A 72,089-nucleotide genomic window follows, 5' to 3' on the forward strand; every position below is an offset into this window, starting at 1 on the left:
CAGCAATATTCAAAACAATAAAATAAAATCAAAACGCTAATTATACTTTTAATGCGAACTCAGCACCTCTCGCAGTTACGCAGCGAACGATGTACAAATTTGATTTTCCCAGAAATGATCAGATCGTAAAGTCAAGAGCATCTATAAAATAAATCATACTATTACGAACGAAATTTTCTCACGTGCACTTAAATAAAATGATAAAGAAAAAGCACACTTTATAATATAGGAAAAAAAATATATAATATACCTGAATAAATAATATATTTATGCTATCGAATCGCCATTGTTACGTAAATTTATCAGCATTTTGTCATGATACTTGGTAAGGGGAGAAAGCGACCTGTTTCACTTGTTGTAAAGTGGGCAATTATTTCGACGAAGAGAGAATTGTTGAATGAGAATATTAAGCTTAGAAGATTTAATTGTAAAAGTAGCGTATAAAATTTGCGCGCATCCGAAAGTAAGAGGTACATTTTTAACAAAACTATACTTGATTTGAGATTAAAATAAAACAACATGCTTGAAGTGAAATCACAGGTGCTTTGTAATGATTTAAATATTTTTGTTGTACTGCTCTATGAAAATATAAATAAACCTCGAAAAAATGTATCAATAGCTGTGCGTGCCATACTATGAATATTACAGCTTTGTGAAATGAACTTTCGAGCTTCTTCAACGTTGAATAGCGAAAGCAAATTAAGCACCTCATAATTACATAATTAAGTAGATCTTTTACGAAAAAAAAGTAAAAACAATTAAACGTAGATGATAAACGAAGTAAAAAATGGGCCTTTAGATTAAACGATATTTTATAGAATTACAATAACGTAAAAATTATTTATTACCAAGTGCGAATACTAAGTAAACGTAGAAAGCGAGAAAAGCGGATATAATTTTTTTAGAAATAATTGATAGAAAATAACCATTGTACGAAGTAAGAAAGGAAAAAAAACTATTATCGACATATCTCTAATCTTAATATAGGAAATACATTTTACGATTTTAAATTTTAAAAACGAGACCATAGGAGAAGAAAAACTTGTATATTAACGCCACAGTCTAATCATCTCGATTTTCTCATGCAAACTATAATGATCTATAGAAAAGTACGAAGAAGCAAGAAAGTATAAGTAAACTAGAGATTTTTGGATCGACAATTTTATGGTTAATATCTATAGTTGGCACTTTACTTCGAATATTTCTGTGAAACGGGGTGTATAGAAAATTCGTGTTATCAAGCTGTAATTAACGTAGCGACTTTATATTTGTAACGCGCACTTCGAAGAGAAATAAAATAATGATCACACAGCCTTTTTTCTTCGCTAAAAAAAAAGGAAAAAACGAGGTCGCTTTTTACAATGAGGTAGGGGGTGTGTACGGACGGGAGAAATATATTTTTTTAAAACGAATAACGAAACTGTAAGGCTATTGCAAATTACGATATTCGGGGGAGAAACGCTCGTTTTGGATTAATATCTGTTGCGATATTAAGCTTGTTAGATACGAAAAATTTTCAATGATTTTTCCCGTGAGAGAAAAATTCAAACGATCGATCCAAAAGTTATCTAGAGCGTCGAAAAAGACACAGATTTTAATGCCAAAAAAAAAAAACGTAAAATGTCATGGCCTGTGCAGCAGAAATGGTGCTTCATCACAGAGTTTTTTTTTTCGTAAAATCGAATTATATAGATAATATAATATCAACATTAAAAAATGAAAAATTAATCATACTGCGTTTTTATTAATTTATAATATTTCCTCATCCTTATTGTAATAATAATAACATTATTTTAATAATAGATTGGAAATATAACGATTTACTGAAATGAAATGGTTGAATTAAAATTTTATAAAAAAAACAACTATTTACTACGAGTAAAAATTGATATCGAATTTCTTGCTGACATGTCCTCACACTTACAATTGAATACAAAATGTATCTATTCAACCAATTCGTATCACGTTCTATAGTTCTTTTTTTCAGGTCAAAATTTGCTATAATTTCTTCTACGTTAGTTAAAATAAAATCAACGTTCGAGAATGTCAGTAAATTCAAATATAATTGAAGAAAATAATGAATTTTCGGGCTTGAGCACGGAAAGGTTTTTTCAGATTTTTTTTCATCAAACGGTAATATTAATAAAAATGATTTTCGCGTGGCCGTTCATGGATAAAAAACTTAAATATTTCGGAAGATCAATCGTAGTAACAATGGGATTAATATATGTATCGAGTTCGGTAGGTAAATGTTGACTTTTTTTATTTAAATTTTAAAAAATCTTCAATTTGTTCAAGTTATGGAAATTAGTGGAAATGTTTCATGAAGAATCTGCAAAAAATTACGACTCAATTGTAGAATGTTTTTTTCAATTCATGATATCGTTGTGTTCCTCCATTTCATATACACTTTTAATGAGTGCTGATGAAAAGGTCGAAAAAGAAATTACAACAATTCGCTAATTTTACTTTTTTATAAGGAGACAAACATGACTTTGTTTGTTTTTAGACAGAACAAACTTTAAAGATCGCCGTATCAATTTTTAACAAGGAAATAAGCGTAGCAGATCAAAAATATTCAAGCAAAATATTGAAGCAATTTTCACAAGAGAGTATTTATCTATGGAGTAAGTTTTAGATATATGTACAGTGTAATAATAATTCATTTTATTAATTTTTTTATTTTACATAGGCTTTTTTTTATTACTGTGTACTTCTTCTGAATACCGCTTGCTCTCGGGGCTGCTAAAATTGGAAAAGAGAATATACTTGCACGAATTAAAATTTTTTATGATTGATCCAGAGAAATATTATTATAGCCTAATCACTTTTCGCTTGATTTACATTTGGGTTTATGGTTTCATCACAGCGACACTCATGTTTTATTACAGGCTAATAACAAGTTATTTAATCTTACAATATCAGATAATGAAGTAAGCTTATAAAGGTGAAAAACTTTTGAAAATCAACATTTTCATTCAAACAAAATTTTGCAGTATGAAGATGAAAAGAATCGATCAAGAATATAATTTCAAAGTGTCTATAGAAAAACAAAGTGCAAATCGCTGGTTGAGTCAACAAATCATAAAATTAATTCATCATCATCAAGAATGCACCAAGTTTAGTATCGAAATAATATTTAACAAAAGACAAATTTAAGTTATGATTCCTTTGCAGATTGTTCGACTCTCAAAAAGATATAATTAATTCTTTGATGTTCGTTGCAATTTTGGGAATTGTTATAAATGCAAGTGTATGCGGATCCTGGGTAATGAAATAAGTTTTATTTCATTTCAAAATTCAACAGAAAACTCGAAAAATTTTATTTTCATGCGTAGATGGTAATAGTTATTAAATCCGGCTCGCCATGCACTGGAACTTTACTAATATCATTCTTTGGATCCTTTCTATTTTTATTTTTGTGTGTTTATCCGAGTCAACAGATGTCCACGGCTTGTCGTCTTGATGATTTCTGGTAAAAAAGTCAATTTTATTATCACTGTTTGTTTTCTTATAGCTACAACTTTCATTGCAGCTTCAAGACTTGCAATTGGTACAATTATCCACCGAAAGACAGAACCTTCTTATTACTAATTATGATCAGAGCATCGAAGTCTACGATTGTATCTGCTGGTGTTGCAAATTTTCCAGTGAACGTGAGAAGCGCAGGAATTGTGAGTAAAATAAAGTCAATGAATCACTTTCAAACTATTGAAATGTTTTGTTTTATAGGTAATGAGCAAGGTCGGATCGTATATTATGGCTTTATTATCATTGTACGATTAAAAAAATGAACAGTAAATTTAGTTTATTTGTTATACTTTTGACAAAGAAAATATTTTTTTAAATTAAATTTACTTAAGCATTATTATTTAATAAGCTTTTATTTAATTAAACTTACTAAAGATTTTATTTTGAAATTAAGTTGTCAACTTTCTTAGGCTTTACTTTTTCGTGGGATTTGGTTGATAGCATAATGCTGCTTTGAATATTTAAATTTTCAATTGTAAAGAGATATATTATTAGCTCGCAGGCTTTTATCTGAACTTGCTGTTATCTGTCAAGAGTTTTTTTGAATTATTTAGTTTTAAAAAAACCCCTCGGAAAAATCGTCGCTATGTTAGAATTTAAAATTTTTTGAAGATCGCGAGAACAAGGTATAAATACATAAATCTGTAGTATAATTGTAAACAATGTGATCATGATCGATGTTCATATCGTCATTTGAACCAGATCATGTTTATCGTAAACAGTTTGAATGTTGTCTCGTCCTACGAAACGTCGTAATTTTCGTAGCACTAAATGAAAGGATCCATCGTTTAATTCAGGCATCAAAATGTATGTAAGTGATAAGAAATCCCCTGCGAACACAATTCACATTCAGCAAAAAGATTATGCATGTTATAAGTGCGAAAAAAAATTTCAGTTCCGAAGTCATCTAAGTAGACACCAAATATCAGAGCACAAAGGCCGTAATGATTTTGCATGCGACCAGTGTAAGAAGGAATTTGTGAAACAATCCAGTTTATCTACGCACCAAAAATTAGTTCACAAAGTTAGCAAAGATTTCCCGTGCAGCAAGTGCGAGAGGAAATTTGAAAACAAATCCACTTTACTCAGGCACAAAAAAATATTCCACGAGGTTTTCAAAGATTACTTATGTGAATTGTGCGCTCAGAGATTTGTTAATAAACATACTTTCTACATTCACATAGAAAGAATACACAAAGGTCGAAAAGATTTCGCCTCGAAAGATCACTTATGTAACAATTGCGGAAAGAAATTTGGATGTAAATCGAAATTGCTCTTGCACATAACAACAGTCCACGAGGGTCGCAAAGATTATGCATGCGATCAATGTGAAAAGCAATTCGGGGTTCAAAGCAATTTAATAAAACACCAAAAGACAGTACACGGAGGTTGCAAAGATTATGCATGCGACACGTGTGAAACAAAATTTGGACAAAAATCAGATCTGTTGAAACACCATAGAGCAGTACACGAAGGTTGCAAAGATTTCGCTTGCGACAAGTGCGACAGAAAATTTGGAAAAAAATCAAACTTGTTCGCTCACCAAATGATCGTCCATAATGGTCAAAAAGATTTTCAATGCAACAAGTGCGACAAGAAATTTGGATTAAAATCGACTTTGCAAACGCATCAAAGAACAGTTCACGAAGGTCGCAAAGACTTCGCATGCGACAAGTGCGAAAAGAAGTTTGGACAAAAAGTAAGTTTGCTCTTACACCAAAAGGCAGTGCATGAAGGCCGCAAAGATTACACATGTAAAAATTGTGAAAGGAAATTTGGGATTCAAAGTAGCTTGAATAGACACCAAAGGGCAGTCCACGAAGGTCACAAAGACTACGCATGCGACAAGTGCGAAAAGAAGTTTGGACAAAAAGTAAGTTTGCTCTTACACCAAAAGGTAGTCCACGAAGGTCGCAAAGACTACCCATGTAATAATTGTGAAAAGAAATTTGGGGATCCAAGCGCTTTGATCAAACACAAAAAAACAGTCCATGAAGGTCGCAAAGATTTCGTATGCAACAAGTGCGAGAAGAAATTTGGATATAAATCGCATTTGTTCGTCCATCAAAAAATAGTCCATGAAGGTCGCAAAGATTTTGCATGCTACAAGTGCGAGAAGAAATTTGGAGATAAGTACCATTTGCTCAGACACCAAAGGATAGTCCATGAAGGTCGCAAAGATTTCGCATGCGACAAGTGCGAGAAGAAGTTCGGAAGTAAATCAGATTTGTTGAAGCACCAAAGGTCAGTTCACGAAAGTCGTAGGAATTTTGCATACGACAAGTGCCAAAGTAAATTTGGACAAAAAACGCATCTAATTGTTCACCAAAGAACTCTACACAAAGGCTGCAATGACTACGAATCCGAGAAATGTGAAAAAAAATTTGGACAGAAAGTGTATTTGCTCAAACATCAAAAAACAGTTCATTAAACCTTACACCTCTAAACTAATGGAATATGAATAAAATTCATATTTTTTTTTGAAAAGTGTAATTTCAATCGAAGAAAAAATTGTAGCTCAATGAAACTGTTTACAAATACTTTAACGGCCTTGAACTGTATGAAAATTTTCTTCAAGTTTTTTAGTGGTATCGTGCCGTCTGCTACAACTGTTTTCTCGTAACAACTTTTTTCTTGCTGACCCACATGATTAATGAAGAAACCATTAATTTTATCGTTCTGAATTTTAACACCATACTTCGTACATGTTTCTGCTAAGAATGAACTAGAATGGACGCAAACGATACAATATTTGTAGAGTTATCAACAGTTTTCGAATTAAAAAATTTCGATTCTCGAAAAAGTAATGTAAATTCGTTATCTTTTAACAAATGTTTCTCATTCTAGTTCATTCTGAGTAGTAACATGACCGGATTATTGTCTCAAAATTTAAGAACGATAAAATTACTGGTTTTCTTTGAATCATGTGAACCGTATTTTTTTGTATTTATTTTTTAAAGTCTGTAGCAGACGACACTGAGTCTGAAAAATTTCGGAAAAAATTATTTTCTATAGTTTAAGGCCAATTAAGTGTATGTGAAAATGTTCATTATGATTTGTCGTTTGATTCTCAAAAAAATAAACTTTTGAAAAAAACATTTTTTTGTAGTCTGAAGGTGTAAGGTCTCAAAAATTATTCATGCCACGATTTCTAGAAAAAGTGATCGATAATTTTAAATATGTATGTAGTTACTTATACATATGTTTTTCTAAAATTTCAATAAAAATATTGTGTGAATGATAGTGTGTTACCATAACCTGGGATGTTTTACTATTATTAACCTTCGTACTCCGTCGTCGTGGTGTTTTATTTTTGAACCAGATTTCACGTAGTGCTAATTAATTTTTTGGCCACTTGGTTTCTGAATTTATTCTTACAAAGATTAACCAAAATTTTTTCACGACTCGTTTGGAACTTTGGACTATGACAATTCGTTTCCGGCATGAAAAATCAAACGTGGAAACCATTAAATAATTCAATTCAAACCAAAAAATGTTTCAATACATTTCTTCAAAATTGATTTTGGAGACTATATGCTCTCTCGTAAATATTTTTTGACGCGTGCCACATAGATACCTCATACACGAGATGGAATGCGGTTTTCCCTCAATTCTACTCGGTCTTAACTCTCTATGAACCTATAGTTTTCGTATTGTTAATGATCAATTATGAACGGCTGTTCAACTATTTAATTTCAAATGCTAAGCAATCACGAGTCTCTGATTTTTTTTTAAGATACAATAAATTATGCCACAATTAGAATTTTTTATCATTAACATGATTTTTCTTGAACGCATCCTCTTGATCTATAAGGATACTGTTTTTTACTCGGTTTTTTTACGCGATACTTTTGTAGTTTTTTTAAAAGGAAAAAAATTCTTCGAAGGAATCGTCACCGAGTTAAAATTTTTAATTATTCTAAAAGTCGTGGAAAAAGGTATAAATAGACAAATTTGTAACATAATTGTAAATAATTAATGTGATCGTGAAAGATTTTGATATCGTCCCTTGAACACTTATTATGTTTATAATCAAATCAAATCAGTTTGAATGTTCTCTATCTCGAGGAAACGATACACAATACCAGAACATCTTACTCATTCAATTTTCGGGAAACTAAATAGAAGAATCTATCTTTTAATTTGAGCACCAAAATGGATAAAGGTGAGAAGAAATCCGAGGAAAGTATCTCGGAACATAATATCAGTGAACACGACATTATTATTTCAGATGACAAACAAAACATTTGTGATATTGACCGGAAGACATTTACACTGGAATCAAGCATGATTACGCATCGAGACACAATTCATGATGAACAAAAAGATTACACATGTGACAAGTGCGAAGAGAAATTTGAATTCCGAAGTCATCTGAGTAGACACCAAATATCAGAACACAAAGGCCGCAAAGATTTTGCATGCGACATGTGCGAGAGAAAATTTGTGAAAAAATCGAGTTTGCTTACGCACCAAAAATTAGTACACAAAGATCGCAAAAATTTGACATGCAACAAGTGCGAGAAGAAATTTGAAAATAAATCAGCTTTACTAAAACATAAAAAAATATTCCACGAAGTTTTCAAAGATTACTTATGTGAAAAGTGTGCGAAGAGATTTGGAAATAAATCAAGTTTGCTCTATCACCTGAAAACAGTACACGGAGGTTGCAAAGATTTTCCATTCGAAAATTACGAAAAGAAATTTAATGATAAACAGTATTTGTTTTCGAATCGAAGGATAGTATGCAAAAATCGCAAAGATTACGAATGCGATGATTGCGAGAAAAAATTTGGACGGAGATGGGATTTACTCAGACACCAAAAATCAATACACGAAAGTTGGAAAGACTATACGTGCGATAAGTGTGAAAAGGAATTCGGACAAAAATCGCATTTGCTCTACCACCAAAGAATGGTACACGAAAGTCATAAAAATTTCCAATGTGATATTTGCGAGCGAAAATTTGGAGAAAAATCGAAATTGATTCGACATCAAAAGACGGTTCACCAAGGTCATAAAGATTTTGCATGCGACAAGTGCGAGAAGAAATATGGGCACAAAACACATTTGATTAATCACCAAAAAATAGTCCACGAAGGTCACAAAGACTACGTGTGCAACATGTGCGAGAAGGCCTTCGGACTTCGACATCATTTGCTCGTGCATCACGAAACAGTACACGAAGGTCAGAAATATTTCGCATGCGACAAGTGCGAAAAAGTATTTGGACAAAAACCGAATTTGCTCACCCACCTAAAATTAGTCCACGAAGGTCGCAAAGACTACGCATGCAACATGTGTGAGAAGAAATTTGGACGAAGAGCGGATATGCTTTCGCACCAAAGGGTAATACACAAAAATTGCAAAGATTTCGTATGCGATAAGTGCGAAAAGAAATTTGGGGATCTAAGCACTTTGATCAGACACAAAAAAATAGTCCATGAAGGTCGCAAAGATTTCGCGTGCGACAAGTGCGAGAAGAAATTCGGACAAAAACCTCAATTGCTCGTACATCAAAAAACAGTACACGAAGGTCTCAAAGATTATGCATGCGACAAATGCGAGAAGAAATTTGGGAATCCAAGCACTTTGATCAGACACAAAAAAATAGTTCATGAAGGTCGCAAAGACTATGCATGCGACAATTGCGAGAAGAAATTTGGACAAAAACCTCAATTGCTCATACATCAAAAAACGGTTCACGAAGGTCGCAAAGACTTCACGTGTGACAAGTGTGAGAAGAAATTTGGGGAACGAGGCACTTTGATCAAACACCAAAAGACAGTACATTGCAAAGATCATGCATGCGACTTGTGTGAAACAAAATTTGGACAAAAATCAGATTTGCTTCGGCACCAAAATACAGTGCACGATGGTCGCAAAGATTTCGTTTGCGACAAGTGTGAACAGAAATTTGGTGAAAAATCGAAATTGATTAGACACACAAGAACAGTACATCAGGGTGTCAAAAATTACGCGTGCGACGAGTGTAAAACAAAATTCTGGGATCGAAGTGATTTGATTAAGCACCGCAAGACGGTCCACGAAGGTCGCAAAGATTATGCATGCGACATGTGTTGCAAGAAATTTGGACGTAAACCCGATTTGTCGATACACCAAAAGACAGTACATGAGGGTCGTAAAGATTATGCATGTGACAAATGCAAAAAGGCATTTGGGGTTCAAAGCAATTTGCTAAAACACCAAAAAACAGTCCACGAAGGTCGAAAAGATTTCGCATGTGACAAAGGCGAGAAGAACTGGTGAATGACGATAGTAAATAATCTGTAGATATTTGTACATACGTTTTTTTAACATTTTAATAAAAATTGTGCCGAAATGATAGTCTTATATTGTAATGATTATCATTACACCTTGTGGACGTGTTTTATTTTTGAACCAGATTCCGCGTTTGACTAATTACCACTCTCTATAAATGCTACCATTATGCATCGTATTTCATTTCACAAGTTCACAGTTGAAATTCAAAGTCGATTTTTCTGTTAATTTCACTTCTCTAAATGTCTTGATCGCCAATGAATAAGCGTTCGTCTACGCCGTGCGTGTCGAAAGTCTGCTGCCCTGCGCGGTCGTGACTTGTTAACGTTTATTCAGTGTCGCGCAGTTTGCACTCTGCAGTGCGTGCTCGAACGAGCCAAGCACAGCTCGAGATCCGCAATTGGAGCGTTCTTTGTTACACAAGATAGTTTGGCGCTTTTTTTCCCCTCTCTCCGCACTTGATATACATCTTTGAGTATGTGGTGTGTATACGTCAGTACACGTTACGACTCCGCAGCGTGAACAAATAAGAAAGATCAACATCATCATTTTGAAACAAAAAGTAAAGCTTACCTCAAATTATAAGTGATTAGTTCAACGCGAAAGCATTTCGAATTTAAGAGTTCGAAAGACATTCAAATATATATTTTTATAAACGCCAGTGAGTGTGTGTGTGTTTTAGTGTACAGAACGATGGCCGCGGATGATTTGAGATTCTCCTTGATTGCCATGGCTGTGTGTGCTGGCCGCACGGAACTGTCCAAATTGTTTCAAAAAAATCAAAAGGACCCAAATTTGACCAATGCCAAAGGATTGACAAGTCTGCACTTGATGTGCAAGAGAGACCAAGACCACAAAATGATGGAGGTGTTCTTCAAGATGAACAAAGAAAACCATCAATCGGTGAGAGTCGATGCCCGGGACAACGAGGGTCAGACACCGCTGAATTTAGCTGTGGTTCGAGGCTTCAAAAAGGTCACTGAAGTATTGCTGAGAAACGGGGCGGATCCGAATTTGTCCGAAGAGGGTGGACAGACCCCTTTGCACATCATTTGCGGCAGAGAACGCGACGATTATGACTTTGCGCATATGTTCTTCGAAGTAAATAACGAACTAAATCAGATCGTGCAGGTCGATGCGAAAGACAAAATGGGTCGAACACCGCTACATTTAGCTTTACTATGCCGTCACGAGAAACTGGTGAAACTACTGCTGAAAAACGGCGTAAATCCGAATTTGGCCGACGAGGACGACGACGACGACGCCGATGAGTTGGCGCAGATGTTATCCAAGGTCAGCAGAAAAAAATACCAAACGGCGCCACGGGTCCACGTCCAGGCCAAGAATGGCGACACACCATTGCACTTGGCCATTTACAGCGGCCACGTGAACACGATCAAAATTCTGCTAAAAAATGGCGCACGTACAAATTTGATCAATAAGGAAGGATGGACACCGCTAAAATTAGCTGTCAAAAAGCTGTCGTTTGTTTTAGTTGATCTTCTCTTGGATCACTGTGCCGATCTGTCCAGCTTCGATTTTCCTGCCGAATATTGGGATTATGATATCGAGGATATCGATTGCAAATTTGAATTAGCATCTGGCGTTCTAGCATTTATTGAACATCTCGAGAACAGAGGATATCAGTGCGACTCTGTAAAGATTGTGAAACTGTTCATTAAGTGGAAAATTTTAAAAATGTCAGAAGATCACGAAAAACGTTGGTACGATAACGAGGAGTTCGCACGAGATGCGAAAAAGATGAAGGTCAGAGACGGTGATCCGAGTCTGTCGCTTTACGACCTGATTCGGCCGCGATCCGAAAAGCCGGCGAAGCTGCTCACGTACAAAGACTACTTCCGCTTCGCTAGATCAAAAAAATTGCGCAATCTAAAAGGGAATCACGAGGCTTGCGCCGATGCTCATCTGGCCGAGGAGATTTCGAGAAGATTTTTCCTGGACTTCGCCCGAGAATCTTTCATGGAGCTGACGAGTTGCAAGTTGCCTATCCTATGCTGTGACATAATAATCGAGCGTTTGAATCGTAAAGATTTGTGGCGCGTTTGCTTGGCGGCTGCTGGCCAATGTTCATAATGACGTTTGTAGTATTTTTTGATGGCGTTCAAATAAATGAATTAATCAAGAAAAAACTTCTTTTTTTTAATCCTTCCTATAAGCATACGCACGACCATTTGAAGTAAAAGATCTCAAATTGACTATGTGACTCGAAGCTTTTAAAAATTAACATATTCGCCTGAAAAAGTCGTAAAACACAACTCAAAAGTTCCAATAAATCGTCGGAGTTATCAGAACGCAGGGATTTGTTAGATATTTTAAAAAAGACTTCCTACGGAAAAATGAATATTTGTGCGTGTGTGTGTATGTTCTTTTGTTCATCAGAGGTCTGAAATAATAAATTTATATTTCGATGCATAAAACGTGTATCTTTACGGCGGTTTTCTCATTCATTAAATCAGCGCCGCTTACAATTAGGTCGTTGTGTGATAAGTTGATATTTTTTTATCAATCATTCTTATTTAACCGGAAAGACTACGTTAACTTACTACTAGCTTTTTTTTCAAAACTTGAATTGCCAATCAACGTCTGTAGAGAAATATTAAATCAATGCTCTGATTTAATAATAAAGAAAAAGATCAGGTCACTAATTGTTAATTTAAAAAGTACATTTTAACTTGATTATCTCAAATTTTCTTCACAAAGTTATTGTTGTAAGTTAATAATCGTTTGATATATTTATAATGATTGTGTTTATGTATTCATACATTTGAATAATCCACTTGCTATGGTCACTAGTGTGTTCAAACCTGCCCTTTCTTAAGAAGTACATGTACAAGTACAAATGATTATTTGAAGAGCAACGACTGGTATAATTCAGTGAATTCATATATGTATTAGTTATGATATAATATAAATATTTCAAAATATTTCCAACTTTGATAAAGTAGAAATTCGATTCTGAGCATCACCCTTTATTTTGTGGCAGCGATTACAAATGTATCGATTTTCTCAATAATATGGTGTAATCTTTGTCTCACTCGTTAAAAAACAATGGAAACAAATAAAAAAAGTTGACCACTGTTATTCTTTTACTATGCAGTCGGAATTCAAAGAATGAGTTCTAAAAAAAGCATGCTTCTCGTAGTTTTTAATACAATAGAAAAGTTTTCAAACATTAGAAACAATATAACATTTTTCTTTGAATATGAAAATGATAAGAGCTTGTTTTTTTTCATGACCTTATAGTGAATACTTTTGTTTTCATAGTAGTCGAACGTCGTATACATAGAATCCCTAAGTAAAATAAAACTTATTATAAAGCCCAAATTTTAGGCACGTGTACGAGCATATGGGTATGCATATGAGTATTGAAAGGTCTCTTAAGGACTGTATAACAAATTCAAATTAATTATTTATCCAAAAACACATTCTTTTGACATTCAAGAGTCAAAATAACGCAAATAAATTCTCTTCTTTGATTTTTTTTATTGAAATGGCTTTACACTTGAAATAATAGCCACAGAGTCTTTTTTAGGAAAAGGTGCAACTATGCCACATTTTTTAAATTTACTTCAAGTGTATCATTTGAAAAAAAAAATTAGATCGCGATCTTTCAACCATGATAAAAATTTTTCAACGGTTGGAATTCGGTTTTTTTTTTAAATTATGTATAGACATACACTACATGGCATTATAAAGACAAAAAAGGTTTTCTCTTACGTAGAACCTGAAATGTAAAATGATCGAAAGGTCGCCGTAAACGACAATGTCCTTTTTATAATCTGAAGACAAATGTTTCAATGGCAACAAATCATTATTTCTGTTATAAATTAATATAATTGGTATAAATCGAAAGACTTACATTGCTGCACGTTTCGAGATTTAATTCAACAATCGACCCAGCCTCTAGTACTAAAGGTTTCATTGACCTTAACAAAAGCAATATTACCATGAGTCTAGCCTTAGGTGGATATTCATACCAATTGATGCAATAACTACGAACGTGAATTTTTTTAATAATTTTTAATTTTTGTCAATTATACTTATTTTAAGTATCCGGAAATCTCACGATTTGATGTACATATCATGGCTGGCATTGCTAAGAAATTGACTAGGAACACACATACATGTGATGGCAAACAAAGAAAGACAATGTACTATTAACATTGTAATAGCTGTTCCTCGGCTCGTATCCATTAAAACTACCATCTGTAATTGATCATTGAATATATTATGAATATTAGTAGGATATTTTCATTGATATCTATAAGTTTCAAGTAGAATCAATTATTCTCTTCGTAATATTTTTTAAATTAAATAACTCGTCTTATATATAATAGGTTTCATACTTACTGTGGTACCACTTAAAATGATGTTACACGATATGCACAGAATAACGACAAACATCAATGCATTGAGCAAGTTATACAGTTTTTTGAAAAGACTATAAAATCAGGTAGTATATATAGTTTCAATCTTACCAATGTAATTATTTTTGAATAATTTGTCTAACAACGAAAAACATTCTGGCCTTGACATCCCCTAGATACATATAAAATGACTTACTGGGTGCATTCGGTGTGGTGTCGTATTACTCGGTTGAGTTTTTTGATGAGATATCGGTGAGCATTATCTCTATTTTCATCCAGCATACGGATATACTCAACATCCGTTTCTTTTAAATAATTTCTAAAAGTATGTCAAGTTAAATTACCAAAGTAAATTAATAAAACTATCAAAGGCAAAAAAACATCATCAAGAGATAGAAGCAAACTTCTCGCGTACTGCAATTGAAGAAGTGCGCCAATGATAAATCCTATCGATGAGAATTCGTACTGGCTCAACGATGCAACTATACAACTGTTGAGAAAAAGAAGGATCGACTGGATTGCATAAATTTGATAGAAATACTCATCTTCGTCCATGAAATAATCCCAATTATAAGGCAATGATTTTTTAAATGTTTTATTTCCTGGAAGTGCCCAGGTCAGTAACTCTGGGATAACCGTTGAAGCTGCACCGGCAGTTAAAGACATTATAACGAACGTCACTACAAAAATGTATTTTTAATTGTAGAATTGGTCAGTCAGTCCTGAAGAAACTGATGAAGGGTTGGGTGAAACGACAATTAGGTCACGAAATTGGGTTTTTTTCATTTTCATGTACCATACTATTTTTAATAAATGTTTGACTTAAATGGCTTTAAAATCGTATTATTTTTCTTATATTACTTAAGAAGGGGTAACGATACGTAAAATTACCTGTTAAAATTGAGTTTAAGGTCATGAATCTTGTAACTGATTGCAAAATCACTTTTTGACCTGAAGGATCGTTGTCTTGAAATATTCTGTCCATCACTGCCCAACAATTCTTAACCTAAATGCAATTTCGGAGAGGTATTATAAGGTTGTATAGGATTGGGCAATTCATTAAAAAATTATATTAACCTTTTCGTACTTCAAAGCTATGTAATCATAGGAATATATTGTAACGAAACCAATTATAGCTTGGCATAAACCCTCCAGAATCCGACTGTCAGCACCTCCTTTTTGGATGCCTTCATACATCTTGAATAACTAATAAAAGTCGGTATTAGAAAATAATTCTACAAGAAAATAATTCATATTATCTCAACGATACATACCACTCCAATTATTGAAGCAGAAAAAAAAAGATGAATTAATAATCGTCCAACGGTTTGAGTATATTTACTTTGATATGGCCATAAAAAACACATTTTTAATACTATTACCTGTATAGGATACTGAGTAAGTATTTGCCTATACCACCCTTGATCTTCTTGAATTTTTACTTGAGACATCATAGTAAATTTCCGGTGGATCGCCTATCCAATATACCAATTAGCATTGATCGTCTAAATGTCATCAAATTTTCTTGCTTTCCAGAAAATTTAGCTAATGCTAATATTCTCTTATACTAAGCAGTGAATTTTTTTCTTATGTCTTCAATGCTTCTCCAAAATGTTGGCAAATTTTCTCACTCAATATATTATGAAACAATAATAAAGACTTAGCGCAGACTTACACGTTGATAATTTATGCAGAGAGCTAAAGTGACATAGACCGCTTGCCTGCTAAGGCAAATCAGATCGTGGATTTTTCGACTGCTAAGGTCGAATTCGAGCCCGAAGTGGTTTGAATTCCATTATAAATGTAGGACCATGGCTGGCGAGTCAGCTCTTGGAGCGTCGGTTAATGAACTCCTAAAATCCCTACATATCAAATAATATTATTTCCGCTAAATAAGTGAGCCTATCCTCTTTTTATTAGCTTAAATGGAAGAACTATAATTATTGTAATTAATTTATCAATATTAAAGGTTTAATTAGTTTATATTAGTGGTCATTCATATTATTTAATGTAGTGTCTATTCCGGGGAAAGTTATACGAAATTTTAGAAATCCCTCGGGTTCTTTGGAGTTTCTTATACGAAAATTAAAAATGTCGTGTACGAATTTTCCCCTAAATAGCCGAATCCTTATAGAAATAGAATTTTGCATGAGCAAGCCCTTCGCTAATGCATTGGCAGCTGTTTTGTATGCGGTACCTTTGATGCAAGGATCTACCGCGTAAAATGAGGGTTTTATGTACTTGATTTCGAAAGGCGAAAAAGTTCTTCAAAGGAATCGTCGCCGAGTTAGAATTATCATTTATTCTAATGGTTATGAGAAGATGGTATAAACAGATAAACCTGTATAAACAATATGATTATAAACGATTTTGATATCATTTGAAAACTGATCAATGATCATGTGTATAGTAAAATCAAATCAGTTTGAATGTTGTTTTTCTGGATGAAACTAGCTATGATAACTACCGTAAGGCCACGATGGTCAGACAAAACATTATGACGTCATACAATAGCATATGATGTCATCCATATGATGTCATCCAAAGTAGCCTCACGTATCTTACTTATATCGGATGACATTTTCATGCATTTGTTTTTTCTTGATGTGTCTTACGAATATCGGGTAGTATTTTCATGCATTTTTTGATATCAGATTTAAAAAAAGTAAGTGCGTATCTATTTTTTATAAAGAATTAGTTATAAATAAATAATAATGTATTATTTTTTCTTCAAGTATAAAAAAGATGTGTTGAATGTCTGAATTTAACATTTCATTGATGCAAAGTAATTTATAACAAAAAAATTTAATTTTTTTAAATATTTTGAAGCAACGGGATTGAGGAGATGATCGGGTATATTTAATTCATAAGATGTGTTTAAAGTTTAAATATGTTTTTTTATTGTTTATTCATTACCCAAAATACAGCTGAGCATATTTTTAATATGAAATGTGCATGGCTCGTTATAAATAGTACAAACTCCGCTTTCTTTATTATTATCGTCGACAGTTTTTTGTTTATCAATTAAAAAAGAGCGTATATTTTTATCGCTTTCAACAAAATTTTTATCACTATTAAGTTTTTCTTTCAGTACACCCATCATACCACTTGCGATGTATGGAGCTTGGTTCGATAGAGATGCTAAGCGAGTCAAATATAATCATTCACACACGCCAAGGCACACCTTTAATAGATAAAATGTCCCATCATGCAATACAATGCTGTGCACAAACACTTTTTTGCTTCCTCATAGAGGAAGCTCTGTGATAGGCTCGAAAACGAGATTTTGAACCAGACCTCGTAGGACAATTTGGTTTATATATTTGGAAACAACATTGAATTACCAACAAATGTCTGTATGAGTTTTTGTTTTCTCGGCCTTTTTTTTATTATTTTTACCGACTTCGTGGCGTAGCTTCTCGACGATCTCGATAGCTCTTTTGTCGTAGCTACGAGTCAACTGTACAGACCAACCATTGCTTGTATCGATGGGGCCATCCTTCATTGATATAGCGCCTTTGAAATATTTATCGATTTTATCGAAACAGCCGACGAAGGCCTCCCATTCTCAAGGCTTGAAGGAGACACCTTTGAAATCGTGGCTTAAAATTCGAACGATTGGCGTATATTACTTATCCGTGATATTTTCGAATTCAACCGACTAGTTAGGACGCTTTACACTTCTTCAGAACACCAGTGCTTCAGGCCTTCAAAAAAAATCATTGAAAAATACAATTATTTTATTTTCGGTGAAATGGTTCGATATACCAGACCGGAGTATTTTTTTTCTTACTTAACTGGCACCAAAAAACGATTCCTTGAATTTTTTCAGAATTTTTCATTCATGCCGATAAAGCCTAGAGCTTTAAAGCCGCGTTTTTTCACGAAAATAATTTTTTTAAGGCGATGCGAAGCCTCGAAAAACTTGGAAAATTTTTTTCTTCTTTTGTCCATTAAAATACATAATCTCAAATTTAGAAAAAAATTGAAAAAATTATTTTGAATTCCTTGTCAAATTTTAATAAATTTTGACCGTTTCAAAATTTCCATTGAAGCTTCCTAGCTCATTCTAGAGCATAACAAAGATTAATGCGAAATTCTGAAGACATTTGAAAAATAATGTGAGTATGATGAAAAGTACATTTTAACTTGATTATTTCAAATTTTCTTCACTAAGTTGTTGTTGTAAGTTAATAATCGTTTGATATATTTATAATAATTGTGTTTATGTATTCGTACATTTGAATAATCCACTTGCTATGGTCACTGGTGTGTTAAAGTACATGTGCTAAAGTACAAATCATTATTTGAAGAGCAATGACTGATATAGTTCAGCTAATTCATATATGTATTAGATATATAATATAAAATAAATATTTCAAAATATTTCCAACTTCGATAAAGTAGAAATTCCATTCTGAGCATCACCCTTTATATTATGGGCAGCGGATACGAATATATCGATTTTCTCAATAATATGTTGTAATCCTTGTCTCACTCGTTGAAAAACAATGGAAACAAATTGAAAAAAAGTTGACCACTGTTTTTATTGTACTATGCAGTCGAATTTGGAAGAATGAGTTCTAAATAAATTATGCTTCTCGTAGTTTTTAATACAATAGAAAAGTTTTCAAACATTAGAAACAATATAACATTTTTCTTTGAATATGAAAATGATAAGAGCTTGTTCTTTTTCATGACCTTATAGTGAATACTTTTGTTTTCATAGTAGTCGAACGTCGTATACATAGAATCCCGAAGTAAAATAAAACTTATTATAAAGCCCAAATTTTGAGCACGTGTACGAGCATATGAGTACGTATATGAGTATTGAAAGGTCTCTTAAGGAGTGTATAACAAATTCAAATTAATTATTTATCAAAAAAAACATTCTTTTGCCATTCAAGAGTCAAAATAACGCAAGTAAATTCGATTCTATGTTTTTTTTATTGAAATGGCTTTACTCTTGAAATAATAGCCACAGAGTCTTTTTTAAAAAAAGGTACAATTATTATACTTAGAAAAAATTAGATCGTGATCTTTCAACCATAATAATATTTTTTCAACAGTTGGAATTCGGTTTTTTTTAAATTATGTATAGACATATACTACATGGCATTATAAAGACAAAAAAGGTTTTCTCTTACGTAGAACCTGAAATGTAAAATGATCGAAAGGTCGCCGTAAACGATAATGTCCTTTTTATAATCTGAAGAGAAATTTTTCAATGGCAAAAAATCATTATTTCTGTTATAAATTAATATAATTGGTATAAATCGAAAGACTTACATTGCTGCACGTTTCGAGATTTAATTCAACAATCGACCCAGCCTCTAGTACCAAAGGTTTCATTGACCTTAATAGCAACAATACAACCATGAGTCTAGCCTTAGGTGGATATTCATACCAATTGATGCAATAACTACGAACGTGAATTTTTTTAATAATTTTTAATTTTTGTCAATTATACTTATTTTAAGTATCCGGAAATCTCACGATTTGATGTACATATCGTGGCTGGCATTGCTAAGAAATTGACTAGGAACACACATGCATGTGATGGAAATTAAAGAAAGACAATGTACTATTAACATTTTAATAGCTGTTGCTGAATTCGTATCCATTAAAACTACCATCTGTAATTGATCATTGAATATGTTATGAATATTAGTAGCATATTTACAATGATATCTATAAGATTCAAGTAGAATCAGTTATTCTCTTCGTAATATTTTTTAAATTAATAACTCGTCTTATATATAATAGGTTTCATACTTACTGTGGTACCACTTAGAATGATGTTACACGATATGCACAGAATAACGATAAACATCAATGCATTGAGTAAATTGTACAGTTGTTCGAAAAGGCTATAAAAGCAGGTAGTATAAATAGTTTTAATTTTACCAATGTAATTGTTTATGAATAATTTTTCAAACAAAGAAAACCATTCTGGCCTTTGCATCCCCTAGATACATATAAAATGACTTACTGGGTGCATTCGTTGTGGTGTCGTATTACTCGGTTGAGTTTTTTGATGAGATATCGGTGAGCGTTATCTCTATTTTCATCCAGCATATGGATATACTCAACATCCGTTTCTTTTAAATAATTTCTGAAAGTATGTCCAGTTAAATTACCAAAGTAAATTAGTAAAACTATCAAAGGCAAAAAAACATCATCAAGAGATAGCAAATTTCTCGCGTACTGCAATTGAAGGAGTGCGCCAATGATAAATCCTATCGATGAGAATTCGTACTGGCTCAACGAAGCAACTATAAAACTGTGGAGAATAAGAAGGATCGACTGGATTGCAAGAATTTGATAGAAATACTCATCTTCGTCCATGAAATAATCGCAATTATAAGGCAATGATTTCTTAAATGTTTTATTTCCTGGAAGTGTCCAGGTCATTAACTCTGGAATAACCGTTGAAGCTGCACCGCCGATTACACACAATAAAACGAACGTCACTACAAAAATGTATTTTTAATTGTATAATCGGTCAGTCAGTCCTGAAGAAACTGATGAAGGGTTGGGTGAAACGTCAATTAGGTAACGAAATTTGGGTTTTTTTCATTTTCATGTACCATACTATTTTTAATAAATGTTTGACTTAAATGGCTTTAAAATCGTATTATTTTTCTTATATTACTTAAAAAGGGGTAACGATACGTAAAATTACCTGTTATAATTGAGTTTAAGGTCATGAATTTTGTAACTGATTGCAAAATCACTTTTTGACCTGAAGGATCGTTGTTTTGAAATATTCTGCCCATTACTGCCCAACAATTGTTAACCTAAATGCAAATTTGGAGAGTTATTATACGGTCGTACAGGAAGACAATACATTAAAAAATTATATTAACCTTTTCGTACTTCAAAGCTATGTAATCGTAGGAATATACTGTAACGAAACCAATTATAGCTTGGCATAAACCCTCTAGCATCCGACTGTCAGCACCTCCTTTTTGGATGCCTTCATACATCTTGTATAACTAATAAAAGTCGGTATTAGAAAATAGTTCTACAAGAAAATAATTCATATTATCTCAATGATACATACCACTCCAATTATTGAAGCAGAAAAAAAAAGATGGATTAATAATCGTCCAACGATTTGAGTATATTTACTTTGATATGGCCATAAAAAACACATTTTTAATACTATTACCTGTATAGGATACTGAGTAAGTATTTGCCTATACCACCCTTGATCTTCTTGAATTTTTACTTGAGACATCATAGTAAATTTCCGGTGGATCGCCTATCCAATATACCAATTAGCATTGATCGTCTAAATGTCATCAAATTTTCTTGCTTTCCAGAAAATTTAGCTAATGCTAATATTCTCATATACTAAGCAGTGAATTTTTTTCTTATGTCTTCAATGCTTCTCCAAAATGTTGGCAAATTTTCTCACTCAATATATTATGAAACAATAATGAAGACTTAGCGCAGACTTACACGTTGATGATTTATGCATAGAGCCAAAGTGACATAGACCGCTTGCCTACTAAGGCAAATCAGATCGTGGATTTTTCGACTTCTAAGGTCGAATTCGAGCCCGAAGTGGTTTGAATTCCATTATAAATGTAGGACCATGGCTGGCGAGTCAGCTCTTGGAGCGTCGGTTAATGAACTCCTAAAATCCCTACATATCAAATAATATTATTTCCGCTAAATAAGTGAGCCTATCCTTTTTTTATTAGCTTAAATGGAAGAACTATAATTATTGTTATTAAAATTATCAATATTAAAGGTTTAATTAGTTTATATTAGTGGTCATTCATATTATTTAATGTAGTGTCTATTCCGGTGAATGTTATACGAAATTCTAGATCCCCTGGGTTATTTGGAGTTTCTTATACGAAAATAAAAAATGTTCCAAACTTTCCACTCAATAGACAAATCCTTATGGAAATAGAATTTTTTATGAGGAAACCCTTTGCTAATGCATTGGCAGCGGTTTTGTATGCGGTACATTTGTAGCAAACATCTACCACGTAAAACGAGGGTTTTCTGTATTTGGTTTTGGAAAGCGAAAAAATTTTTCTAAGGAATCGTCGCCGAGATAGAATTTTTCATTATTCTAATGGTCATGAGAAGATAGTATAAACAGATAAACTTGTATAAACAATATGATCATAAACGATTTTGATATCGTCATTTGAACTGAGCTCATATTTAGAGTAAAATCAAATCAGTTTGAATGTTGTCTTTCTTGATGAAACTATAGCTATGATACTAAAAGATAAATTTTACTCATTCAATTTTTGTGGCACTAAATAGACTCATCGTTTAATTTTTACATCAAAATGGATAAAAGTGATAAGAAAGTCGAGAAAGTTAGCTCGGAAAATAATTTAAGTGAATCCGACGATATTATTTCAAACGACAAACAATACACTTGTGATATTTGCCAGGAGTTATTTACACTAAAATCAAGCTTAATAAGTCACCGAGAAACAATTCACAATGAACAAAAAAATTACGCATGCGACAAGTGCGAAATGAAATTTGAGTTTCGAAGTCATTTGAGTAGACACCAAATATCAGAACACAAAAGTCGCAAAGATTTTTCATGCGACAGATGTGAGAAGAAATTTGTGAAAAAATCGAGTTTGTTTACACACCAAAAATTGGTACACAAAGATCGCGCAGATTTCCCGTGTAACAAGTGTGAGAAGAAATTTGAAAATAAAACATCTTTACTTAAGCACAACAAAATATTTCACGAAATTTTCAAAGATTACTTATGTGAAATGTGCGCGAAACGATTTGGAAATAAACGGAGTTTGCTCTTGCACATAAAGACAGTACATGACAACTGCGAAAAAAAAATTGGACAAAAATCAGGTTTATGTAAATCCCAAAAGAAAGTACACGAAGTTTCCAAAGATTTCGTTTGCGACAAGTGTGACAAGAAGTTTGAAAGAAAATCAAATTTGCTCATACACCAAAAGGCAGTACATGATGGTCGTAAAGATTTTGAATGTGACAAGTGTGAAAAAAAATTTGGAAGAAAATCATTTTTGCTCATACACCAAACGACTGTTCACGATGGTCGCAAAGATTTCGCATGCGATTTGTGCGAAAAGAAGTTTGGAACTCGAAGCAATGTAATAAAACACCGAAAGACATTTCACGAAGGTCGCAAAGATTACACATGCGACAAGTGCGAGAAGAAATTTGGAGATAAGTACCATTTGCTCAGACACCAAAGAATAGTCCATGATGGTCGCAAAGATTACGCATGTGATCATTGCGAGCTGGTATTTGGAGAAAAATCGAAATTGACCAGACACCAAAGATCAGTCCATGATGGTCGCAAAGATTACGTATGTGACATTTGCGAGCAAAATTTTGGACAAAAATCAGATTTGCTCAAACACCAAAGAACAGTCCACGAAGGTCGTAAAGATTTTGAATGTGACAAGTGTGAAAAAAAATTTGGAAGAAAATCATTTTTGCTCACACACCAAACGACTGTTCACGATGGTCGCAAAGATTTCGCATGCCATTTGTGCGAAAAGAAATTTGGGGAACGAGGTACTTTGATTAAACATCAAAAAGGAGTTCACGAAGGTCGCAAAGATTTCGTTTGTGACAAGTGTGACAAGAAATTTGGGCAAAAATCTTCTTTGTCCAGACACCAAATGACCGTACACGCAGGTCGCAAAGATTTCGCATGCGATTTGTGCGAGAAGAAGTTCGGACAAAAATGGATTTTGCTCCAGCATCAAAAGACGGTTCACGAAAGTCGCAAAGACTACGCATGTAAAAATTGTGAAAAGAAATTTGGGGATTCAAGCACTTTGATCAGGCACAAAAAAACAGTCCATGAAAGTCGCAAAGATTACGCATGCGACAAGTGCGAAAAGAAATTTGGACTTAAACAGCACTTATTTGTTCACCAAAGAACAGTACACAACAGTCGCAAGGATTTGTCATGCGACACGCGTGACAAGAGATTTGGACTAAAAGCAGATTTTTTTCGACACCAAAAGGCAGTTCATGCAGGTCGATACACTTGTGACATGTGCGAGAAAAAATTCGGAAAAAAATCAGATTTTCTCAGACACCAAAAGACGGTACACGAAGGTCGCAAAGATTACGCGTGCGACAAGTGCGAAAAACAATTTGGGGTTAAAAGTGATTTGACCAAGCATCAGCAGAGAGTCCACGAAGGTCGCAAAGATTATGCTTGCAAAATGTGTGAGAAAAAATTTGGATATAATTGGCTTTTGCTAGACCACCTAAAGATAGTCCACGAAGGTCGCAAAGATTACTCGTGTGACAAATGCGAAAAGAAATTTGGAAGAAAAAGAGATATGCTTTGGCACCAAAGGAGAATACATGAAAATTGCAAAGATTACGCATGCGAAAAGTGCGAGAAAGAATTTGGTGGTAAATCAGATTTGTCAAGGCACCAAAGAACCGTACACGAAGGTCAGAAAAATTACGCATGCGATAACTGCGAACGGAAATTTGCAGAAAAATCGAAATTGATCAAACACCAAAGGACAATACACGAAGGTCGTAAAGATCACGTATGCGACCACTGTGACAAGAAGTTTGGAAATCGAAGCACTTTAATAATGCATCAGAAAACAATCCATGCAGATAGCAGAGACTATGTATCCGTACATTGCGAGAAGAAACTTGAACGAAAATAGAATTTGTTGTAACACCAAAAAACAGTACACGAAGGTCGAAAAGATGTCGCATGCCATCAGGGTGTCCATAATTACGCGTGCGACGAGTGTAAAACAAAATTCTGGGATCAAAGTGATTTGATTAAGCACCGCAAGACGGTCCACGAAGGTCGGAAAGATTATGCATGCGACATGTGTGGCAAGAAATTTGGACGTAAATCCGATTTGTCGAAACACCAAAAGACAGTACATGAGGGTCGCAAAGATTATGCATGTGACAAATGCGAAAAGGCATTTGGGGTTCAAAGCAATTTGCTAAAACACCAAAAGGCATTTCATGAAGGTTGCAAAGATTAGTCACGTGACAAAGGCGAGAAGAATTGGTGATTGACAATAGTAAATATGTGAAGATATTTGTACATTGTAATCGACAATAAATAAGCGTTTATTTTGTATCCTATTGTACTTTGCAATGCGTTTACAATAAATATAAAATTAATTTTTTTTTTCAGTTTTGCCCCTGCAGCAACACTTCCACAAAGCTTCTAAGAATCAACAAAGTCTCAAATTTTGCATTCTCTTTTATTTTCGCTATAATTTACTCTTTATCAATGCGTGCATTCGAAATTTCCATCCAATAGTCGTTGGAATTGTTAAAATGTTAAGATTTGTTAGATATTTTAAAAAATTCTTCCTGCAAAATGAAAAAGAGTTTTTGAGTATAGTACGTTACTGTTTATAGCTGTGGTAGAGGGGGAAATACAACCAATAACTATCTCAACTGACATTGGTCTCGTCACTTGCTTTCTTACCGGTAGTGTGTCTAGTCAATAACGAGCAGCTCATATCAATACCTTTGTGAGCAAATGTTTACGAATAGGTGAAATCCAGATACAGTGTTGGTTACGCGAGGCGTTTAACCTTAAATATTTCTTAAAAATTAGGGATGAAAACTTACAATTGAGCGAGTGATGGAGAGCCGTGGAAACATACTTTTTTCATTCGTGACATATCTTCCAAGCGATCGCTCCATCTAACTTACTAATTCTTTAGGGTAAAGGAAGAGCCGAAAGATACTTGGTCAGATGCAGGCGACGATTATAATTTTGATTCGGTGGACTCTTGTGAAGTCAAAAGCGTTGAAACATTCAAATTTTTTAAATTATCGGTGAGCTCAATGATTTCAATTATGTTTTTTGTGTTCTTGATTTCACGACCTTAACGCAATTTCAATTTCAGGACGATCAAATCAATGAAGATATTGCGATACGGGGAAAGATAAAAAAAGAAATTTTCGTAGATCTTGAGTGCAAAGGTGTTAAACTTGAACTGAATTATTTATCAACAACCGTTTGCAAAACTGAGTATCAAAGTTATCTACCAATTGCGAAAATTAAGAACCAAATTCAGACAAACCACGCGAATGAAAAAAGTTTAATAATTTTGATCAAGAAAGGTTTCGACTATGATAATGATTGCCAATTTCCGAAAAAATCCCAATCATCATTTGTGGAACAGATTCAGCTCAAAAGACACAAAATAACAGTACAGAATCGTATCAAACCTTTTGAATGTGATGTTTGTCACAAATTATTTGAATACCAGTATCTACTTAAAAGGCACAAAAATGGAGTACATGATAGAATCAAACCCTTTGAATGTGAAATTTGTCACAAATCGTTTGGATACAAGTATAGCCTCAAAATTCACGTGAATGAAACACATATTCGTAACAAACTCTTCAAGTGTAATGTTTGTCACAAATCATTTACAGTAAAAAGTAAACTCAACAGACACATAAATGCAGTACATGATCATAGCAAACCCTTCCAATGTGAAATTTGCCACAAATCATTTGGATACAAGAATGTACTCAAAAATCACATAAATTCAGTACACGATCGAAACACACTCTTTGATTGTAATGTTTGTCACAAATCATTTGGACGCAAAGATACCCTCAAGGCTCACGTAAAGAAAATACATAATAGGAGCAAACCTTTTGAATGTGAGATTTGACATGAATAATTTGTATCAAAAACTATTTTAAATGCTCACATAAATTCAGTACATTGCAAGAAACTATTCAAATTTGACATTTATTACAAATCATTGTCATGCAAAGGCATTCTGATAAGTCACATAAATGCAGCACCTGACTGTAACGATCCCTACTGTAAAGTTGCTTACAGGATATTTAGGTGCAGCACAGATTTCTGCAATCAGCGAGCTTCTGCAAACACGAGTACGTTACTTCATAATAGACAAAATTTCATAATAATCCTTAAATTTTGTAAAAAAATAAAAAAAAAAAACAAAATAATTCGAACTGTTATTTATTTTGTCGTGACTGACAAAACCTTATTCTAGACACTTCTACATTAATTAATATATAACAATATATTTTGGAAATCGCAATAAAACTAACGTTAAAAACATAGAACCAGCAAAATCCATCGTTAAAATTACTATGTGAAACAATTACATAACAATCCCAAACGTTTGGCCAAATTGCTACTCAGACATGGCGAGATCCGAATTTAGCCATTGAGAAAGGAGAGACTGTTCCACATTATTTTGCCAGAGAGACGGCGACGAACGCAAGAATCGAATCCCAATCCTAAGTTGGTATGGGAGGGGAGACGGGGCTTTCCCATGCGAGTATGCGACTCGCATCGTTCAGTTCAGCTTACGACGCTGCTCACAGTCGGCGCCACCAAAGAAAGAAGAAGAAGAAGAAGAAGCTTACGACGCCACACAGTAAACAAAGAAAGGTCGCATCGATAGCAGCACGATTCTTTTCTTTTGGCTTCGGCTTTGCAGTTACCCAAGTATCAAGTGATTATCGTGACAAAGAACAATTCTTCTAAATTTGTATGCGGTTGTGTAGTTTGTGTGCCACGTAAAAAAATGGCCAACGACTCGAAGTGTTTAAGAAAATTAGAAAGTATGCGAGAGGAGGTCGATTTGGAGATTGAAACTGAGCGATACAAATTTTTCTGTCGACTTTATGCCTTGGTCAAGGATTGGAGAGGCCAACTACCAGATCTCCGAGAAATTTTTCGGCGTGAAGAAATTGAGTGGCTTCTCACTGAAGATTTGAAGATTAATGAAAACCGCCAGACAAAGATGAGGTCAGGTTTATTCATCAAGTTTGTGATCAAGACCGGCTACAAGGACGTGCCCGACCTCGATGAAAATGGCCGGCCACTGTTGCGTCGCACAACGCCACTGCTTTGTGTTAATCAATTACGAATCGATCCTTTGTCATGCCACCCGGATGTCCAAGATCTGTTCAAAATATACGACAGGTACGACTTGAACTACATCGGCGAGATGGACTACACTCATTTTCATGTTGCCTGCGAGTATGGCTGTTACGATGTCGTTGAGAAATTTCTCGAGCTCGGCCAGGATCCGAGTTGCCTTTCGACTCATCCTTGGTATCCGACGCCGTTGCACTGTGCTCTGTCTCGGGGCAAATACGATTCAGACGGTTGTATGATAGGCTACAAGATCGTGGCCGATTTGCTGCTGAAACATGGCGCCAATCCGAATGTAGCTAACAGGTTGATTCAAGAGACACCTCTGCACATGATGTGCCAGAATCGATTCGAAGACAAATCGGCCAAATTCATGAGGATTTTTTTCGAAATCAACGACGCCAACAATCAAAAAGTTGATATCAATGCCAGGGACATGTCTGGTAAAACCCCACTACATTTGGCCATGGAGCACTTATGGGGTGCAGAAGTCGGCAAATTTCTGCTGAAAAGAGGTGCAGATCCCGATTTAGTGGATAACAATGGATCAACGCCTCTGATCGAGTTTTGCCGCCATCATGACGATTATGACTTGGCGAAGTTATTATTCGAGATTGCCGACTAGGGCGGAGCAAAAAAACACTTTTGTCGCCGATCGCTTTCTAATAGCAATAGAACGTTAGTATAACTCAAAAAAAGAGAAAAGCCACGAGGTAGGCGCATACAAATGATATCTTCAGTTAGCGCATGAAGCTCGAAGTTTGAATTTCGTAAAAACAATATAATCATGCTTCAGAAATGAATCACAGCAAAATCTCTCGGCTTCGAATAGACCGATCGGGCTGAAAGTTGCAGGGCTTGTTTTACATGTGAACACGAGTTTCTCTGTAAAATTTCAGCCCTCTAGGTGCCTCAGAAACAAAGATATAGTCATAGGAAGGTTGAAAAACGACGTTAGATTAATTTTTTTTTGTGCTATTTCTATCTTTGTACACCTGTAAGTTGCGTAATTTTGCTGCTATTGAAACGAAAGAGTAACCAATTTTTTCGTCTTTCAAAGACGTTTCCAACCGTATAAGTTTGTATAGGGGTTTTTAAATTTTTACAGAAGTTACAATATAAAAGGTCTAAACTTTTGTTTCACCATCGAAACTACATTTGTTATTTTTTTTTCTGTTTCTTAAAAGTTACACATTCTAGACAAACTTGAACCCCAATGATAGTTATCTGCTCTTAAAGAGCATAAAATTACCTTCAATTTGGTGTATGTAAAAAGTTTCTAAGTCCTCTAGAACCGAAGATACAGCTGTTTGAAGTTTTACTGAATATTGAAGTACTAAATCTGTGAATTTATCATAGACCGGATATGGTAAGATCATCACAGAATTTAATCTTGAATTTTCAATAAAACTTCAAACAGCTGTATCTTCGGTTCTAGAGGACTTAGAAACTTTTTACATACACCAAATTAAAGGTAATTTTATGCTCTTTAAGAGCATATAACTATCATTGGGGTTCAAGTTTGTCTAGAATGTGTAACTTTTAAGAAACAGAAAAAAAAATAACAAATGTAGTTTCGATGGTGACACAAAAGTTTAGACCTTTTATATTGTAACTTCTGTAAAAATTTAAAAACCCCTATACAAACTTATACGGTTGGAAACGTCTTTAAAAGACGAAAAAATTGGTTACTCTTTCGTTTCAATAGCAGCAAAATTACGCAACCTACAGGTGTACAAAGATAGAAATAGCACAAAAAAAAATTAATCTAACGTCGTTTTTCAACCTTCCTATGACTGTATCTTTGTTTCTAAGGCACCTAGAGGGCTAAAATTTTACAGAGAAACTCGTGTTCATATGTAAAACAAGCTTTGAAACTTTCAGCCCGATCGGTCTATTCGAAGCCGAGAGATTTTGCTGTGATTCATTTCTGAAGCATGATTATATTGTTTTTACGAAATTCAAACTTCGAGCTTCATGCGCTAACTGAAGATATCATTTGTATGCGCCTACCTCGTGGCTTTTCCCTTTTTTTGAGTTATACTAACGTTCTATTGCTATTAGAAAGCGATCGGCGACAAAAGGGTTTTTTTGCTCCGCCCTATTGCCGACGCCAAGCATCAAACGGTGCAGGTCGATAGACTTTTTTATGGTTATACACCACTGCATCTAGCTCTATTTGACAAATTCAAAAGGTTTGTAATAGCCGAATTGTTGCTGAGAAGAGGCGCTAATCCTAATTTAACTTGTGAATATGGATTGACTCCACTTCACATCATGATGGACCAATATTGCTATCGCGTTCATGATCGTTTAGAAATGGTGGTTGAAAAATTTTTTGATATAACTTACGCAAATGGTTACCGGGTCGATATCGACGCCCAGGACGCATGGGGTCAGACACCTCTTCATTTGGCCCTAGCCAATAAATGCAAGAAAGTAGCTGAATTGCTACTGGAATACGGCGCGGATCCAAACTTAGCCAATGCGGAGGGATTAACATCTTTGCATTATATCTGTCAATTAGACCAGCATGATCAATCGATCGAATTATTGAATGCATTTTTTGACATCAGCGACGCTTATCATCGAATCGACCTCGAAGTCGATGCTCAGGACAAATTGAACCGGACACCACTGAGATTAGCTTCGCTCAACGGTAACTATAAGATGAGCAAATTGTTACTGAAAAGAGGTGCAGATTTGAACTTGGCAGGCTTGAACCAATGGCAGGAACGTCTTATAGAGACAGAGGGATGATTAAGATATACTTCAAGGTTAACAAGAATTAACGTCAAACGGCAGAATGTAGTGCTGATTTATATCTAGATTAATATTCCTCCGTGAGTGACTTTGATGGCAGATTTGAAGCATATAAAAATTGTTTTAAATAAAAAGGAGTTGTAAATGTAATAAGTTGAGTTCCAGTATGTATGATGATTTCTGTAACAGTGAAATCTCTTTCTTTAGCAGTTTGTATTAATCTCATTCATTATAAAAAAGCCAATGATATTTATTTTAACTATTAATTTGAAGTCATGTTAAGGAAATTTAGAATTAATACTTTTTTTGACATCACAAGTTTGTCCAAATTATCAATTCATTTATCAGAATAAAATGTTTTTCAAAGTAAAAAAGTGATAATACTTTAATACCATGCTTATTTTCATTTTCAATACATACATCTTAATATATTAACATGTAAAATAGTCTAATTCCGACAGCATAATTATAATTCTACTGCAAGCTATACATTAACATTCCAAAATAAAAGGTATGTAAAAACCTAACACTTGACATATTACTTTCAAATCATTGTTAACAAAAACTTGTCAACCAATGTATAATTTTACTTATTTCTACATAAAGTTCAAAACTAAACTATTGATATCACTCTATAAATATAGACTAGACGAATGTAATGATTTATTTACTAAATTAAAAATGTTTTTAAAATGAACTAATTGAGGAGTTCGCATATAATACAGATTTTCATTTGTTTACAAACTAAATAGCTATGTTCTTGACATGTGTACCTGTAAAAAAAGTGTCAAATGTCGACAGTTTGTTGAGAATACTTCAAAAGTTACATGCACATCACTTATTCATTATAGGACAAAAAAAGGTGTGATTTATAAATTACTAGTCCAAAACTTGGTTGATTCCTTACTAATCATCGTTATCAGAAAATTGACAACAAAGTCGAGCTTACGATTTAAATCATTCCTGCATTTCGATAAGTTTTTAATCCTTTTCCTTTTGCAACTTAAGTTCAGCATGTAATGAATTCGTCATCGGGAAATGCGTTCTCAAAAACGTCGTGAGTATATATATCTCGAGTTTTGTAGCATGCGATATGTTTACAATTTACGTTATTGCTTGCGGGCGCACTGATCAATTCGTCTCGCAAGAATGTGTCGGTTCGCGGCCGGCCTACATCATTGCGCTGTGCAGTTCATTCAGTCCAGTTTGGACTTCGGCCTGTGCCACAACAAAGAAATATAGCTTATATCGTACTTAAACCAGTGATTCTCTTGAAGCGAATAAAATATTATATCCACCGATATACACTTGGCCCCGTGGCTCGCGGCCGCTAGTTTGCGACTCAATTGCTGCTGGAGAGTGGCGCCCATCAAAATTTGTCGAATGCAGACGGATTCTGTGACTCTTTTACACATCAATTTTTTTTTTAGGAACTTCTCTTTTACGCGTGACTTCATGGAGAAAAATTATGTACTTGTATAGAGCTCCTAACATAGTTGATAAATGTGCCCGTTTTAGAAATATCATGTAACTTTCAATTTCTGATTTTTGACTGAAACATTTCTTTTTCATGATTTTACTCTTTAATCATAGCAGAGTCAAAGAAGATTCACAAATATATATCTTCTTTGATATAGATTCAATTTCTATCGAAATGAATCAAAATAGTTACAGTTTCTTTTATATGATCAATCAAATCCGGATTAACTTGAAAGTTCTGAAGGGGGCAAGAACCAAGCTCAAAGCACCATTTTATGATTATAAAATTACTTCAAAAGGTTTACAGATTAATTACTGGACAAAATCGATATGCTTGTACTCTAATCAACTATGAAAAATATTGTCTCTAAAATAGGAATAAATAATCAACATTATACACTGCATGTTCAAACGCATAAACAGCCTTTTTTCTGAATAACTGAATTTTTTTTGTGTCTTGAATGATATTCGCTTCTCCAAAGTGTTCACAAATTTTCTCACTCAATATATTATTAAGACAATTACATATTATTGAAACAATAATTAAGACTTAGCGCAGACTTACACGTTGATGATTTATGCATAGAGCTACGAAATTCTAAAGATCCCTATAGTTATTTGGAGTTTCTTATACGAAAATGAATGTCGTATACGAATTTTCCCCTTAATAGCCAAATCCTTATAGAAATAGAATTTGTCACGAGAAAGACCTTTGCTATTACATAATGCATTTGCAGCGGTTTTGTATACGGTACATTTGTTGCAAGCATCTACCGCGTAAAATGAGGGATTTATGTACTTGATTTTAAAAGGCGAAAAAGTTATTCAAAGGAATCGTCGCCGCGTTAGAATTTTTAATTATTTTAATAGTCATGAGAAGATGGTATAAACATATCGACCTATATAAACAATATGATCATAAACGATTTTGATATCGTCATTTGAACGCTGATCAATGATCATGTTTATAGTCAAATCAAATCAGTTTGAATGTTGTCTTTCTTGATGAAACTAGCTACGATACGAAAAGATACATTTTACTCATTCAATTTTCTAGGCACTAAATAGAAAGATCCATCGTTTAATTTAAGCACCAAAATGGATAAAAGTGATAAGAAAGTCGAGAAAGTTACCTCGGAAAATAATTCAAGTGATCCCGACATTATTGTTTCAGATGACAAAGAATACATTTGTGATATTGACCAGAAGATATTCTCACTGGAATCAAGCATGCTAACTCACGGACACATAATTCACAATGAACAAATGGGTTACCCATGTGACCAGTGTAAGAAGAAATTTGTGAAAAGATCGATTTTGTTTGCGCACCAACAACTTGTACACAAAGATCAGGAAGATTTCACATGTGACAGCTACGAGAAGAAATTTGTGAAAAAATCTAGTTTGTTTCCGCAAAAAAAATTATTACACAAAGATCGGGAAGATTATGTATGCAACAAGTGCAAGAGCAAATTTGAAAATAAATCAACTTTACTTAAACACAAAAAAATATTCCACGAAGTTTTCACAGATTACTTATGTGAAACGTGTGCGAAGAGATTTAGAAATAAACAGAGTTTACTCTTGCACATAAAGACAGTACACGATAAGTGCGAAGAGAAATTTGAACAGCATCAATTGCTCACCTACCAACAGAAGGTACTCAAAGATCGCAAAGATTATGCATGCGACAATTGCGAGAAGAAATTCGGAGATAAACAACAATTGCTTAGACACCAAAAGATAGTCCACGAAGGTCGCAAAGATTACGCATGCGAAAATTGCGAGAAGAAATTTGGACTTAAGCGAAACTTGTTAAAGCACCAAAGGACCATACACGAGGGTCGCAAGGATTTTTCATGCGACACATGTGACAAGAGATTTGGACTAAAATCAGATTTGTTTCGACACCAAAATATAGTTCATGAAGGTCGAAAAGATCACGCTTGTGACAAGTGCGAGAAGAAATTCGGACGAAAATCGCATTTTCTCAGACACCAAAGGACAGTACACGAAGGTCGCAAAGATTACTCATGCGACAAATGCAATAGAAAATTTGGACATAAGCAGCCATTGCTTAATCACCAAAGAACAGTCCACGAAGGTCGCAAAGATTACCTGTGCGATAAATGCGAAAGAAAATTCGGATATAAATCAGATTTGTTAAAGCACCAAAGGACAGTGCACGAAGGTCGCAAAGATTACGCATGCGACAATTGCGAGAAGAAATTCGGATATAAACAACAATTGCTCAGACACCAAAAGATAGTCCACGAAGGTCGCAAAGATTATGCATGCGACAAATGCGAGAAGAAATTTGGACTCAAGTGTAATTTGCTCATTCACATAAGGACAGTCCATGAAAATATAAAAGATTACTCTTGCAACAAATGCGAGAAAAAATTTGGAATGAAGCAAAACTTGTTAAAGCACCAAAGGACAGTTCACGAAGGTCGCAAAGATTTTGCATAGGATAAGTGGAAGGAGAAACTTAGGCATAAATCTGATTTGTCCAGACACTAAATGACCGTACACGCAGGTCGAAAAGATTTCGCATGTCATAAATGCGAGAAAAAATTTAGACGAAAACTTTATTTGCTCAAACACCAAAAGGCATTTCATGAAAGTTGCAAAGATTAGTTATTTAGCAAAGACGAGAAGAACTGTTGATTGACAATAGTAAATATGTATAAATATTTGTACATACATTTTTCTAAAATTGTAATAAAAGTAGTGCCAAAAAAGATTAAGTTTTACGTGATATGAATACACTTTATTACATTGTTGTTGTGTTATTTTCTCGTGCATGTATACTAGTAATTACGACTCTCTGCTATTACTATGCATCGTATTTCGTTCCACAAGTTCACTGTCAAAATTCGAAGTCGATTTTTCTGTTGGTCTCACTAATTCTCCTGTAGTTTCTAATTGAATTAAGTTTTAGGTTTTATATCTGTCGCTATGTACAATCGGCAAATAATTTGAAGTCGAATCATCATCAAATATCTTAATCGACAATAAATAAGCGTTTATTTTGTATCCTATCGCACTTGCGTTGCATTGCGTTTACAATAAATATAAAATAAATATTTAGTTAACAAAATGACAAATTTTAAAATCACGTGAATGTTATTTAGTATCGTGTTTATTTTATTTATTTTGAGTTGTTTAAAAATGAAATAGAGTTTTTGAGTATAGAACGTTACTGCTTATAATTATGGTAGAGGGGGGAATACCACCAAGAAGCTATAATCACAACTGACATGGGTCTCGTCACTTGCTATATAATCGATTAATTCATTTTTAGGGCCTTTGCTGTCTGATTTGCTTTTAAAATAAATCCTGAAATTACAAAAGATCATAGCAGTGAAAGAGACTATGTTTGGCAATTCAATGCGCATAGTTACAACTGAGACATCCTTTCCATTGCGCTGCTATTCTAATAAAGTGCCGAGAGTCTGCGAGTTCGAACGTGTGACGTGTGTAGAGAGTTGGAACCTTTATGTAGTGCATCGTATCTGTCTGTCTGTCTCTCTCTCTCTCTCATGCTTGTCTCGTTCGCGCTGCCGCAGACTCATGCAATGCGTGTTCTACACGCAGATGAGCATATTAGCACGAAGGACGGTTTCGCGCGCATTTTTACATCGCCTTTTCTTCAAGTGTATCACGCAACGACGACGCCACAGCGTGAACATCTGCCCAAAAGATTACAGATCCACTGCAGCGAGTGAGTGATGTTTGTGACATAAAAAGTCAAGTTATCGAAACGTGCAGTGACTGTTTTGTATATATATTAGTGAGTGCAGCATTAACGATGGCCGAATTGAGGAATCAATTATTGGACCTAGCCATGTATTGGGGCCGCTACAGTCTGCACAGGCTGCTAATGAAAAACGAAAAAGATCCGAATTTGACGAACGCCGAGGGACTGACGGCTCTGCAGCTTTTCTGTAAAAACGACGAGGACCACGACATGATGCGAATGTTCTTGGAGATGAACGAAAAATCGAATCATCCAGTACACGTCGACGCCCGGGACAGCGAAGGTCGGACGCCGTTTCACTACGCCCTGGCCCACAACCACAAAAACGCGGCCCGTGTTCTGCTGAAGCACGGCGCGGATCCGAATCTAGCCAACGAGGACGGATGGACTCCCCTGCACATCATATGCAACAAAGGCGACGTTACGTTCGCGAGGATATTCTTCAAGACCAACAAAGACAGAGGCCAGTCGGTGCATGTCGATGACGTCGACAAAACCGGCCAGACGGCGCTTCACGCGGCTCTGTCTCGCGGCCGCTTTAAGCTGATCGAGCTGCTGCTGAGACAGGGCGCGGATCCGACATCGGCCAACGCCGAGGGATACACTCCTCTGCACTGCATTTGCCGGGGAAAGTACGACGACGACGACATCGCGGGGTTGTTTCTCAAGAGCGTCGAGGACGTACGGGGGACGGTGCAGCCGGTTCTCGACGCCCGCGACGGCTTATATTAGGTAATACACCGCTGCACTTGGCACTGAACAACAGGCACAAAAATTTGGCCGAATTGCTACTCGGACACGGCGCCGATCTGACATTAGCCAATGCAAAAGGACTGATGCCATTGGAAGTTAGCAGAGTTTTAATAAACAATGACTATTAGTCCAGACCCCAGGGGCGCCCCCGTATGAAAAAATATTCGAATGGAATATTTTCATTGTTTCTTGTGGAAAATGGTCGTCTGAATCCGAATCTGCATGTTGGTAAACCGGAAAATGGTCGGAAAATTTTATAAACAATTTTCTTTACACAAATTGCACAAATTTGAAATTTTCCACCCAAAACTAATTTTTTTGGGTTTTTGGGGTCATTTTAAACAAAAAAGTACTCTTGTGATTTTTCTCTAAAATTGATATTTTTCGAGATATTTAACATTGAAATTTCAAAAAAACGCGAAAATGGCGATTTTCAACCCTCTGTAAAAGGGTTAAAAATTATGAATTTCGATGTTGGCGATAGTCCTACATTATCTTTATATCTTCATTAATGAAATGAAGAAATGAAAATTTGCAAAACTTAATTGTTAAGCTATGGTTTTTAGACTCAAATGATAGGCGCGCGCATACGTGTATACGCTGCGTGAGCGTATAGCCGCTCACACAGTATACAGTATACGTGTATAGCACGTATACACGTATGCGCGCGCCTATCATTTGAGTCTAAAAACCATAGCTTAACAATTAAGTTTTGCAAATTTTCATTTCTTCATTTCATTAATGAAGATATAAAGATAATGTAGGACTATCGCCAACATCGAAATTCATAATTTTTAACCCTTTTACAGAGGGTTGAAAATCGCCATTTTCGCGTTTTTTTGAAATTTCAATGTTAAATATCTCGAAAAATATCAATTTTAGAGAAAAATCACAAGAGTACTTTTTTGTTTAAAATGACCCCAAAAACCTAAAAAAATTAGTTTTGGGTGGAAAATTTCAAATTTGTGCAATTTGTGTAAAGAAAATTGTTTATAAAATTTTCCGACCATTTTCCGGTTTACCAACATGCAGATTCGGATTTAGACGACCATTTTCCACAAGAAACAATGAAAATATTCCATTCGAATATTTTTTCATACGGGGGCGCCCCTGGGGTCTGGACTATATTAGGGCCAGATTATTCGAAGGTGGGCGTTGAATTTCTTTTTAACATTGATGCACTACCGGCTGCCGATTCTTTGTTGTGATATAGTTCTCAAGTATTTAAGTCGTAAAGAATTGTGGAACATTTGTTTGGCGGGCGCTCGACGAAGTTCAAGATGACGATGTTGCAGTATTATTTCATGTCTACAGTGTTATTAACTTGTTTTACATATTTTTTACAATTTATATCGAACCAAATAAATTGATTTAAAAAGTTTTTTTGATGTTACTTGTTCCTATGTTGCTACAATTTACTATCCAAAAATTCCTTTCTCCCCGAATTCATTCAGTGGATAATTAACTAATAGAACGACATTTGGTACTTTATTTCAAACTCACAATCAGCGACAATAGCGCACGTTTCTGTTCGTGCTCTAGAGAATTTTTCAAAACTCATTTTCTTATTATGCTCACGGCTTGTCAAAGGAAAGTCGTAATTAGGTCGGTCGATCTGATCGCGACCTTTTTGACATTTTTTTCAGGCTAGGTAAGTGACGAAAAAAGGTTTCCTTCAATTTTTCAAATCTTTAACGAACGATCGGTTTATATTAAAGATGTGAAAATTGGTCGAAGAAATTTATGCCAATTCTGAAAAAAAAAATAATATTTTTATTCCACAGTTTGAACGCACATTAGAAATATCGTCATCAATCGCAAAAAAAGTCAACAAGGTCCATCGTAAATTATTTAAATTTCACGTCTTCTCTCGCTATAGCGTCTTACAATGGGTAGCTTCGCGTTAATACTCAATTTTCACGGCATATATTCCTTTTTCTCATTTCCACAAATAAAAGGCTTGTTTTATTTGCTCACGACGACCAATGTCGGTATATTTTTAGTGTCATGCGAGTGACTGTTTTCTTTGCAGTAAGTATGGCTATGGTAGAGGGGGAAATACCATCCAAGAAGCTATAATGACAACTGACATGGGTCTCGTCACTTGCTATTGTACCGGATAGTGCGTGTAGTCGCTAACGAGCAGCTCATATCAATTCCTTTGTGAGCAAATGTTTACGAATAGGTGAAATCCAGATACAATGTTGGTTACGTGAGGCGTTTAACCTCAAATATTTATCTCAGTGTACATTGACGTAAAAGTTTCCAGTGAAAATAAACACAATCAAGTGAGAGATGGAAAGCAGAGAAGACACAGTTAGGTATAATTACTTTTTATGTATGCCATAACTTTCAAATAGCGATCTCTCCATCTAACTTACTCATTCTTTAGACTAAAGGAAGAGCCGAAAGATACTTGGCCAGATGCAGGCGACGATTTTAATTTTGATTCGGTGGACTCTTGTGAAGTCAAAAGCGTTGAAACATTCAAATTTTTTAAATTATCGGTGAGCTCAATGATTTCAATTATGTTTTTTGTGTTTTTGATTTCACGACTTTAACGCAATTTCAATTTCAGGACGATCAAATCAATGAAGATATTGCGATACGGGGAAAGATAAAAAAAGAAATTTTCGTAGATCTTGAGTGCAAAGGTGTTAAACTTGAACTGAATTATTTATCAACAACCGTTTGCAAAACTGAGTATCAACGTTATCTACCTATTGCAAAAATTGAGAACCAAATTCAGACAAATCACGCGAATGAAAAAAGTTTAATGATTTTGATCAAGAAAGGTTTCGATTATGATAATGATTGCCAATTTCCGAAAAAATCCCAATCATCATTTGTAGAACAGAATCAGCTCAAAAGACATAAAATAATTATACACAATTCGATCAAACCTATTGAATGTAAGATTTGTCTCAAATCATTCAGCCGTAAGAATAACCTAAAAAATCACATAAATTCAGTACACAATCGTATCAAACCCTTCGAGTGTGATATTTGTCACAAATCATTTGGATACAAACGTGTCCTCAAAAATCACATACATAATCATATCAAACCCTTGAAGTGTGATATTTGTCACAAATCATTTGGATACAAAAGTATCCTCAAAAATCACATAGAGTACGACATTCATTATTCAAATTTTTACTTATTATTATACGATTTTCAGTTTCGTGTTTTTTTAATATTTTCAATTGTGCCATAGTTTATAGGCTGTTTTTTTCCGAAAATTTTCTATTAATATTAAAATGGTTTCCCATTAACTATAATTAAAATCAATAAGAATACATTTTCATTACAAAAACAGTAAGACAATTTTGAAGAAACAAACAAATTTGCATTATGAAGCTAAACAAAGAAGTAAGTAAACTGAGCAAGTCAGTCAGCTTATTTCAAACGATTGAGAATTGAATTTAAAGTAGAATTTTGAAAAGTTTAGGAATGAGAGAAACTTTTGAAATTTTTATATTTTGCTATATGAAGTCCACAAAATTCTATATGCTCCAAAAAATGATCCAAAATAGTTAAGGTAACCTTGAAGCCCCAGCAACCCAAAAATCGATTTTTTAAATGGATACCCCCATTTTTATTGCAGATTTAAAAAGAGAGAAAAATTTTACGTTGAAACATGTATTTTGTTTTTATTTACAAGGTCATTTTAAGGACGTTACAGACGCAAATGAAACCCCCATTTAACCTAAAATTAAGTTCGAGCAAAGGCTTTTTGCAAAGGCAAACGGAAACTAATGATATTTAACTGCTTTGATAAAGCTCTGTGTAAAGTTTAAAAATTGGTTTTTGAAAGAGAAATTTTTCGGTTACTATTAAGAATATTTTTGAACTCGCCTCAAATTATTACATACATATATCCTAAACGCATTGATGGTTGAACGAAAATAAATGTTAAATTAATTTATGAAAATTAATAATTGATTAAACTAAATATTTTTTTCATTACATTCAATTTATTTCATAATACTCAACAATATTTTTTTGCGAATAGATTATCATAACATTAAACCGATAATATATTTAATTTCCTCAATCATATAGGTAATTATAATGAAAAATAAATATTTAATAATATCTATTGAATAAAAATTAGTTTATTCCAATAAAATATTTATTTGTTCGAAATAAATATTTTATTGAAATTCATTCGGGTAAACAATTGAATCGATTTTGTTGAGTCAATTAAACGAGTTTTTCTAAACTATTTAATATTTAATAGATAAATATTTTTTTGAATCCAAAAATTACACGATTGAATTGAAATAAATAAATATTTCTTATTAATTTAGAAAATCATTAATTGGTTCAAATACAATTTTGTTACCCCAATTAAATTTTTTTCAATAAAATATATTTAATTGATTCAACCAAATCTTTTTCCCAGTGTATGAATAAACGAATTATTATCAAATGCGAAAAACTGACAATTTCAGAACAAAAGGGGTTTTTCCCCAGTTGTCATCCTGTGTTCATCTCATTTCATCTTGTTTCATTTCATATATTCATTTCATTTTTTTTTTCATTTCATTACATTTATTCTACGATGATCCAACGCTGAACGCCACCGGGCCCCGTATAGGATTTGAACCCTACATCTCTATATGTCTGCTCCGAAGCTCTTAGAGACTCGAGCGTCATAACCACTTACCCACGGGGCCCTTAACTTATATATGTAAAAAACGTCTACATATACTTTCACTTATACGTGTAAAAAAACTTCTAAATAAAATAACATCTCAAGCAGCTACACGACTGAATGGCATTCGAGGCAAAAGGAAGGGGAAAGACGGGGATTTGTCTGAGATTTCTACTTTATCGACAATAAATAATTTGTTTTTTATTATTTGATAAACTTAATTGGCTTTCTTTTTTTAAAAAAAGCACGAATTTTAAAAGGAATCTTGAAAATTTGTTATTCAAAATAAATACTTTTCCTTGTATTCTTGACCTAAAAAAATTTTTTTTACATCTTCATTGATGCTTTCGTCGCGCTTCGACACGAATAAAAAAATAAAAACTTTTTAAGTATATGTATACAATTCTGAAATAACTTTTTTATGTTCCTTTCGATAACGAATGATTCAACCAAACTGATTTCAATTTGATGATTGGAAATTCCCATCTAGTAAATTTGATTTTACGCTCATATGAGTCATAATAGGGGGACTCACAAGATCCTCTCTGAGGCGCCACACGCGGAAAGACACTAGGTATAAAGATTTATAGTTGAGTTCATCATCATCCTTCATCAATAATAAAGTCCAGTTTCTTGTGCTAACAACTAACAAGTAAATCGTGCAGAAAAATTTAGATACATAGACAAATAGAATCAACTTAGGTTCAAACCGCAGTCATAAATTGAATTTCATATTAAACTCATAATAGTTCGGAATTTACAAGATCTTCCCTGTGGCGCCACATACGGAAGTACGTGTAGTTCTAAGCAAACAGCGAGCGGCGGCCGGGAAAGCCTTACTTATTACAATACAACCGTCAATCGCCAGTGCGCTGCATACTATAGCCGCAAAGAAACATAAACAAACGTCGACAAGTCGTGACCAGTGATTCCACAGCAAAGTGAAAATTGCCCATTGTTAAGTGTGAAATCCACATTCTCATCGAATTGAAAAGTGCATCTGCTTGTGTGATAACATACAATAGATACAATGAATGCCCCAAGTGCAAAGGAGAGACTCTTCGAAAACATGAAGCGAGAGTGCGACAGCGTGAACAACGTTGACGATCTTTCCGTTTCGCTTTTCGATGAAGATTTGGTGGATATGAATTCCATGGATCTCAATTGGATACTAATACGCGCTGTCAAAGAGAGATGTTTCAAAATCGTGAGATATTTCGTCCGAGCTGACATAAAAGTCGGCCGTCTCGACGAGTCAACTGGAACGGCAATTCACATTGCGAACAAGGGTTATTATAGGACCGAAGAAGATCGTCCAGAAGTTGTGGGTTTACTTTTCAACACATACGATCATGTGAATTATACCAATAAAAAAGGATTATCACATTTTGATATGGCCTGCCTATGTGGCAATGTTGATATGATGCAAAGGTTTATAGATCAAGGCGTTGACGTGAATCACTTGAGCGTTGATGATTCCACACCACTACATTATGTGACTCACTCGTTTAACATTGATGCAGTTATTATGCTGTTAAGCAATGGTGCAGATCCTAATGGCAAAATATGGCAAGATTTCACACCTTTGAATCTTTTTTGCTTAAAAATGTCGTTGGAATTACCAATTCGTAATCACAGTTATTGGTTGTCGACTATTCAAGTGTTACTTCAGTATAACTCTGATGTCAATACCCAAGATGAAGATGGTAACAGTCCCCTATTGAATCTATTTTATGATAAAGCTTATGGTATGTGTACAGCACAACAAGTAGCATTAGAAATGCTTTTGAATTATAATGTTGATTTAGCACATGTAAACAAGAAAGGCAAATCAGTATTGCACTTGCTTCCTTGTTGGAAAATCGATGGAGAAGGCATGGTTAATGTAGAAGAAATGTATTTCAGAAAAAGTGATCCTACTGTTATTGAGGTAATGAAAATGCTATTACAACATGGAGCAGATGTCAACATTCAAGATCACGATGGAAATTTTCCACTTGATGTGGCTATTTCGTACTGCAACTATGACGTAGTTGAGATTCTATTGGAACATGGTGCCTGCATCAACGCTGTGAAATTCCAAGGAGGTTTATTAGACCCTGGTAGCAAAACCTTACGAAACTTGGAAATGACTCAAAATCTTCTAGCTATCATAGCACTTTTAAAGAGAAAAGGATTTCTTATGAGTAATTATCAAAAGCTGACTGTCATGAAATTTTTGAATGGGTTTGATGAAATTGAATTGATCAGCATTTTATCACATGAAATAGAACTAGGTAAAAAAACTCATCTTTTTTAAAACTATTTGAATGACAAGAAACATATGATTAATAATTTTTTTTTTATCAGGCTATATAGGCAAAATTGATCAATTCATTCGTGGGAATGAAGAAGTACGAGACATGATAGAGGAAGAGGACGTATATGAATCTATTAAAGACCATCTAGATACCATAAGAATAGGACAAATGTACTTGGATCCAGCAATACGCAATTATCTTCAAGATAAATTGCAGATGTTTGATTCTTCTCAAGGCTACTCTATAGATGAACAGAAAGTTAAAGGCGGCTTTGCTGAAGCCAAAAATACCATGATTAATAGTAGTTTATCGCTCTTTGATTTATGCTCTTCAAGCCTGAGTGAAACATACCAATTATTAAAACTTTGTGATTATTCACTTCTAGTAAATTCAAAAGATTTTGATAAAATATTTTTTCCTATCCATCATGTTATAAAAGGTCATATTACTCAAAGTTTAATTCGTGGATTTTTCGAACAAGTAGCAAGAGAAGCTAATCTTGTGCAATTACTGACCCAAATGTGTCTACCGTATCTTTGTTGTGAAAATATACTGAAGCATTTAGATAATAAAACCATATTTATTATTTATCAGCTGTATATCCATGAACTGTAAACTGATTAATGTTAAAGTATTTACCAATATTCATTAGATTCAATGTTTGGATATTTTTTGCTTCTTTCTTTGTCATCATTTTTGTATTTATTAAATGAGTATAGTACTGGTATGTTTATGTAATTACAATTAAAGTATTGTCTGTACATTTAATAAATGTTGTTGTTCACTAAATTACAATCTTGTTTTTTTACTAAGTTACAAATACTTATCGCTTGCCACTTGGAATAACTAATATCTTTTCATATTTGCCATGCTTCATGCTAAAAAGTATTAGCTTTTTTCATATGAACCAATCAAAGCTGTTTATTATTATTTTTAATAAACCAAAGGATTTACGCTATATTATAATAGTAGTGGATACAGTTAAAATAATTTTTCCAATTAATTAGTAGACAACAATCACAATGATGAAAATGAGTGAGCCAAATTGAATTACTGGTTAGTATTAAGGGTGAGATTTATTAATTTAAATATTCTTTTATTAATGTTCATGGTTCTCTCATATTGAAAAAAATTAGAATGCAACCTTACTCGCAAGATAACTTAAAAATTAAAACAATAAAATATAAATTTTCTCAAAGCTAGTATACAGTATTGTAATATATAAAAATGATACATAAAATCAACAACATTTCACAATTCTGGACATACTATATTACTTCTGAAGGCGGATCACAAGAATTTATCTTTAATGCCTTTAAAAAATAATCTGATGCTAGCTTTCGATGTTTATTTTTATGTAAATAAGTCATAGCGATATAAATAAAGTACAACTTTTGCGTCTCCATATCATTTTTTGCTTTCTAAAAACAAAAACACCATATCAAAAGTTGTCATTTTTAAGAAAAAATTTATAATACTTACCAGATAATTATGAGAAGTTTCATAATATTTTCCTAAATAGTAAATACATATTTTGTATAGCTTTGTTGTTCAAAGCCAAGTAGTTCACAAATTATAAGTTTATTACCAAATGCAATGCACAATGCATGGTACAAACTGTGGAAACGATGATTTAGATTCCATAAAATGTTAATATGATAGCTCGATAAGAAATTTCAATAATAAGAAATAAATATTATTCATTCTTCAATGTTTTTATAAATAATCTTATTGAAGTCAATTACCAAAAATTTAGAATGTAAATTCATTTGTTTCAACTGATGTAGTAATCCTTAAAAATAAACTTTTAGTAAAAGTATAGTGCATAGTTGCATAAACTGTAAAATGTAAATACACACTATTATAATGCTCATAAACTCTTTTGTCATTTGTGGAAACACTCAGTCTGTTTCATACTAGTCCTGTGTTAATCGTTTTAAATTAAAAATACGAAAAAGAACAGTTGATTCCTTTCAGCAACTACTTCGAAAGAATTAAACAATTAACATTAATGGTTGAACAAAATTCATGAAAATGAAAGAAAATTTGATCATTATACAAGGACTTTGTTGGGTGAAGAAAATCATTCCCAATGTTTCAGTTCAATAAAAGTAAAGTAAAGTGTATTTATTTCACAATCATAGCAGTCGTACAATTAAAAATTGTAAATGGTACATACACTTGTATTTTAATACACTTTAAATTAATTTTCATAATGTGATTCATAAATCGATAGGCTTTTAAAACACTACACTCAATTGCAAAGAAAATATTTAAAAAGCAACAACAATATCTAAGTTAAGGAAGCGTCATAAAAAAATGTATAATATACATTTGTGTATCTTAATTATTTCAGTCTTCAAAGCATTTTTTCTCCTTGACAGGCAGTGATTGTACAAACCAAAATTGGCTAAAGTATCAAATTTTCTGTTTTAATATTCACTTGATACATTTTTAATGTGATTTTTTAACTGACAGTTTTTCAGCAAACTTTTTTTCCAGTGAATCTGGAACATTGGTCTTTTCCATTCGTTTCTTATAATCTGTATAGTAATTCTTTAATTCTTTTAAAGCATTTGAATTATTTCTATTTTTTTCATTAAAGATTTTTTCTTTAATGAGTTCATAGATATTATAATTCTTTTTAGGTATAATACGTGTATGGAAATTCTGAAATGAAAATGTAATTTATAAATAAAAACAGATTGATGTTATTAGAGAATTGAAAATGTTTTTGGTTCATACCTCTAATTGTCGATTGCAGGGATTTTCCTTGATAGCCTTTAAAAAATAATCAGCTGCTAGCTTATAATTTTTGGCATCAAATAAATAAATAATAGCCAAATTTAGTAAGATATGTATAAAAAGATTCTTGTTGTCTTCATATTTATTCAACATACTTTTAAGATGTTTGATAATTTTATAATCGAACTTTGATGTATTTCTAATGTTTTTGTACTTTTTTTGTTTTTGTAATGTATTTCTAATCAGATTGAGATAATCCATATCAGCAGGGAAATTGCCTGTTTCACCAGTAGCCTTCAGATAATTTTCTTTAGCTTTCTGAAAAAAAAGTTTTATAGAAAGCTTTCATTAGGTAAAGAAAATTTTTAAACACTTACAGAGTAATCATTAGTTTCTTCATAATATTTTGCCAAATAATGATAGTAAGTTTTTGATGTTTTTGATGTTTTTTCTGGCAGCAGTGATTTTTCAACATAGTCTAAACAACTTTTAGCATTAACAAAATCTTTTTGAGTTATAAAAAACAGGGCAAGAATTAATCTTACTCTTATTTCAGAGGGCTCTTTCTGATAAATTTCATTGCACATTTCTGAATATTTTTCCCAATTTTTACTTTCTTTATACATTCTAGCAACGCGAATGCCATAATTATTATCACTTGGTGATAATTCATAACATTTTAAGAATTTGGTTTCTTCTTCATTAGAAACAGTTAAACAAAAATCTTGATAACGTCTTTTTCTTCTAAGATACTTAGCTGCTAAATAATGCCACAATGCGCAGTCTGGAACCATTGATGATGCTGATTTTGCTAATTCGAAAAATCTATTAGCACTTTTATCAAAGAATAAGCTTGAAGCTACAGCTTGAGATCCATATAATGTTCCTTTCTCTATATCAGAATTGAAATTCTTGGCATCTTTAATTTTAATTTCTAATGCTTTTGCTCGATCTTTTTTTTCAATCATTGAATATATACAAAAAGCTGTTGCATCTTTAATGTGTATGAATACATCAATTGAATAATCATTTTGCTTTGATACACTAAAATAGTATAAAAAGGATTAATCCTGTTTAATAATCTTAAAACTTGTTTTTAATGATATAAATTGATATAAATATGTTTGTGAAAATTGTAACCTTTCAAAAATATTGATCCAAATATCATTAATCTCTCTAACTAATTCTTCAGCAGCAATAAATTTTCTTTGCATACATCGAATGTATGCAAGTGTGTTCATCTCAATGAAACGTAAGATGGGACGACTAGACAACTCAACTTCTTTTTCATGAAAATTACATACTTCTAGATCCAAGTCCCAAGTAAACGGACATTCTATCTCAAGCGATGTGGATGTTAACTTAGGGATATCCATTGCGCTTTAGTCTGAAAGAAACAGTTTACAAAAATTAGTACAAACATTTACTAGGTACAGTTATTTAGTAGCTGCAGTTTTCAAATAAATCTGTTCAAATTCCATGTCATTTAACCAGTAGTTTCTATTGACGTTATAATTCTTGATGAAGTTGAAAGCATAAATACATACTAGGTATGATGATTGAGAAGGGTTACCTTTGATTGAAAGTAACCACTGACTCTAATCGTATTACTAACTTGTATTCAATTCATAATTAAGATCTTTGGAAAAAACAGTTGCATATCTCATACCTATGTGTAAACAGCCTCAATTTCAATTCTAAAAATGCATAGATTTCATTCGATTTGACGTACACGTTAGAAAAACTTACCAACAGATGTATTCACTAATTGAATTAGTCTCTCCTTGATCAAATCTCATTCAAAAGCTATTTACAAACAGACGTGATAAAACGCGCAGAAATTCCCTTTTAAGAGTTGCCCAATGATTCACACATCCAGTATCACAAATAATTCTATGATCGATTAGGGAATAAACATTCTTCGATTGGTTTCAGTGGTTTACTAATCGTGGTCTTGGATGTTAAGTAATTTATTCTAGTCCGGTGTAAATTTTGTGAAATGTAAATAAATCGTGTTCGCACTGTTGATAGAACTAAGCTGCCATAAAAGTCGGGTAAGTCGGGTTGATATCGCCGCAGTATTCAAGCGCCACAAATCGTGCAGTTCAATCAAGATTCAAGAGGGCATTCTCGCGCTTCTCGATTTGCCGCTTTTGCCGAATGCCAACTTTTTTAGAAGAGACCTTGGAAATTGTTGTAAATGTAAAAATTCACCAAACAATCAAATAACGAAACAGAAAAGAAAAGTACATAGAGGTTTGAGAAAAATTTGTGCTAATTGTTCTTTGAGGGATTTAAAAATTGAAGTTTGTTTAAATCCCGATCTTTACCTTCGGCTAGCCGTAACAATGAAGATACAAATCTTTTTACTTTTCAAGATAAATTATACAAAAATTCCTAAGGCTTATTATCGCAGACCATGAATTTACGTCAGTACATAATCGTATGGAACCCTTCGAGTGTGATATTTGTCACAAATCATTTGGATACAAAAGTTACCTCAAAAATCACATAGATTCAGTACATAATCGTAGCAAACCCTTTGAATGTGAGATTTGTCATAAATCCTTTGGAGAAAAAGGTACCCTCAAAACTCACATAGTTGCAATACATGATAGTATCAAACCCTTTGAATGTGAGATTTGTCACAAATCATTTGGAGAGAAACGCATTCTCAAACTTCACCTCAACGCAGTACATATTCGGAACAAACCCTTTGAGTGTGAGATTTGTCACAAATCATTTGGATACAAAAATGTACTCAAAAATCACATAAATTCAGTATATACTGGGAGCAAACCCTTCGAGTGTGATATTTGTCACAAATCATTTGGACGCAAAGATAATCTCAAAATGCACATAAATGTAGTCCATAATCGTAGCAAACCTTTTGAATGTGAGACTTGTCACAAATCTTTTGGATATAAGAGTGATCTCAAGAAACATATAAGTGAAGTACATGATCTTAGCAAACCCTTCAAATATGACATTTGTCACAAATCATTTACACGTAAGGATAACCTTAAAGTGCACATAACCGCAGTACATGACTAGAACGATCCCTACTGTACTTAATTTTAGACAAAATTTCATAATAATCCTTGAATTTTGTAAAAAAAAAAAAATCAATAAAATTATTCAAACTTTTATTCATTTTGTCGTGACTGAGAAACACCTTCTTTAGCCTCTCCTACATTAACTAGTATTATATTAACACATTTTGGGAATCACTCTATAACTAACGTTAAAAACATAGAACCAGCAAAATCCATTGTTAAAATTACTATGTAAAACTATACATTTAGATAACTGTGAACGATGAAAGCATCATAATTCGCGCACTATTCTATCATTATACATAGTACATTATTATTTTATTACAAGACGATTATTCAACATATAATCGATTAATTCATTTTTAGGACCTCTGCTGTCTGATTTGCTTTTAAAATAATTCCTGAAATTACAAAAGATCATAGCAGTGAAAGAGACTATGTTTGGCAATTCATTGCGCATAGTTACAACTGAGACAGCCTTTCTATTACGCTGCTATTCTATATAAAATGCCGAGAGTCTGCAAGTTCGAACGTGTGTGCCTTGTGTGTAGCGAGTTGGAAGTTGGAACCTTTTTGTGGAGCGTCGTATCTGTCTGTCTCTCTCTCAAGTCTCATGCTTGTCTCGTTCGCAGACTCATACAATTCTCTACAGTAGAACTGTAGTATACTTCTTCTACAGTAGAACACGCATTGCATGAGTCTGCGGCAGCGCGAACGAGACAAGCATGAGAGTGCAGATGAGCATATTAGCACGAAGGACGGTTTCGCGCGCATTTTTACATCGCCTTTTCTTCAAGTGTATCACGCAACGACGACGCCACAGCGTGAACATCTGCATGCCCAAAAGATCACAGATCCACTGCAGCGAGTGAGTGATTTTTGTGACATAAATAGTCAAGTTATCCAACGGTGCAGTGACTGTTTTGTGTAGTAGTGAGGATACTGCGAACGCAATGGAATTGCGAAATAAACTGATAGACATGGCCCTGTATCGCGAACGCTACAAGCTGTACAGGCTGCTGAAAAACGACGATCCAGTCAATTTGGACGGATCGACGGCTCTGCACCTTTTCTGTGAAAACGACGTAGATCACGATATGATGGATATATTTTTCAAGATCCACGAAGGCAGACAACCGGTTCAAGTCAATGCGCGGGACAAAAACGGCCGGACGCCGTTGCATGTCGCTCTGGGCCACGGACACAAAAACTGCGTCGGGGTGCTGCTGAGAAACGGCGCCGATCCGAATCTCGTCAACGAGCAAGGAACGACGCCTCTGCACTTCATTTGCGAGAAAGGCGACGACAGATTGGCCGAGGCATTTTTCGACAACTGCAACGTGAGACACGATCATCGACCGTTGCAGGTCGACGTCCGCGACGATTCGGGTCGAACGCCGCTGCACGTGGCCCTGTTTCGCGGTCGCGGCAAGCTGATCGAGCTGCTGTTGCGAGCAGGCGCGGATCCGAATCTGGCCAATTCGAAGGGTTGCGCTCTCTTGCACGTAATATCCCGGGGAGAGTGGGAAGACGACGACTTGGCCGAGTTGTTCCTCAAGAGCGTCGAGGACGTCCATGGCACGGTGCAGCCGGTGCTCGACGCCCGGGACAGATTCGGCGATACACCGCTGCATCTGGCCATGGACCGAGGTCACTGGAACTTGTGCGAATTATTGCTTAAGAGAGGCGCCGACCCAAATCTATCGAACGCCCAGGAACTGACAGTGCTGCACATGTGTATTACAAAGGACGACGACGAGCTGGTGCGGAAGTTCTTCGAAATCTGCGACGAAAAGCGTATGCGAGTGCGGGTCGACGCCCGGGACAATTGGGATCGAACACCGCTGCAGTGGGCCGTGGCGAATCTGAAGCCGCGCGTGGTCGACGCGCTCCTGGATCACGGCGCCGATGGCTTCTCGTTCCGTTCCCCGCCCCAGAGTTGCGTGGGCTTGAGATTCGACCGGGAAAGTGACCGTTCGGGCAATGCCAAACTGCGACTGACGTCCGGTGCTCTGGCCGTGTGCCATAGTTTTTTTACCAAGGTCGGACATACAAAGTCGTCGTTAAGAGTCATTCAGATCATCGTGAAATTATTCCGCGAGTGGAGAGTTTTCGAGCAGCCGTCGAATTTCGACGAACGCTGGTTCGAACACGAGGATTTCGTGAGACTGTGCGCGAAACGGACGACGGTGATCCCAGGCCTTACGCTCGACGACCTGATCCGAATGAAACCCGACGAGGCGGCGGAAAGACTCGCGTACGAGGACTACTACGAGTTCGCTTGCTCGGAAAAATTGCTGCAACTTCACCCGTGGCTCGCCAAGGCTTGCGTGGATCATCTGTGCGAGAGACTCACGAGAGGACTCTTCCGTAGATGGTCGATGGACTTTTTCTTGGAGCTGACGGGCTATCGATTGCCGATTCTGTGCTGTCAAATGATCATCGATCAATTGAGCGAGCGAGATTTGTGGGGAGTTTGCTTGGCGCCTGAAGTTTGATCAGTGTCTTGTGTTTGTAAACTTTACAAATTTTTGTGTGTCTTTGAAATAAATCAATCAAATTAAATTAAGAAAAAATGTATATGGTTTAAAATTTTTCTTTTGAAATACACCTGATCGACTGAAGTAAAAAATGTTAAATTAAATATTTGAACAGTTTTCAAATTTTCATTGCACGTGCGTTCAAGTTTTAATACAGAACTGAAATGATTCAATACAAGTAAATACATTCTTGTATCGCACTATCAATAGAAATGAAGAGTCAAAGTGGCAATCAAGGAAGCGACTATAGACAACCTGCAATTTAAAATTGAATTATTCATGTATAATTTTCAATATTAACTTATAGAATATACAGGGTTCATTCGCAACGAATTCATTGTCTAAGTTGGCTCTATGATGTTCTTTTCAGTAAAATTGTAATAAGTTAATAATACGATGAAATTGGGTACTTTTTTCACTTCAGTGTCTAAGTAAGAAAACTTACAACAATGTCCGAAATCAGCGACGATAGCGCAAACTTTTGCTCGAGCTCCAGAGAATTTTTCAAGACTCATTTTTCATGGATCGCGCTGTTTCTGAAAATGAACTTTTTATGCCCCTGGCTCGACAGAAGAGTGTCGTATTTCGGTATAGGTCGGTCGTGTTCGCGACCTTTTTGACATTCTTTTCAAGTTCGGTAAGTGACGAAAGAAGATTTCCTTTAATTTTTCAAATCTTTAATGAACGATCGATTTTTATTCAAGTCGTGGAAGTTAGTCGAAGAAATTTATGGCAATTCTGAAAGAAATTACGACGTGATAGTTCAGTGAGTATTCCAAATGACAACGTCGACGGTTGTCACCATTGTTTATTGGATCCAAATAACTTCGAACGATAAGGTCACCTATCGTTGAAATTTAATAATTCGTTTAATACGTATAATAAATATTTTTAATCCACAGTTCGAACGCACCTTGAAAATATATCCACATCGATCGCGAAAAAAGTCAGCGAGGTCGATCGTGGATTTTTTCTAAAAAAACTTCACGCCTTTTCTCGCTACAGCGTCGTACAATGGGGTAAGTTCAGCACGAACACTCGATTTTTACCGCTTACATTAATTTTGTCACTTAATTGCGCATAAAAAGCCTATTTTTTTTGCTCTGCTGGTCTTTCGACTTTCCCGCGCTGTGGTTACTGCTCGAAAGCGGAAAAAAGGAATACGCCTTCGAATTCAAATTTCCCTGCACCGATCGAGAGAAGTATTTTTACGCTCACATGATTTGGCGCTCGTACTACTTGGTCATTTACGGCTGGGTCTCGGCGGTTCTCGCCTTTTATTACCAATTCACGACGACCTTTTTAATAATACAATTTCAAATTATGAAGTGAGCTCTGTATGAAAGTGCGAAATTTCCAAAATTTTCCAAAATCCATAATGTTTTTTTTTTTTACTTGAATTAAATTTTTAAGTACGAAAATGAAGAGAATCGACCGAGCGTATTATATAAAAGCGTCCGAAAATAATCCAAGTGCGGATCACTGGTTGCGTCAACAAATCGTAAAATTGATTCATCATCATCAGGAGTGCATCGAGTTGAGTTTCGAAAATTTTCCCTCGGTACAGTAATAAATTTCATTCTACGATACGACGGTGTTTTCAGGTTGTTCGATTCGCAAAAGGAAGTCATCCAGCGTCTCATGCTCGTTGAGTTCACTGCGCTCATAATTTACACGAGTATGATTGGATCTTGGGTTAATGCTTTGCTTAGAAATAATGATGAAATTAAAAAAAATATCTGTAACTACGTTTACATACTTGTATCTACAATGGCCATCGCAATAAAATCAGGTTCTACGTGCACCGAAACGCTGGTAAGTGCCCTGTTTGGCTCGGTAATGTTCTTATGCTTCTTCGTTTACCCAAGCCAACGGATGTCCGTCGATTGCTGTCTCGATGATTTTTGGTAATATCATACCCCTCGATAAATTCGAGTTGTCAACTCAATTTTCAAAAATATTTACCATACAGTTATGAAACTTATAATTGGTACGCCTACTCTCCCAAGACCAGATCATTGTTGCTAATCATGATGATGAGAGCGTCGAAACCTATGATACTGTCAGCTGGGGCTTCGAATTTTCCCATGGATTTGAGAAATGCTGGTACAGTGAGTAAACGATAATTTTCAATCTTTTTGAGCAATCGGATCTTTTGATTGAAAAAAAATATTTTGCGCCTCGTAGATTATAAGCAAGATCACATCGTATATTATGGCCTTATTATCGCTCTACGAATGAAAAAAAAGACTTTTAAAATTTTGCTCAACAAAGTTGAATGAAAGCGGCAAATTTTCAAGTTATCATCTGACCTATCAATATTTCGACAATGTTTGAAATTATTTTTAAGAACTTTTAAAGAATTATGCCTTTAATTTATTACTGCGATTGCACGTGTTTCATCTCGTCAAATTTTATAGTTCAATAAGAAAAAATGAAACGACTTCGCATTAACATAAATGAAAGTTATTACTATCAATGTCTCTTATAAGTACAAATTCTTGAAATATTTGCGGTTATCGATATACGTACGGAGTCATTTTACAAATTATTTTTCACTCTTCATTTTAATTTTTTAAATTCCTATTTTTTTTTTTTTTTTAAATAGTTGATGAATAATTTGCGTAATTCATTAAATTTTTTCTCAACAAACTTGTTTTGATTTTGAATATTGATTTGAAAGTTTCCTTTGAAAACTTTTTCCGCTATTTCCTACGTACTCACGCATAGTTTATTTTCTAAGGCAGAATGATAAAATTCTTGTAATGATTTATAAACACATTTTATTTATCCGTATTGCATCATTGATAAATTCAGATAATATAATTATGTATATAGCGCCGAGCATTAAAAACAAACAGTTTGCGATTCATAATTTCATCTATTAAATATTAAATTTTATAAATATTTATATAATTGTTGTTTATGTTTATTTTCTTACACGTTATACTGCCTTATATAGCGAAAAAACATTTTCACCCTCGTCTCAAATCCCTTACGGTTGAAATAATTTTTTTTCTTATTCTTTCGTTTCCGTATATAAATCTGCGGAGATCTACGAAAATTCGTTCGTCAGCGTGAAAAAACCATCAATGGTTATACAATATAAATTCTTTTTTTTTTTGCTCAATTCTCCAGCGATTTTTTTTATAATTAAAACTTAAAAATAAAAATGCAAGCATTTGATAAATCAGCTTTAAAAACGCGTCGTGCATTTCAATAAACGTCCACGTTAATGTTTATTCGATGCGTAAAAGACACTTTGTATAAATATTTTTTTTTTATATAAAAAAAGATTCTCAGTCGCAGTCGAGACATCCACGACTCGGCACATTGAATTTTCTTTCTCGTGGTAAAAAAAATGTCCAATATACGCGATCATAATCTCTATAAACTTATGACTATTGTAAAGATAAGATTTTTTGTTTTTATTATTACTTCATTTTTATTGTTTATAATCAATAATCGCGTTTCAGTTGAATACATCTTACAAATGTGTATAGCTTTTTTTTGTTTCACTTATTCACTTGTCTGAAAGTCTTAAATTTAATACCACTTAAATCGCGTGTTTTTTATGGGCTGCCTTCGCCTGTACATAATGCACATACAAACATACAATACGACGTACTTTTTTTCTATAATGTACAAATAAATGTAATAATTATAAATATGCATCGTTATAAAAATTTTTGTTTTTTTTTTAGACAACGCCGCAGTCGAGAGTCGTATTTCCTTTTTTCGCACAAGAAAAGAGGTACAATAGAAAAGAGTAAATTCATTAGAAAACAACATGACACAAAAATCGTCTTACACGTGTACTCATTTTTTTTTGTTTATGATTCAACTGGATGGGAGTGTGTGTGTGTGTTTGTTTGTTGATGTGGTGAGTCGCAAAAATGCCTTACAATCTATAGCGCGTACATGGCGGCTCTCTGCGATGGTGAAGCACGAATAATAATGATAATTATACGTTTTGAAACAAACAATTACTGAAAAGATTGATTTTTTCAAATTTAACGTATCTTATTTGGCAAGAATTAATTCAAAAGAAATTTGTCAACACCACACGATCTCTCGATCCGTATGTAAATTCGTAGTGAAGTGAAAATTAAATTTCATAATCAATAATAATTATCATACCCCACACAGCTCGCCATCGCCTTTTTTTTTTAATTTTAATTATTATTATTTTTTTCCTTATCTCTTGCACATTTACATATACACACAGAAGCATTTTTTTCCTTACGTCCAGTCCGAACAATAGCCACGATCTCCTTCGATTTTTTGCGGCTTTCGACGCAAATTTGTTGCGGCGTAAAACAAATTGCACGAAACGAGGGGAAGGAAGAGTCTGCAGGTGGATTGTTCGAACGGGATCGTCTTCATCGTCGTTACATCTCATCTCATCGTCGCGCGAAGAACAATTTAAAACACCAGTCTTACTTTACGTAATGTAAGAAAGATAAAAATTATATTATTATTTATATGTATAGAAAATTACAAAGCCGAGCGCTAAGGCAGTGACGAGCAGCGTCGAAAAAAATGGTCTTTTTTTTTCTTTAATTATTACGCGGAGAGAACGACGCAAAAATGTTCCCACTTGTGATCGCGAATTCTTGTGTTTTTTTCTCGCGGGCGATTGTCCTCGTATCCAGATTCGTCGTCGTTGAAACCATCGATTGTCGCACCCACAAAATAATAAGAGAAAGAAAAAAAGACAACAACGCGTGGATCAAGCGAAATATCTTCGAGTCGTTCTGTAATAATCAATTTTTTTTTTCAACGCGCAATACAAATGCATTTAGTTTGTTTTTTACGTGTCATCTCCATCATCTGCTTCGTACGAATGAAAGTGATTTTACACCTATATACTTGACAGCTATCTCCTCCGATGCAAATGTCATCATCATCATCATCCCTCTAATAGTCTCAATTAATCATCATCATCATTGTCATCACAGTGTAGCCTGCTAAACTCTATACTCAGAACCTTAATTTTTCCTAATATAATATAAAGCATATTTAGCGTGTTAGTGAGACGTGCGCACTTATATACTTTTGCCCTCCTTTCGTCAAACACCTCCTGCTCTCTTTCTCTCTCTCTCTCTCTCTCTCTCTCTCTGTCTCTCTCTCTCCTATGATAGGCGTAGTAGCAGCAACATTAGTATACACACATGTACACGCACGCACATAATGCACATATATTTATATGATATAATATGCACGCGCTGTCATTACTCGCATCCGCGTTCATAATAATATAAACTAAAATTGCGCGCGCGTGTGCTGCGGGTAATGCCACGCCGAGCGAGATATAGAGCTATAATAGAATGTGAGTGTGTGTGTGGACTAGCGAGGCTAATCTGCGACGTTTTACTTTTCGCTTCTCTTCTCTTCGTTCCCCCACCTACGACAGAATATAATGTGATATATATCGACGAGAGAGATTTTTAAATGGCAATTTATTTATATGCTTTTGCGTTATTAAAAAATCTACTACGGTCCGTCTACTATGGTGTTAAAATTTTTTGATACGCACCGGAGGCTAAGTTATTTTTTTTTTTTTTTAATTGTAAAAAGAAGGAAAAGTCGGCTACTTTTTCCTTGCAAAAGTCTTGATTACAAATAGATTTCTTTTTTAATTGTCATATATTTCATATTTTTGATTTGTTGTTCGTTTTTTCATTACAAAAGAACTTATATGATTCACATGTGTTGATACAAATGTAAAAAGATTCATTGTCTGGTAACTAGGGTACATTAATTTCTTTTATTTGTTTTCTTTTCTTTTTCATTACAAATGTACTTTAGAAAAATGTTGTATGTGGTTTTTTTTTCTTGTGTCTGTGTGTTTGTTGCAGTGTGAAAATGTGCTGTAATTGTTTTACAATACAGTAGAAGTTTTACATAGAAACATTCCCGAAATATTTCTCGCGAGAAATTTTTGAATTTGTCGCGACAAATAATGGTCTGTTGGTTGTAGAGATTGCGATTTTCCCCATTTCACGATTTATTCATCCACAATCGGCAGGCTATTGCATTCAATAATATTGCGATACAAAAAAACACAATATGGCTTAATTATTGACTTAAACATTAAATATAGAAAATAAAACTCAAAAAAGAAAAAAGATAGAATCGAATTCATCAGAGGGAGAGACCGCAAATTCATTAGCATTAATATATAATAATAATATAAATCTCCTCGCAACAAATGAATGTCTGAGTATACGATCTTCTTTCTTCTTTTGATAAATTTTTTTTTACGATTGTACAGTTACTAATACACATAAATAATATCTATATATACGTAGAACAAATTAGAATGTAGCATAATTGCGATTAAACAAACATAGAAAGAAACTTACAATAGTACAAAAAACATAGAACATAAAGCGAAGCGCAGAGACAGAAAGTGCGCGAGCTTTGCTTCTTATTCGACTAACACTTTTTATTTTCCGTCATACGTCAATTATATAAAAAAAAGAAAGAGTAAAAAACATACGTGCATGTTTTTCTGCATCTTGTCGGTCTTAAGATTAAATAGAGAGCATCCAAGGTATAAAATAGAGTTCAACGTATACTAAATATCTTATAAATTTTCGCTCTCTCTCTCTCTCTCTCTCTCTTCCTATCGTTATCTGTGTGTGTTTTTTTTATGTTCATTAATTCTTAAATATCTCCACACTCATCATAAATCTGTCTCTTTAAAATCTCTCTCTCCTCTAATACACAATATCAATCATAATAATCGTCGTATGTTCACTTGGATGTTTCTCGAAAATAATTTTTTAATCAATCAATGAATCAATTTAATTATTATATATAAATCCGTTACGGCGCAAGTGATTTTGCGTTTGCTCACATCGCTTTCGCCGTAAGGCGCATCTCATCATCGATTTGTTTTTTTTTTTAACTTGTTTTTGTTTTTTGTCTGTTGTCGTTTAATTTGTTTTTTTATTTGTTTGTTTATTATCTTGTGATTTTTTTTTGTTTCCTTCGTTCTTTTAATTTCTTATAATTTTAATCGTTAAAATTGTCTTAGTGCGTTATTAATTTTATTTATTTCCCCTCTTTGTCTTTCTCCTTGTTCTCGTCGACCTCCTTGTCCTTTTCTACGTCTTTCTCTTCCTTATCGGCCTTCTCCTTGTCGCCCTCCTTCTCCTCCTTGGACTCCTTGGCCTCCTTGGTCTCCTTGGCCTCCTCCTTGCCCTCCTTCTCCTCGGTCTTCTCGGGCTTGGGCAGGTGGGTGTTCATGTCCAGGGTCGAGCAGATTTCTTCCCAGTCGGGGAAGCACAGCTCCTTCATTCTCGAGCAGTGGCCGACCAGATTGGGGCAGTTTTCCGTCATGTAGTCGCGCAGCTGGAAGGTGATGTCTTTGTCGATGTAAAGGATCTGAGCCAGGTTAGCGAACGCTACCACATCGAGCTGTTGTTGTACAAAAAAACAGAGAGAATAATTAAATAACGGTTGATTATAAATTTCGAAAAAGATTTTTTTATGTATACTAACCGTGGTGGGCTCGTCGCCGAAGAAGAAGGGCTTGTCGGCGAGCATGTCGCTGAGCACCTTAAGATCGTCGCAACCGAACTGCATGACCTCCTCGGGAGTGTGGATGCCCATGCCCTGAGCCTTGACTTTGCGAGCGCCCTGCAACCAATCCAACTATTCATCACTATTTTGACCAGATTCTCCACATTGTTAAAGCGTCTTAACCAAATATTTTTTTTCTTTTCTTTCTTTTTTTTTTTTTTTTTTAATCCATACATTTATTTTTTTTTCTCTCAACTACGCTCTTTTCGGAGCGTCGTTCTTCGTTCGTTATAAAAATTTATATAATTTTAAAATTTAATATCACTACGACTAAACTAAGTGAACTATGATAAAAGTGCTTTGGTGCAATCGGTACGCGACACTCGTCTTCGACGTATCTCGGCGTGGGCCGTCATCGAGATGCAAACCTAACTCGAGGATTTACATACACCGGCTAGATGTTTTTTATTCTTCGCCGATGGACACACGTACCCACTTGTATACGTCAAATAGAGTGCGCATACCGAGTGCTTTCAAAAAGTCATGCTTTTTCAAGTTTATGTCAACACCCATGAATTAATAAGAAAATTTAGTCAATTTTTCGTCAACGTGCTGAACAATAATACAATTGGTTATCACAAATTTTGTTAATAATAATAAACTACTTGAAATAATTCAACATCTATTATTCGTGTGTGCGTCGCGAGATTCGAGTGAAAATCGGTTTTTAAACATTCACAAAGAAAATTGTAAGTGCTGAGAGTGCGCACGATCAAAAAAGAGCAGCAGCCAGAGAAAAAAAAGAAGAGCTCTCTCTATAAAAAAGGCTATCCAACTCTCTCGTGTATGTTTCAAAAAAAAGAAAAAAAAAAAAGAATAGAAAAAAAAAACGTCCAATATACGCGGATGACGGTGCATCCGCGCGTCGAATCGCCGGCGACGATCGCTTACCTTGCGTCCGAAGGTGAATTTAAAGAAGAAATTCAGGACGGGGTTGGGGATGCGCGTGCCAAGGGCGTGCTGAAGATTGACCTTGTAGCCCTTGAGCATCTGGTCGAGGTTCTTGGTGCGCCAGCACGCCACCACCCAGACGAGATGGTTCTCGATCATGGATATCGTCGCGTGGGCGACGGACTTCTGGGCCTGGCTCAGGCCTGCGTCGATGTCCTTCTCGAACTTCTGGCCGAGCTCGCGCAGGATGAATTTGCTGTCGGTCGTCTCCTCGCCGTTGAGCTCGATGAAGGGCAGCTGGCCCTTCTTCGAGCGGAACTTCATCTTGTGATCGACATTCTGCAAAACAAAAAAAAAGACACATAAGATTATAATACGAGTCTCTCTAAAAAATAGGCGGATACGTTGTATAGTCTCGTGTCTCGATCGAGAAAACACGTGTTACTGCGCTGCCGGGCCGAGTGATGGATGTTTTCGGGAATTTCGCAGAGTGGTTGTAATATAGATGCAAATGCGCGTATATCGATTTTATGGGCTCTCTTTTGACGAGACAAAGACGATAGAGAGAGAGAAGCGATTCTTTTGTGTACAACGTGTGTAAGGCTCAAGGCGCAAAAATCTCTCACACACATCGAGAGAGAGAAGGGGAAGAGAAAAGTACGTTACTATTATTAGCGCGCGCGTGAGCCGCGCCATGGTTTGAAAAAGGGTTGCTGCTCGGCTCGGGTGGTGCATGCGCACACGCGAGTTAGGAAAAACCCTGCCTGCAGTATATACGTATATCAAATCAAAAATAGAGCCTCCGATATCGGTAAGTAAAATAAAATGCGCATTCCACGCATCTCGTCATTAAAAAAAACCAACGCCCATCTTCGAAAAATTGGCCGTATATAATACACACATATATGTATATAAATGTATACGTATAAAGGCCACTGCTGTGTGCATCCGTGTTATATACACACACACATTGTGTATGTATGCGAGAGAGAGAGAGCGCGCGGCCGATGAACTCTTTACGCGCGCGCAGCGCGCCGCGCGTGTGCACACACAGCTTCCGTCGCTTGGCAACGACGCGGCACGCGGCAGCGGCAGCGTCGTCGTCGTCGTCGTCGTCTCTCACTCGCCCCCTTATACCGATTTGTACAGCGCACACACACACATACATACACTATGCACTGTTATAGTGCGAGTAAGCGAGAAAGAGCATAATATAGGTACACGCGCGTATTGATCGTCGTCTCTCTCTCTCTCTCGCTCTGTGCGTTTGGCTAGTCAGGAGAGCCACACAGCCGAGGTGTGGTATCTACTACTACTACTACTACTGCTAGTCGTGCACTTGCATTTCTTTTTATGTTTTTGTTTTATTTCATTTCGTTTTCCGAACTTTCAACGTGCGCGGAATTATATATATCGTATATACACGTCGAGACCCTCTTCCTCTGTCAAGGATGGAATAATAGACGCGGACTTTTTATTTTTCAATTTTCCTCGTTCTCCTCCGTCGTCGTCGTCTTTTTTATCTATCTTTCGTTCTCTCCTTTTCGAGAAAACGGAGCGCGCGACAACGAAATGTATAGAAGAGGGTGGGTGCGCGTGCTTGTCACGTATTATTTTTAGAGACGTTTTACATGTGTGTGTGTGTGCAGCTGCAGCAGCAGCAGCAGCTCTCGAATTCCCGAACACGATAAATCTCGCGCCTCCTCTCCCATGTAAATAGTGTATGTGTTATACGATGATGAATCGACAGGTCTCCCCTTCTCGACTCAAGATATTATACAGGAGAAAAAACACTCCCCGGCGCCTGTACTGCTGCACCGCTGCTGCGTGACACGGCATGTATGTATAAGCAAGCTTCAGCAAAATTTCCAGAGATCCGCGTGCAAGCTCTCTCTCTCTATCCTCCCTTAATTAAATGTCCGAGGGGATAGGTACGTAAGAATTTTTTCCTCTCGAACTGCATGTATAAACCCCCCCGGCCGGTGTGGCGGCTTGGCTTCGGAGCTACTACCGAAGAAATGATATCGATTTTAGTCCGTCTGTGTCTGTCTGTCTCTCCGTCCTTCTCTCTCGTATTCTCGAGCTGCTGCTACCGCTGCTGCAAGCGCGCGCCCCGCGTGCTTCTCTCTGTGAATATATGTGTGTGTGTGCGCGCGTCTGCGTGTATATAGTACTGTGAGAAAGGGCGCGGCTCAAACTCCAACTCCCATGCTGCCGCTGCTGCGCGCCTATATACACACACTCGCGCGCGAGGCATTCAATGTTGCTTCTCTCTCTCTCTCTCTCTCCTCAGGCAGCAGCAGCAGATTTCGCTGTGCGCGAAATTTCTTCGAAAATACCCGTGTTATATGCTCGAGAAACACAAAGCCCATGCCTTGTGCTCACACACATAACACACACACACACGGGCACGATGTAAAGCGCGTCTTTCATTTATTAGACACCGGGCAGAGAGAGAGAGAAAGAGAGGGTTTTCATCGATCCGCGAGTTGAATTATTTATTAAGAAAAAAGCTCGAGCGAGTGAGAAGGCGCTTATCGCGTTGCGAGCTCAACTATTTCCAGAGTGTCCGTGTGTGTGTGTATGCACAGGCGAGGCCTTATAGCTAGCTTTATACATACACATTATAGCCTGGTGGTCATTGACTGGGCGCGCACGAGGCGATGAAAGAGAGATCGGAATTTTGCAATTAATTGCCACTTCGATAAGGCGCTAATGAAATATTCAATAACGTCGAATAAACAATAAACGCTGCGAAATATAACGACTTCTGTGAATCTTTGAAGCGCTACTATATCCATCGCTTTTTCTCCGGACACCTCTATACATTTAATCGTATACATATTACAAGTGCGTGTGACCATTGACATAATAGCCCTCTTTCGCGCGCCGTATTATATAGACAGGCTAAAACGAAACGTCGTGACTCATCGCCTTCTCTATACTATAATACGCGTAAGTGAGTGTATCTATTCGCTACCGAAGCACATCTTATAAACGCCGTCGCTCTCGTTTCAAGTATACACATTCATATATACGCCGGAATTTCCGATAGTTACTTCCGACCTTCGCGCGAGTTTTGCTTTATCATCGATTCTAATGCGCTCGCGCGCACCCATATAATATACATAAACGAGACGAGAGAGAGAGAGAGAAACCTGCAATTTTCTAGATGTAAACGTGCATTATTCATCCTTATCTTTACACCAAGTATATATGTATGCCGCTGCTGTGTGACTCAAGCAGCAGCAGCAGCCACAAAACAATCGGTTTTTCATTATCAATGAGTAATAAATAGTCCCCACCCGTGTCCCCATATATCGATGCTTTTAAGGGTCAAGCCCCAAGAGCTTCGAGCAGCAGCAGAGATGACAGGCGCGACCGAGGAAACTATTTTATAAATGCCGGTGCAGCAGCAGCGATACTCGTTTTGCCGCGCGAAACTGGTTTTATCGCGTGTAGTGTGGTGTATGCCCGTGAGGCAGCCGCGCGCGAACTTATATACTATATACGAGGCACACACGAAATACCTTTAAAGTGCCTCCCCGTGTATCATGGTATGTGCACCTGACGACGAACGAGAGGCCTAGAAAGATATTGAAAAATAAAAAAAGGAAAAAAGGTGCATTGCTCGCGGAACCGATACATAAAGCTCCCCGCCTACCCATCCAAAATATTCGGGTCAAATTTTGTATATGTACCACGCCACACCACACCGGTGCAGCTTACACAAAGCTCGAGTGAGATAGAGAGAGAAAAAAAAGGGAGTGAAGGAGCATAAAAGTGCAATATACACTCACACGTGTATGTATGTATAAAGTCGGAAAAAAGGCGTCGTCGTCGTCGTCGGAAGGGAGGTTCAGCGTCCGCATTTTCCGCAAACGAGGTCGAAATCTCTCTAAAACCCGGGGAAGTTGCGTTGCTGCCGCTGCGAGCGAGCGGTTCATCGATCCCCGGGACTGCTGCTGCTGCTGCTGCTGCTGCCGGCGCCGCCGCTGTTGCAGCTGCAGCGGCCGCTATTATTGAAATTTTTCCTCGCGCGAGAGAGAGATGAATTAAACGCTTACTTCGTTCTTTTTTTTTTGCTATCGTCCAGTATGTATGTATGAACGCAAGCGCAGACATCGGCATCTATCTTCGGCTTCCAAGAACAAAGAGTAAGAGAGAGAGAGACGAGAGAGAAAGGTTATCTCTTCACCCGCCTCGTAACGGAATGCACACGCTACTTCGTACTCTCCAACATGCGGCATCGCGGAGTCGCATCATCATCATCTCTTGCGAGAGAGAACCGTTGCAGTTTTTCTTCTTCTTCTTCTCCTCCTGACCCCCAAGGTTTTGTCAAAACCTTTTGCAGCAGCTGCTTCGCGACGTATAGAGAGATGACGACGATGATACTCGCGCGCTCGCGAGTTTATTTATAGACAGATCCATATTGGGGCTCTTTTCTCTCTCACGGAAGACTAGCGGCAAAGCAGCAGCATTACAACCGATTTATGAGTATTAGAAACGAGAGACGAACAGGGTGAAATCGATAGATCGATGTGACTCCCACGAATTCGTCGTGTATATAGTTATCGCTTTATTTATCGTTGTACGCCGTGACCGAAAGTAAGCTCGAGTCATACTCTCGTCGTACGGGCGGGGAGTCCAAGAGAAGAAGCTCAATTGAGAGGGGTGATTAACTAATTAAGAGCCGTAAACGCATATGTACAATATACGATGCGAAGTTCAAGCGCACACGCGAATACGAGTGAGTATGACTCCCGAATGATGTCCAAGTGTGTATAGTACAAAAGAAGAAGAATATACATACATGCCGCACAAGAAGACGCCGACCAAAGAGCAATCGTGCAAGCTTCTTCGTTCTACACGACGAGCTTTTGTGCAACGATTAGTGCGCGCATGCTAAAATCTAGACACATTGTAGTACGAGCTATTCGTACTTTCACTCGAGCAGAGATTGGCTTTTGGGATTTGTATAAAGGCGCGCGCGTGAGAGAGAAAGACGGGAATGAAAGAGAGAGAGAAAAAAAAAATAAAGAAGTGGCGTGTGCGTTATATACCGCTCTCTCCGCTCCGTCACGCGAGTCGTTAACTAATTCATCGTAATTGAAACACAAGAGGGATAGACGAGAGAGAGAGAGAGAGAGAGAGAAAGGAGAGAGGCGATAACGTGGAGAGAGAGAGAGTGAATCACTGCACGCACGCACACACATACACACGTTTCGGGATAAAATTATAACCACGGCCAAGAGAAAGAGAGACAGATGCCAAGTTCAAGCTCGCGACGTCGACGGAGAGAGAGAGAGAAAAGAGAAAAGCCAACGCCCTTTCCATTTCGCGCTTATTACGGGTACTGCTGGACTCTCTCTGTGTACTAGCTCATCCCCCCCTGCGAGTGATATGTGCCCGCACCACGATGTACACGTGTTTCCCGACTGCAACAGCCGGAGCACGCGTGAGAGCAATAAAAATCTATTTTCGGGATCGTATACATACACGCATACGGGAAATTTTACTACTTCCGATTTGGCGCGCGGTTGTATAAACACCACGTAGCGCACATGGAGAGAGAGATTCCTTTTTTGAAAAACACCTCGTATATGCGTACGCGTAGAGTAAGAGCCAACGCAGGGGGGCACTAATATAAGCGTTATTTAATGTATTGTGCCCTATATTATACGCTACGTATATAGGGGTAGCAACGGATCTCCGTACATGGCCCGTATTTATATTATATTTTACACCTATTTTCATACCTCGAAACTACTTCCGCTCTTTGTTCTTATATCGACGCGCGACTAAATCATTACGATAATTCATCCTTTGCCCCGTATATTCGTATTCGTGTTACGGTACGTGTGTGTACACAACTCGTGGCCCGAAAAAATTCAAAACATCGTCTCGCTCTTTAATGTTGTTGTATGCGCCGCGCTTTCGACGCGAGTAGTATGTATAAACACGTTTATTCGTATTAAAGAGTCGAGACTCGTGTTCGCGCGAATAACGCAGCCTTATAGTTGTGTTGTGTGTGTGGTAGTGCGAGCTGCTGCATTCCATAACTCGGCGACGCTATATATACCGCGTATATTATATGCGTGTGTTTTATTGAAGAGAGTTCGACGAAAAGATTTTATGGTATTTTGTAGTAGTAGCAGAAGAAGCAGAAGGATACATGTAATATGCATAAGCGTGCAGTAACGAAGAAAAAAAAAACTATTATCCGTTTATACCATAATTCGAAGCTCGCGCGCGCGTAAGAAAGTTTTTCTCTTCCAATGAGAACTGGGTTATCTTTTACGAGCGCCTTTTTTCTCTCTCTCTATCTCTCTAGGGGGGAAAAAATTATTATTTTTCTTTTTTTTTTCTTCATTTTTATTTCCATTACTCTCTTGTATATACGCGTTGCGCGAAAAGTGTTACAAATAGAAAATAATCGCCGCGAGCAAGTGCCGCTGCTGCTACTGCTGCCGCCGAGTGCACAACACCGTTACAATTGTGTGCGGTGTGCTGCTCCGTATATTATACACCGCTCGCGCACGCGCTCCGAAAAAGAAAACAAAAACACAAAACAAAGACGCGAGGTACGGAGCAGCTGACGTACTACTACTACTGCTACTACTGCTGTTCTTTCTCAAGGGTCTTTGCTTGTAGCACACGTTTACGTAAATAGGTTGATTTTCGTTTGCGGTGCAGAGAGCAGTTGTCGTCGTCGTCGCACCCCAACAGACGTGCGCGCGTGTGTGTGTGCAACGCTATCGTATTTCCTCGTACACCATACATAAATATAAAAATTAATTAAAACGTTATCGAGTGACAACACCTGGATATCGCGCGAGAGAGACCGCAAAAGAACTTTCGCTCGCGCGCACGTATCGCTCGCCCCGATTCAATTAATCCTTTATGAATATAAATGCCACACATTGTTGCTACGTTAAGAAAAAATGAAGAAAAAAAAAATATTTATAGGTGGATAATAATCCTGAAAGGAGAGAAAGTGGCAAAATTTATAATAACGACGTATGAAATCGTTAAAATGATACGAATGCAGATACGAGAGGTAGGCTTTCTCGCGCGTGGTGCGTATATTGATTATATTCTAAGCGAAAGTCAAGCTTTGCAGCTGTTTAGTGGACATTTTTCAACCCGAAATATAATAATATAATTATGATACGAAGACTCGAAGCGAGTGTGTGTGTGTATAAACGTGCCAATGACGAAACACGACCGTCTGCACTCATCTCTCTCTCTCCACCACCTATAACTGCACAGCAGGTTGTTGCACAAATCCTTCGCCTCCGAGTGAGAGGAATAAATAGGTGCGCCTTTTGCTCGCTCGCGCCAGGGCAAACACGGGGGATTAGATTACGATAATAAAATCGAATTATCACCGCTGCATATGTATATGTAATATAGGTGCATCTCGTATACACAATATAGATATATACATATATATAATGCCTTCCTCTCTCGTTACAATGCAATAAGCCGTAATGATATTTTTTGTGCCGCAGCTGTAGCTGCTGCTGCTGTTGCATATAGCTCCGGGACAAATTTCGTAACTAACGTATATGCATATAAGAGAGAGAGAAAGAACAAAACGCGCCGTTGTTGTTGTGATTAAGTGTCGAGACACGGGAGGCAAAAAGATCGAGCGAAAGGAAACGCGCCGTTGTATATTATATGCACAAACACGAGTGCAACGAGCAGTAGTGGTAGTAGAGAGAGGATGTTTGGCGCGAAGTGATTTATTATAATATTATATAATGCGCCGATCATCGAAGTCTCGTTGTTGTGTGTGCGTGCGTGTGCGTGTGCGAATATAACCAAACAATGGCTCGATTACAACAAAGCTACCGTACGCGTTATGTAGTATAGGTACGCGCGTACTCAATATACATATAGCGATAGAAAAAGACGACGACGACGAAAAAATCCTATAAGCCGTAAGAGCCGTTTCGTGTTGCGAAGATATTCAATATATATGTGTGCGTGCGTGTGTGATGGAAATTGGCGACGACCAACGCGTTTTAACACACATAAAAGATATACGTATGATATATAGTCGTCGCTGCCGCGAATCACGCGATGACTAAATGACACACATTGACGCCCGTAATGTCGCGTCGCGTCGTGTCGTGTCTCGCGCTCGTTTAAAATCCTTCCCTTCCTGCACCCGTTCCACACAAAAAAGAGACGACGAAATAAAAAAAAAAACAGCTCGACGATTCTTTATCACGCGCGCCTGTATATTTAATAAATGAATAGAATCGAAACGCGCATTTCGTCGCGTACAATCATGGAAATAGCAGCGCTGGAAAAAATATATATAAATCTTATATTAATCCCTGTATATAGTCGTAGTCGTCGTCGCTTTAATAAACACGCGCGTACGAAGTTATATTACGTGCATACACGGCGTTATATTAGTGTGCGCATGAGTGAGCGCGACGACGACGACGACGACAAACTCGCGCGCGGATACATACATACATATAGTTTTCCAACCATTGCATCCGCAAGCCTATAGAAGGCAACGCAGCACACATACACACAGATAGAATTGCATCGCTCGACTCGGCTCGACTCGCGGCATTCTCACATTTATACAGACACACGCACACACACGTGTGTGCCCCTTTATGAATACCAATGGGTTAGCGAGTCGAGAGAGAGAGCGTCGGCGACGTCGCGGAATGCATTCGGTCACTGACGTCGCTAGCACGAGTGAGCTAGCTAGCTCGTCGTGTGTTTACGAAAGCGCCAAGCCGAGTGTGTACGTATGTGTGCGTGTGTGTGAATTATATACGCGATTTATCGATATATATAAGCCCAGGAATGATACGAGCGCTGCTTTTCGTAAACGAATAGCATTTGAAATTTTTTTAAGCAGAGAGAGAGAGAGAGAGAATGCACATTGACACGAAAAAACGAGCGAGAAGAGTACAAAGAGAAAATTGGACACAGTGTGTCTGTATATACGTATGGTTTCAGCAACTTTTCCTACTTTCGAGATGTTTCAACTAACGACGTTCGCGACCCGCAGAAAAGCCCGAGCGAGAGAGATGCATTACGTTGCCAAACGTTAGTTAGTTATATGTGTGTGTGTATGTGCATACGCTGAAACTGGTTTTGAACCTTGATGTTATACATTTTGCATGTATACGTAGATGTATCTCTCTCTCTAAGGCAGACAGTGCAGCACACTTAGGCGAGCAGCGCAAATGCTGGTGCAGCAGCGCAGCAATTTCTAAATTCTCATAATCAGTTTTGGCGCGAGCCTGAAAAACACAATCCTATTGTAACACGTATATACAACAACGCCGGTATTGTAGAAGCCAATTAAACACAAGCACAGATAACCGATCTCTTTTCACTTTCGAAGATATCTCGAGAAGCCGCACGATACAGCGAGAGATTTTCGCACACCCGACAGGCCCGATTGTTCTATACACACGCACGAAAGAGAGAGAGAGAGAGAGAGAAAAAAATTGATTTTAGAAGAGAGAAAAAATACATGGTATATAACTTCATTACGCGAGCAGCGGCGTCGAGAAATCGAATTCCAATGCATCGGATAATATAGACTTTCGTGCGTAACAACGAGCGCATACACACACACATGCGTGTGTACGACCGCACTCGCGAGAGGTAGACAACAGCAACAAAAAGTCAATCAATTTCTTCGCTCGTAATATGCAACTTACTTGTAACGCACGACACGTCGTCGCGTATATAATTTCTCATTATTATTATCATTATATATTGTTTTCCGCTCTCTCCCTCTCTCTGTCTACGGTCATCGGACGATTGTTTTTCTTTTTTATATATGTATAGAAAAAAGTGCCGAATGATAATAAATGAATTGAAGAACAATCGCGCCTTAATTATAGAAAGTCTTCGCGACGAGGAGGAATTTAAAATATGCACGATAATGTGATTTTAGCAATTTATGGTGTTGTTGTTGTTGTTGTTGTTGTTGTTGTTGTTGTTGTTGTTATTGTTGTCGGCGATGATGACGACGATGATAATGCGCTTATATGTAAGTACTCGAGATTCGAACTACACGTATAGCAGCAGACGCACAAAGTGAAACTCGCGAACAATGAGCTTGCGTGATTGACGAGCATCGCAATTAACGAAGAATCATAAGAGAGAGAAAAAAAAATAATTCAAGAAGCAACAAAGTTTTATTAATACGATCGCAGGCGTAATTGCAATGTTTCTATTAAACGGGTCGTATAGTAGTGGTAGCTGTCAAATTCCATTTTACAGGCAGAGCGGCATATACAATATCTATAAATTCGATATTATTTCACCTTCGAGAGAAGCTCTCGAGCTCGATTTAATGACTTTGTGTATAATATGTATCTCATGTCAGTCTCTCTCTCTGGGGCATTTCTCATTTATGCTCCAGACGTACCACCATATATACCGAGGAGGAGAGAAGGTCTCCTCCGCACATGGGAAATTACCGGCTGCTGCTGCAGCACGACGTCGGGCGCGAGAGGAGGAGGAGGAGGAGAATAGTAATTAATTGTATAATAATCTTCGTGCACAATCGGTGTATCGGTGGCGGCGGTGTTGTGGTGTTGTGGTGCTTTCGAACTCGCGCGCCGTGTACATATATACAACGTCGTCCTACTTCATTTACTCGACTTTCTATCATCGAAGAAGGAGCCCCCGCCGTATACAGAGTCCGAGTACAAAAACGTCGGGAGAATTAAAAAGCTGTACACATATATAAAATATGAAAAATGGACAATTTTTTCCCGCGCAATCGAAGAAAAACTTCTCTAAACTCGCGAGAGTTTTCTCCGCCGAGCGATCGTAAATAAATAAATAAAATTTCGCTTTTCAAACGACTGAATAGTGGTTGTAGAAGTAAGGAGAAGAAGAGATGTGCACTTGCTGCTGCTGCACGCACAGACTCTCTGTATACACATACCTCATCGTATATGTATAGAAAGCCTGCCTGCCTGCAGCTTGTGCGTTTACCGTTAGCTTTTGCACGCGCGCGCGCATATAATATATTTACCTTTTGCGGAGTCGAGAGAAGAGTCGCGCGCGCAAACATCAGTCGAGAGTAGAGTCGCGAGGCATTATAATGTGTGTGCCATGTGTATGTATTTTGCGGTGCGTTGGCCTTATAAATTTCACGCGTTTACGGCAAATTTAAATATTTACGCAACTTTATACTACCTGTAATATCGAATATTTCGGATGTTCTCTTCTCTATATTAAAAATAGACCAGAGCGAATACGAATGCGCGGAATGTCGAAGAAAAATCATCATCATCTTTTCGCACTCGCGCGATTACTACACACCGCACTCGCACACATACACACGTGCAGTCTCAAGGTTCATCCTTTCTCTCTTTTACATCTTATTTTCACCACCGTCAATTCTCTCTCTCTGCTGCT

At 36.1% G+C, this 72,089-nt stretch overlaps 7 protein-coding genes across 10 annotated transcripts in view; 6 read left to right on the forward strand and 1 right to left on the reverse strand.

Annotated features, from left to right (window-relative positions):
- LOC106659644 overlaps positions 1-1,728 on the forward strand; it is a 10,249-nt gene extending 8,521 nt beyond the window's left edge. For all 3 annotated transcript variants that reach the window (XM_014382305.2, XM_014382306.2, XM_014382307.2), the window contains exon 5: positions 1-1,728. This exon is cut by the window's left edge and continues 2,802 nt beyond it. The gene's annotated coding sequence lies outside the window, so the exon portion shown is untranslated.
- A 6,363-nt stretch (positions 1,729-8,091) lies between these two features.
- On the forward strand, positions 8,092-10,078 carry LOC111694603 (zinc finger protein 271-like). Its single transcript, XM_023463346.1, has 2 exons — positions 8,092-8,970; positions 10,013-10,078. The coding sequence occupies exons 1-2, from the start codon at positions 8,446-8,448 to the stop codon at positions 10,076-10,078; spliced, it is 591 nt and encodes a 196-aa protein (XP_023319114.1). The 5' UTR covers positions 8,092-8,445.
- Positions 10,079-10,506: 428 nt separating this feature from the next.
- Positions 10,507-11,907, forward strand: LOC106659510 (ankyrin-1-like). The gene has a single exon (XM_014382086.1). It carries the CDS (start codon positions 10,507-10,509, stop codon positions 11,905-11,907), a length of 1,401 nt encoding a protein of 466 aa, XP_014237572.1.
- Positions 11,908-27,769: 15,862 nt separating this feature from the next.
- LOC106659512 (ankyrin repeat and protein kinase domain-containing protein 1-like) lies at positions 27,770-28,747 on the forward strand. The gene has a single exon (XM_014382088.1). The coding sequence runs from the start codon at positions 27,770-27,772 to the stop codon at positions 28,745-28,747; it is 978 nt and encodes a 325-aa protein (XP_014237574.1).
- A 1,474-nt stretch (positions 28,748-30,221) lies between these two features.
- LOC106659513 (E3 ubiquitin-protein ligase HACE1-like) lies at positions 30,222-30,882 on the forward strand. Its single transcript, XM_014382089.1, has one exon. The coding sequence runs from the start codon at positions 30,400-30,402 to the stop codon at positions 30,880-30,882; it is 483 nt and encodes a 160-aa protein (XP_014237575.1). The 5' UTR covers positions 30,222-30,399.
- An 11,526-nt stretch (positions 30,883-42,408) lies between these two features.
- LOC111694604 (ankyrin-1-like) lies at positions 42,409-44,455 on the forward strand. Its single transcript, XM_023463347.1, has 2 exons — positions 42,409-43,816; positions 43,890-44,455. Exons 1-2 carry the CDS (start codon positions 42,571-42,573, stop codon positions 44,453-44,455), a joined length of 1,812 nt encoding a protein of 603 aa, XP_023319115.1. The 5' UTR covers positions 42,409-42,570.
- A 14,719-nt stretch (positions 44,456-59,174) lies between these two features.
- Positions 59,175-72,089, reverse strand: part of LOC106659654 (failed axon connections) — a 28,819-nt gene continuing 15,904 nt past the window's right edge. The window contains exons 2-4 of one of the 2 annotated variants that reach the window (XM_014382330.2): positions 60,666-61,004; positions 59,694-59,831; positions 59,175-59,609 (exon numbers count right to left, since the gene is read on the reverse strand). In XM_014382330.2, the coding sequence (XP_014237816.1) occupies positions 59,244-59,609; positions 59,694-59,831; positions 60,666-61,004 (843 nt within the window). In that variant the 3' untranslated portion in view covers positions 59,175-59,243. Of the gene's footprint in view, positions 59,610-59,693; positions 59,847-60,665; positions 61,005-72,089 lie in introns of both variants that reach the window. The other variant, XM_014382329.2, reaches the window with a different exon arrangement.

This window comes from Trichogramma pretiosum, unplaced genomic scaffold (genome assembly GCF_000599845.2).
Source record: "Trichogramma pretiosum strain Unisexual culture from Peru unplaced genomic scaffold, Tpre_2.0 scaffold39, whole genome shotgun sequence".
Lineage (NCBI taxonomy): Eukaryota > Metazoa > Arthropoda > Insecta > Hymenoptera > Trichogrammatidae > Trichogramma > Trichogramma pretiosum.

What these genes read in the sequence shown, in the direction of transcription:
- LOC111694603 (XM_023463346.1), top strand. Translation starts at nt 8,446, where the DNA reads ATGGTACACGAAAGTCATAAAAATTTCCAATGTGATATTTGCGAGCGA. An exon ending in TGATCAGACACAAAAAAATA is followed by an intron (nt 8,971 to 10,012) that starts GTCCATGAAGGT and finishes ACAAGTTCACAG; the next exon opens with TTGAAATTCAAAGTCGATTT.
- LOC106659510 (XM_014382086.1), top strand. Translation starts at nt 10,507, where the DNA reads ATGGCCGCGGATGATTTGAGATTCTCCTTGATTGCCATGGCTGTGTGT.
- LOC106659512 (XM_014382088.1), top strand. Translation starts at nt 27,770, where the DNA reads ATGGCCAACGACTCGAAGTGTTTAAGAAAATTAGAAAGTATGCGAGAG.
- LOC106659513 (XM_014382089.1), top strand. Translation starts at nt 30,400, where the DNA reads ATGATGGACCAATATTGCTATCGCGTTCATGATCGTTTAGAAATGGTG.
- LOC111694604 (XM_023463347.1), top strand. Translation starts at nt 42,571, where the DNA reads ATGAATGCCCCAAGTGCAAAGGAGAGACTCTTCGAAAACATGAAGCGA. An exon ending in ATCACATGAAATAGAACTAG is followed by an intron (nt 43,817 to 43,889) that starts GTAAAAAAACTC and finishes TTTTTTTATCAG; the next exon opens with GCTATATAGGCAAAATTGAT.